The 58510-nt window shown below is 38.2% G+C and overlaps 4 protein-coding genes across 5 annotated transcripts; 2 read left to right on the top strand and 2 right to left on the bottom strand.

Annotated features, from left to right (window-relative positions):
* Positions 1–776: 776 nt before the first annotated feature.
* Positions 777–18845, bottom strand: ulk3 (unc-51 like kinase 3). The gene is made up of 17 exons (XM_005796191.2): positions 18758–18845; positions 18079–18220; positions 17775–17915; positions 16968–17088; positions 16657–16752; positions 16298–16441; positions 14544–14626; positions 13603–13758; positions 13371–13476; positions 13207–13247; positions 11642–11744; positions 9145–9209; positions 8473–8551; positions 6807–6847; positions 3308–3355; positions 3106–3169; positions 777–1741 (listed from the first exon to the last, which is right to left on the bottom strand). Exons 2-17 carry the CDS (start codon positions 18181–18183, stop codon positions 1725–1727), a joined length of 1410 nt encoding a protein of 469 aa, XP_005796248.1. The 5' UTR covers positions 18184–18220; positions 18758–18845; the 3' UTR covers positions 777–1724.
* A 955-nt stretch (positions 18846–19800) lies between these two features.
* Positions 19801–32397, top strand: LOC102224806 (threonine--tRNA ligase, cytoplasmic). 2 transcript variants are annotated; one of them, XM_023332516.1, is made up of 19 exons: positions 19801–20141; positions 21026–21112; positions 21525–21712; positions 21807–21930; positions 22875–22999; positions 23234–23351; positions 23512–23576; positions 23669–23747; positions 23930–24076; positions 26310–26408; positions 28065–28231; positions 28337–28499; positions 29009–29146; positions 29505–29582; positions 29669–29769; positions 29964–30068; positions 30364–30436; positions 30542–30656; positions 31829–32397. In XM_023332516.1, the coding sequence occupies exons 1-19, from the start codon at positions 19821–19823 to the stop codon at positions 31975–31977; spliced, it is 2442 nt and encodes an 813-aa protein (XP_023188284.1). In that variant the 5' UTR covers positions 19801–19820; the 3' UTR covers positions 31978–32397. The 2 variants fall into 2 exon arrangements, with proteins under 2 accessions (XP_023188284.1, XP_005796247.1); XM_005796190.2 differs by having other exon boundaries at positions 21023–21112.
* Positions 32398–33492: 1095 nt separating this feature from the next.
* On the top strand, positions 33493–39044 carry tm2d3 (TM2 domain containing 3). The gene is made up of 6 exons (XM_005796135.3): positions 33493–33624; positions 33933–34034; positions 35563–35723; positions 35812–35986; positions 37574–37649; positions 37765–39044. The coding sequence occupies exons 1-6, from the start codon at positions 33519–33521 to the stop codon at positions 37928–37930; spliced, it is 786 nt and encodes a 261-aa protein (XP_005796192.1). The 5' UTR covers positions 33493–33518; the 3' UTR covers positions 37931–39044.
* A 4938-nt stretch (positions 39045–43982) lies between these two features.
* larp6 (La ribonucleoprotein domain family member 6) lies at positions 43983–51993 on the bottom strand. Its single transcript, XM_005796134.3, has 3 exons — positions 49800–51993; positions 46504–46702; positions 43983–45925 (listed from the first exon to the last, which is right to left on the bottom strand). The coding sequence occupies exons 1-3, from the start codon at positions 50651–50653 to the stop codon at positions 44828–44830; spliced, it is 2151 nt and encodes a 716-aa protein (XP_005796191.3). The 5' UTR covers positions 50654–51993; the 3' UTR covers positions 43983–44827.
* Positions 51994–58510: the final 6517 nt, after the last annotated feature.

Raw genomic sequence — 58510 nt, 5'->3', positions numbered from 1 at the left:
TGTCAACATTTGTTTGCTTATTTAGGAACACATGAGGAGCAGCGAATACACAAGGGTGATTGACAGTGCCAAGATCTTCTTCTTGGCTCTTATTAGTTGTTTCTGACAGTGCAGTGTATTTCTGCAGATGACAGCATGCCCTTAGGCAGAGGAACTCCATTTTTTCGCAGATGATATGTCTCATATTGTAATGTCACAACATACTAATAGTTCTGACAAATATGTAGAAAGCATTTCTTATAAAAGTTACATACCGCAGCTTTAAAATTCAAAGTGTCATTACCTAATAAAACTTTAATAGGTAAGAGCATAGTAGGATTAGTTCATCGTGGCTCTGATTCTAGTCATGAGAAATATACTTAAATCCGCTTGTGATTTGTTTTACATTAAAGTTATTAATAAAAAAGCACAAATTTCTTCTTCAGTTTGATATACAAAAATATCAAACTGATTAGTCTATGAAGTTAAATAAAATTTATTGTGGAAGGTTTTAGTTTCAGGCTATGTCCATTCAAAACAGTCATATATTAGTAATTTCTCATAACATCTTTGTTTTTCCAGGATACTCTGCTTACACCATGGAGTCCATGCTTAGCTCTGGCATATGATCCCAGCCGTTTTGCTTTCAAAGATCGACCGATATGCAGACATTTAAAAATGTAACTGTTAATATGTGGTGTCGACAGTTGGGCAGAAAATAAAACACTAACTTTGAAGATCAGATTTTTTGCATAATATGCATCTTTATTATGATTTTGTCTCCCAATAAATACACAATAAAAACAGATTTGGTATTTTATTTAAAAAAAAAAAAAAAGTAAACCATACAGCAGTGTGGAAATTGCAGCTGCCTAAAAATCTTCCCTTTAGGAAAATTTTTTACAGCTGGATCCAATGTACAAAAGAACTCAGCATATCTGTTCAACTTGTTAATCTTTAACAGAAGCCTTGAAGGATCTGTGAGGAGTTCAGATACAGATCACCACCCAAACCTAAACACAACGCCAGTGCAAGTGAAGCAGGAGCCACACCTCTGATGAGGATTCAGTCAGGGATGAGAGCATGATGAGCCTGTGGTTGACCCACAATAAAGGCAATGGAGAAGTGCTTGCACAAATCTGACTAGTTAACAGTACGTTTCTAAACACCAGTGATTAAACATTACAGTTCATATTTGATTGTGTTTGCATTTTGTGCAACTCCTAAGCATGCTGAAAGGACCTGTAGATGTCGTGTGATAACTAATGCAGCGGTCTCAGTTTAACTCATTTAGCATAACAGTGTTGGTATTGTCAGACAAGCTGTCCAGAATTTCCATATCAATAGTGTGTCTGGAGGAGGGGATTGAGGCTCAGCTCGCTAACAACACACAGTAAAAGGCAGGAAACTTTCACATTCACCAGTGTGCAAATCCAAAATTCAAGAGCTACTTTCAGGACTTTAGCACCCTCCGGTCTCCCTTATTAAAAATGAAACAACAACATTTAAACCGAATCCCTTACCTGCCAATTCATTTGGTTTAGGGACCTTTAAAGCAGCAGCCAAAACATTGTCCACCTTTGGTTGGTAACTGTCACATGCCACCCAGATAGTGAGCTCAGTTGGTTAGGATACGGTGTGCTTTGGCCCCTGCAAAGGCCTGGTGTGGTGAGGTCGCCATGTCCATCCTGAACACTGATGGACGACCTACAGGGCATTCCTGGGTTTCACAGCTGCTGCTCCGCTCACTGCAAGCTGCACGCTGAAGAGGAACAGGAGACTCATGTTATTCATCAATGCCACACGCTCCAAATAAAAAGGCTTCCCATCATATTTTAGGTAATTCATAAGGGCAGGGTGGTAATCACATTTGTCATCATGTATTATGTGATGATATCTTTGAAAAGTTAATTGATTTCAGTAATCCAATACAAAAGGTCATTAATTATACAAATTTGTTATGCACAGTGATGCTTTCTGAGCATTTATCTCATTTGATTTTGAGGATTATGGTTTACATTTAATGAAACCCCATAATTCAGTTTATTAGTAAGAATACTTCATTTGACCAATAACACATTATTTTTGTAAAGTGACACGGTGGACAAACACCAATAAGGTTTTTAAACACTTATGTGAGAGAAACTTTGTGTTTTTGCCCATTCTGTTCCTTACCCCCAGTTAACAAGTCTTTGAGGGTCTTTTGTACTTTAGAAGAGGCTATATTCGTAATAAAAAAAGAACACTGCCTGCTGCTCTGCCGTCTCAGGGTTACAGTGTGATGATTCTCAGCATTTTGCTGCATTTTCTGGTGTAGTCCCAGGCCACCAGACAGGCATGGGCGTTGCTGCGACCCACTCTGGAGCAGCTGCTGTTGGATCCAGGCCAGCTGGTAAGCCCGACTGTAGTTTGGTTTCATTAAAACAACAGCGGCAGGGTAAGAAGCCACATTCTTCATAAAGCTAGAGCAGCCTGCTGACTTCTTAGTGCCCTGCCTCCTTTCCTTATTTTTTTAAAATTCATAATTCCTGAGGAATTTATTCCTGAGAACAGGATATTGTCTGGGCTTTAGGTATCCACTAGCAATCTTGGAGTTAAGCCCAGAAAATACTCTGAATTAGGACTTTGTCTATATATGTAACCACTGTGGAGATCCAGGTACCGTATATTAAAAACCAAGTAATGGTACGCTGTGGTCCGGCTGCATATGAAAATATGTAACAACGTCCAGCCGCTGAGTATTTAATATAAATAAAAAACTATTATTTCTCCAATGGTTTGTGTTTTAAGGGTCAGTCTTTTTTTTGCATCATATTTTATTTTCAAAAGTTGGGCTTTACAAGAGCACCGAGCTGCACACGAGCTGCACAGAGCTGTCCAAAAGCAAAATCAAAGAGCCTGAACGCCCTACAGGGTGGCAAGCGACACAGCAAGACGATGGCTCATATTTAACCAGTGGAAAAACCGTTAATGAAAGGATATTTTATTGCAGTTTGTGGCACCAAATGCTTGCCACATTCCTCTAACAGCCCCGCTATGTTTTTACTTATCAGCGTAGCTGCAAACACTAGAGTACAACGCTGTTGGTTTAATGAAATGGTTTACTCAGGGAGCAGGGAAACTCACAGCTTCTGACAGATTCTGCAAGACATTCCCGATCCAGAGACACATCCCTCTCACTCTCTTCCATCTGAAAATGAAGACAAACAACAATCTACTGAAGTTCATCATCAGCATTCTATGAACCAGTTTATTACCATTTAAAAAGAAGTCAAAATAAGTAATTATCCTTAGATAATTTCTTGATAGTAAAACCAGTATATTTTACCTTGATATGCTTCTTGAGGTATTCAGCTCGGGTCATGAGGCTTTTTATCTAACAGGAGACATAAAGGTTCCCATAAATAACATTATGCGCCTTGAAAGCAAGGGTGTGTTCACTACAGTTTCTAACTTTTATAGAGAGCACAATTTTTGCTGATGTAATTTTAGTGATGGCTCCAGAGGCAGATGTGGGGAATTCATCTAATGTAATCAAATATCAGTGCAACATGTGACTCAGAGAAAGTGCAGCTGGCCCAGGTTTTATTCACATTCCTGGGTCATTTACTGCATGGCCTCCCCTTCTTTCAAACTACTAATGAGTAAAGGCCACATGTGACAAAAAAAACACGTAACCCCCCACAACTTACTAAAATATCCAAGCTATATTTAAATATTTGCACATATATTGTCAGAACAAAACCCCCAACAAGTTTAACATACAATACTTTGCAAAACAATATTTTTTTTCAAACATTTATTAGGTTACATTATTGGTATGTGTGACAAAGCAATACAAAGTAGTGCATTATTGTGAAGTAGAAGGAAAATGATACAATGGACTATATCTGCTATATTTACTAATCAGACTACTAGGAGGGAGTGAACATATGTGCACACCACACATTTAAGATGCTTTGTTTTCCTTCCACTTTCAAAAAAATCCCAGTGTTTGAACAGTATCAATAATTTTGCATAAAGTGACTCTGACTACAATCTGACATTCTAACTCTTGCTAAGGTTTTCCGCATTTTTTGCAACTGGTAACAGTTGTTGGCAGGTTGCTATAAATCGTCTGGTGATCCAGAAGGTTCTTGAGTCTGTAACACCTGCATGCGTCATCAAACCTTCTTGGGTTGGGGCATGCTGTGGTGGCGCAGGGGGTTAGCATGCCCCACGTTTGGAGGCCTTAGTCCTCGACGCGGACGTCGTGGGTTCGTGTCTTCCCCTCTCTCCTCACCCTCCTTCCTGTCTGCCTACTGTACAAAAAATACGAGCCACTAGCGCCGCAAAAACTCTTTATGGAAAAAAAAAACAAAAAACTTCTTGGGTTGAGCTGCAGCAACATTTAAAGTTTGAACTAACAAACTGCAAACACCTAAGAACTCTGCAACGTTCCTTCTAGAGTCATTAGATGAAATAATCATTTTAACCGCCGGTTCTCAGGATCCGGTACCGATCCTGATATTATCTCACCACAGGACTTTAATCAGGATCCCTCTAATCAGCAAGAACAACAAATGTGGGAGATATATATGTGTAAGCGGAACCTGACACTGAAAGACACCAGGACAATAATAACTATGAGAAGCCAGACTAAGAAACTCTAAAAGAAGGATTTTCTAAAATAGTTGTGAACACAAACTGAGGCAGCGTGTGTCGGCTGTTTCGGGTTCTAACAAACACACATGCTTTTAATTTACCCCTCTCTTCCCGAACACCGCCTCCCGATGCTGCATTAGATTATTACAACCGCATCTGAATTTACTTAAGGCAAGCACCCATAAAACTTCAAACAGGGAGGTCCATGAGGCCCACTCAGGGCCCTGCCCTCCCTTTTTTTGGTTGGTTGGTGAAATATGATGTTTTGTTGGTTCAGCTGCTAGATAAACAATGGACCAAAAGAAAACACTTACAGAGCATCAACAGCAAACCTACACAGGTAATAAAAGACTCATTTGAGGGTTCTGAGGGATTGTTTCTGTTCTAATGTAATCTTTCTAGATTATGAAAATGTACAATCATGCAAGAATTTTCTGATATTTTCATTCGATTCTAAGAATTTTAAATTTTTCTTCATTATATATAAATTTATACAAAAAGAAATTTTCTCACCAAAGAGCTCTATAATAACGCAGCTAAACAGTTTTGGAAACTCAAATTTAGCACGCTCTAGATCTGCTATAAAAGCCTGAGATGTCATATTTTTGAGTAAAATTTGGCTTGCTGATTACATGTCTGATAAAGGTCATTCATGCCTAATTACTAATTTTGGCTGGGCAGTCAAATCGAGGATGGCAGCTGGTGGTTCTCTCCGCCATATGAGAATTATAGATGGTGCTGTGGTGTTGGCGACTTTAACTGCTGCAGAAATATCTCAGAGTTGTGTCATTATATTCATAGCTTGGTTTGTCTTGTTCATGTCAAGTCTTATAACAGAGTAAAAACGGACAGGTTCTCATGTTTTCAGTATCTGAACTTTTAGAGGACACAACCAGCTGTAGTTCATAAAGCTGCGTTGACAAGATAGATCTGATATGACAGCTGCGTCTCCTTAACTGTCTTCAATAAACTTCAGTAGGCACATATGTATGTATTAGCAGAAAGGGAAGGACCTAACATTGAACCATCCCTATACTTTTTCATGGGACATAATAGTTGAATGTGTTCAATTTAAGAAACTGTCAACAACAGTAGCTCATTTTCACTGACAGACTTTACTGGCTCCATGAAATTCTTTAGTGATGGTGTGTTTATTAGGGGTGGACCGATTTCAGTTTTCTGGCTGATCAGCAATTGCTAAAAAGCCTGATGCGATTTTGGATGATACCGATTTTTTTGTTTGAACAGTCGCTAAATAGAGCGACAAAGTCGATAAGTTGGCAACAGTGGGGTTACTATTGTTAAGCGCACACATGAAAAAGTGACCTGGTGGGTGAGTCTGTCAGTCAGCCCCCTCTCATAGCAGAGCAAATGTATGATATGTAGATAGGTACAAATCTGGAACAAGCTTCCAGGAAACTGCAAAGCAGCCAAAACACTGAGTTACTTTAAATCAAGGCTAAACCCCACTTGTTTAGAGCTGCATTTGATTAAAAACAACTGGAACATTGATTAATACATCTGATGATTACTCTTGATGATTTTGATGATGGCATTTGACAAAATGTAATGTCTGATGCTTGTTTCATAGTTGGTTATGTTTTTATCATGTGAAGCACTGTGAACTGCCTTGACTTGATATGTAATGGTTGCTATGGGGACTCAGTGATCCTAAGAAGCCACTCTTTGCTCTATTTTCCAACAAAAGTCGAACTGAATTGAATATTTCTGCCTTGCTGACAATTTAGTTTTTTTTTTTTGGTTTTCTATATCTTCTTAAATGTGAAGGCCTCCATGGTTTATGGTTGCTGTTGTCTGTCTGTTTTGTTTGGTTTGCGGTGACAAAACACAACCTGATTAGACCAATCATGGTTAGGAAAAACAATAAAGTTCCTGAGTTGCGAAACTTAATTACCTGAATAACTCACTTCAGGGATGTAAAATATTGTCCATAATTGTACAATTTAGTTTAGGCAAGAAACTATGATTGCTTTCACACATAGTTAACATAAATATTTAAAATCATAGAGAAGAGATTGATCCAAATGTGTGATTATAATTATGGAGGATGACTTATGTTGTTTTCCCCCTCCTTAATGTTGAGGAAAACAAATATGGTTCATGTGATGGTTATCAGCGAGCTTGTTGGTGCTAAAAGTAGAACCATTGCTTCACCCACTCACCTCATTGTGGAGCAGCTCCCTCCTGCGACCCTGGGGCTCAGCTGGATTGAGTAGAGAGTGGGATAAAAAACAAAAAGAGCAGAGAAATAATGAAACTAAAATAGGTGGGGAGTCTAGTATCTAATCACTTTTGTTCAAGAAGAGGCAAACTACTAGATTGGATTTCACTAGTGTTTTGACTGGAGGCTAAAGAAGTGAAAATTGTTCTAATCTAGGCCATTGTTTTCGCAGTCAGTTGTGCTGGAGGGTAGAGTGGCAGAAAGAGGAGAAAAAGGAGGAGGGCTCTGTGGCAGGGAGGTGCACTGGGGAGCTGAACAGCAAAGAGCTTCTGGGGGAACAAAGAACCAATGTTTTCTCCCAACAATCACTGTGGTGGAATCTGCTGCACAACACACCCTGACAGTGGAGAAACAGGAATTACTTCTCCACAGACAACTTGGAGACCTTTCTTAGCACATCTAATTTGATGTTGCTTACATAAAGTGTTTCTTCAGTTTCATCCCCACAACACATTTAAGCAATAAAGTTGTGGTAACTGGGATAATAGGTTTTTTTTGTCTCCAGGTTTCAGTAACACACAGTTGAAATATGGTGTCTGAAGTGGAAGCAGATGACAGAGCCTTCATACCACACACAGGGCACTGGCAGCCCTTCTCATCCCAGCTCAAAGCCACATCTGGATGACTCTGTCCCACCTCATCCATTAGGCTGATCTCCCAGATGAGCTCATGAACCAGGTCTAATGGATGCCAAGCCACAGAGTGAGTTGCTGGAGTGTCTTCAGTTACTCCCATGTCTGTCACTTAAAAGACTCCAAATCTTCATTACTCCTTCTTAGTGACCTAATCTCACATTTGAAGTTTCGCCTCTTTCTATCTACATACGATTTCTGTAGTATCACATCGTTTAGCAAATTTGTAACCTCCTCTCTAACAAAGCAGCCATTCCCCGCTCTAAAGCTGGACAATAAATCAATACTTTATATTGCAAAAGACTCGTAATCAAAATCAATAGAAAATACATCTGATGGAAAATTCAATATTCAATATAGAGAATATTCATTGAACTCCGATCTGAAATCGCACAGCATTCTAGGGAATATAGGCAGAGGACAGGCTTTAGTCAATCAACCTCTCACGCTAAGCTAAGATGAATGACATCAACTCACTCACTCATTCTTTGGTTACCTAGCAACAACATGGTGAGTAACATGAGCAGGAGCAGTTAAAATTTCGCCCCATGCTTCATAACTACTTAAAAATAAAATGACGTGGACTGAAAACTATGTATTAAACAGGAAGTGTTATGCCACTTGTTCGCCAATATTTCATAGTATAATATTCAATATCGTGATACGTTTTTCAACCCTTCCCCACTCACTAGGCTCATTCTCAGAATGCAGATGAATAATACGTTATGGGAATATAAAATAGTGTACATTTCTTCCTAAAATATTCCTGAACCTAGCTTTGATATCAGGTAAGTTCAGGAATTTACCTGAACTTACCTGATAAAAGTCTGTATTTTCTTTATCAGGTAAGTTTACCAACTTACCTGATAAATTAAGTTTAATTTATCAATATTAATGGAATATTAATACTGCATTTATGCAATATAGAATATTGCATTAAATTCAGAACATTATGCAATAAATGCATTTGGTTACCTGCTAATGCCAACAGTAGCTCTCCTAAGCATTGCTGGTACATATCCAAAGCTTCAAGATCATCTGATTCATTCTCCTCCTATGAAAGCAGATTTAGATGATCAGAACCTGATTTGATACTGCCCAAATCAAATCACAATAAACAAGTCCCATAAAAATCACATTACTTATTTATTCATTCTTGTGTTTTCTAAAGGTTCAGTTTGTAAGGACTACATGGTGAAACTGTTGGAAAAGTATTCACACACTATTACATTGGAAATGCATATGGGATAGAGCAAAATCATAAGGATCATATCCAAACCTTCTTAGTAAAGAAGCTCTCAAAAGTGTGGTGTGCATTTATATTTAGTCTCCTTCATAATTTTTTCTGTGGATTATTTTTATTTTATGTCTTCAGCAGTAAATTAAGCGTGCAGTATTTTATTAAAACAAAGTGAAACAGGACACATTTTCATAGGAGTTATTGCCTGAAAAGGAACCTCAGACAGCTGTCTTAATAGTGGGTGTATTGTTTCCTAACTTTCTGGGGAAAAAATGCTTCTAGTTTAAATTCATCTAGAAAATGACCATTTTCTAGAAAATGGTCTAGAAAATGCTTTTAGTCTATTCCCAGCGACACCAACAAGAACATTCTTCAAAAGCCCTTGATGTCGTCGCTCAGTGTCTAACCTTAGCAATAGCTGTAGAGGCCATCTCCAAGGCAGCAAGGAGACGTGGTTGGTCTTTAGACATTTCTATAAAAAAAAAAAAATACATTTCTAAGTTCAGTAATAGTGCCTGTGAAGAAAAAAAAAGTAGATTACAGCTCACAGTCATTTAACTCATAAAAAGGACTGCTGAAAACACCAAGGATTCATGATTTGGATAAATTATCAATAACATTAAAATAAGCAGAAAAACAGTGCATAAAGTTAAAGTCAGTAGTTTATATACAGTATTAAATGTCATCAAGATTAATTTGGTGGTTTCAATAATGTATTTGAACTGTCCTCAGGTCTAATAACTGTTTCAAGGGTGGAATAAACAAAAGAGGCACAATCTCAGTGAAAAAAAAAAACTGGGTTCCAAAATTTGAATGTAGTGCAGATTTTCTCCACACTTCTGCATACAAACAAACAAATATTGCAAATATTACATTTTGAGTAGTGCCATCATCAAGATCATCAATAAACGTTGAATATATTGGTCAATGTTCCATTTATTATGGTTTTAAAGCAACTCTAAACCACATTTTCTTTGCAGTCAATAATAAGATCCTGGCACAATTCTGGGGCCAGTCATCTTGCCACGTATTTTAGAGCAAAAGCAAAGGCACTGCGGTTGTGGCCTTCTAGACACTAAACGTTAGCATGCTTTGTCCATTGCAAAACCACATTTGTTGAGTGACTGGAATCATTGACTTGCTGGAACACTGTGCCTAAATTTCAATCATCTGACCCAAACTATCACAGCCACTTAAAGGATTTCGGTTAGGATGTTAAAGAAAAACCCAGGAACCTCCAGGGTTCAAGCTGTTGGAAATATTAGTTTAATTATGCTAGTTTTAATTATGTTTAACTTTAGCGCATGTTGAACTATTAGGCTGATCCTGACTGTTTTGAGTAGGCCTCAGTTTAGATTAGTTTTAGACTCATGGTTTAATAAATATATAACTTAATCAGTAGAACATTTTTCTTGGATATAATGATCCCGATTTGATTAAAATTAGTCTAATCAGTAGGTTTTTTTTATATTAGAACACATTCTTAAGAGTGTAGAAGTTATGTATTCATCTGAAAATGTTTTAGCTCATTATAACCAAAGAAGTTGAAAACTAATCAGAAAATATTGAATGTTTTGGCATTGAAACTGCTCATGTCTGTTTTATCAGAGTTTGAGGATATTATATAAAACGTGTGCTAATTTTTATAGTCAAAATCTGCTGTTTGATGCACTGGGTCAGAGGAGAAGTCAGGAGAGCTCTTTGCAGTACAGAAACCAGTTTGAGGCAGTTTGAAGGGATGAAAAACATGGATGATCAACTTTGGTCTCGCTTTCTTGAGTAAAATGTTTCTGTATGAAATGAATACATCTATTGTTTGTATGCTGGGAAAGTATGCAGGGAGGATAGCTTAGACAGCGGATAGATTCATCTCTTGGCCTTGGTAACACCTGCATGGTCTCTGGCGTGCAAACAGCAACACATCATTACAGGCTGTTTGAGACCACCTCTAAACTGTATGTTAGAACGCATCAGACAGTAGAAACACGCCTTGATATAAAAGTAATTGAGCTAAAACAGCTGGTCAGATCACTGGGGTGGCATTGTCTTAACTGCCACATGCAGTGGTCTTCGAAGGTGCGTCTTTGTATTTTTGTATTTTTCTAAGGTAATTAATTTCTTCTTTGTGGCTTTGGTTTTCTGATTATTATGATGAGCTGTTGATGTGATTTTATGCACTTGATTGTTTGAATAAAATTCTGGATGATTGTGAAGTTGAACAGTGACTGTTGTCTTTATGGTTTCACTTTTACACGCGGACCTGGGGAGACGAGATAACAACGAACAACAGGTAGAAAATATCTCGTTTTCTCAACAAAGCATATTATAGAAAAGAACTGTCAGTATCCACTATGTTGCTAGTTTAACATCAACACGGACTGAGACGTTTACTAGAGGTGTGCCGATCATAATCGGCCGATTTCCGTGAAAAAGTGTATGATCGGTGATCGCCGATCACTGTCTCTGGTTGCCGATCACCAAAACGATCACCTGTATCTCACTTCTCAGCTTGCGTGTGCAGCTGATCTCCTCTTTCCTTCACAGTGCGCAAGCACGCAGCAACAAATCCTGTCATGTGGAGCTCAGGTGAATTTATCACCAGATCATTTTTTAATTTTGCCAGATCACATAGTATCATTTATAACTAATGCGAAAAATAAACAGTCAATCCAGGCGATAGGTAAAGATCGGTGATCGGCAGAGATCGGCCTCATGGGTGATCGGTATCGGAATCGGCAGCAAAAAACCTGATCGGAGCACCCCTAACATTTACCATTTAAGTTTTGACCTACATTTAAGTTTCACTTGAATGAATATAAATTTGGAGCTGCCCACATGGATAAGCCTTCTGGAAAATAGTTTTAAGAACTATTTGGAAACAAAGACAAGGGGTATGCTATTTACCTCGGAGAACATCTCTGGATGTCTTGGCCTCCTCGAAGCTCCGCTTGTTGTCCGAAGCGAGAAGGGCTTTCAGTTCCTCAGCTCTCGACACATACTGCCTGACCTGTGGGTTGAACCCTTACAATGACTTCTTTGATCAACAAAACATTTTTCCATTTACACTGCATGACACTAAAAAGGGCCGATAGAGAAAGTACAGTATATATATATATATATATATATATATATATATATATATATATATATATATATATATATATATATATATATATATACAGTATATATACAGGGGTTGGACATTAGTATAGTTATTAGTATTAGTATAACTTATACTAATAAGTTATTGTGGTCTAAAACCAGGTGTTTCAGTTTCATTGTCCAACCCCTGTATATTGTTGTTATTTGTAGTGTTCAGCAACATATCATAATTGCCTTTACGATACCCTATTTAAAACCTCAACAGCTGTTGTGCGCCAAAGAGAAATTTGTTTGAATGCCATCATATGTCAACATCACTCTGATGTCATTTTATCAATTCAGAAAAAAAAAACATAAAAGGTTTACAATAATCCTTGCTTAATTGTAACTTTAAATAGTGAGTGATGTGTAAAATCCCATGCTTGAAAAAGAGTGGAGACAGGCCTAGTAACTGCATACTATTTTGTAAAGAGTAATATACTCTGGATATTTGTTCTCTATCTCAGGCTAAAAAATGTGCTTTAGAAAAAGTGATAGAATCCAAGTTATTATTAACTGTCAAATGTGATAAATCTCTTGGGCTACCCCAAGACTGCCTCTGATTGGTTGTCATGACGACTCCTCCCCTGGAATAACACACTGCCAAGAGAAAAGCTCAGTCTGGGTACTGTAAGTGTTTTGGTTGAACACATTTACTTTATTACATTTGTCTTGTTTTGCTGCAGAAAAATATGTTTTGCCTTTCTTCCATACGTTGGAGGTTTGCTGTTCATTCATTGGTAAATTAAAACCATGGTGCTTAATTCTTCCTCTCGCCATGTTTTTGTTGCTGAAACCTGAGACGTTTCAGCAACATGGAGTCACTTAATCGAAGTGACTCCAAAACTTGAGATTCATCTAACTTTGTATTTCTTTCCCCCACATTACCATTACGTATTTGAACTTAAAACTAGTCTATGTGTTTATTTCTCTAGGATGTTGAAAGATCAATAAAATATTGATAAATTTAGACTATAATCAGTTTAAGATGTTATTTTGAAAGTTAGTCACAACACTGCCTCCTTTTGGCACTGTTTTTAAAGTAATATTAGAATTACTATCTTCTGTTCTGCTTTTTTGTTTGTGCATTTGTTTTGCTTAATTAAATCATTAGTAAATATACTTTAGCTTGAGCACAACTGCTTTTAAATTATTGTCTACAAGCTCATAATGATTCTTCTCATAATCTTAGTTAAATTATCTTTGATCCTACATAAATCTTCTCCTTGTTTAATCCTTTAGATTAACTCTGAGGTTATGTGGCTGACATAAAAATGATTTGCATAACTTATTCATGCTACACATATGAAAAGTTCCTTTAGGCATACCTTCTGCCTGAGGGCATCTTTACGCTGTCGGTCTGTCTCATCTAAGGAAGAAGTGGAAATATTTCAGAATGAGTATTCCTTCTCAGTTTATTGTTTATGTGCAAAGAACATGCTGTGTAGGAGATAAGCTACGGACAGGATATGAAAGTATATCTTGCCCTTACAGTGAATGGCGGGGACGAAGTGCTCGAGGGCACTGCAGTAGAAAGACAGTGCTTCGGAGCGCTCCCCCTCCTGGTCCTTCTGCACGGCCTGCAGCACCAGCTCTTTCTTAAAATACCAATGAGAAAGAAAAATCTGTCATTGTGAACTATTAAAACTATGTAAAATAATAATCGGCCTGTAGTGTTTGTGGTGCTAGTTTGTCCACAAGCTGATGTCTTCTCCTTCTCTTACTGCTTTCACTATGCTGTCTGCACTTGGCATGTGCTCCATATCCAAAAAAGGGTGAGTGAAGAACTCCTCAAAGGTGATCCGGGTATCTGGATTTCGCTCGAGCAGCCTCAACAGAAGGTCTCTGCAGTCCTTGGAGACTCGGGCCCCAGGAGGGAGCTAATGCACAAAACACAACCTTATTATGTTGCACGCACTTCACAGGATGATCCAAGAAAAGAAAGGACAGTGCTTTGTTAGCATAGAACCTTGTGTCCCACATCTCTACGTTCTGACAAAAGATGACCTTTAGAGTCAATGTGGATCACTGGATAATGCACAACGCTCTAATGTGATTCCACAAGTCAAAGCCTATTGCTTACTTGGGAATTCACTTGGCATGAAAGCACTTCTTCATCAAAAGTAAACACAGTCTGAACTTCCCGATGCCCAGTTCAAACAGGGCTTATTTTGTATGTACCAGAAATCATAAACAGAAAAAACTTTTTGTTTAAAAAAATATCTTGCACATCACTAATCTGAAAACATATATGATAAACATTCAGACACATTGTCTTCTAACAGATACAACTAGTAGTTTTGAACATCATATATCTACAGTATATGCAATTCTCTTCATTAACAAACCTGTTGTAGATGTTATTCCAAACAGGCTTTCTAAATGTAATGGACGGAACCAATCCTCCACAAATATAAAAACTCTGCCATCTAGTGGTATAAAGGAAGATTGACAAGAAAGAAGCTTCAACATGACTACACTGATGCCTGTAGGGAATTTTAATTACTCTCATTCCTACTCAGTCTGATTATGTCTCTATATCGGATTAAGAAATTAAAGGCAATTTAAAAACAATTTTACTTGTACTATTCCAGACTATGTTAAAATCTGGCACTGTTTGGAGGAACAGAACTGACTGCAATTAGTTTAAATTGTAAATGTTTACCTCGACGCGTTGATTGCTTCGTATTTTCTCCTCCAGTTCAGCATATGACTTTGATGCAAATGGAGCTCGTCCAAACAGAGCCTCTGTGTGTATAGAAATAATGGAGAAACATTTACAGATAGGGATAGAATCTTCATCATATCAAACTAAATTAATGACATCAAGCTGATATTATCTGTCAGCAACTTTAAATGTAAAGTTAACAATACTGCTCCCCTCCTGCGTATTTTAAGCTACTTTCAGAATGATCTGTTTTAGGATCTCCTGTCACTTTAAATCAAAATTTTCCAGACACCAAAAAGCATTAACTTATTGCCAGGTTTGAGTAAATGGGCTGTTTATACAAGCAGTAGAGACCAAAGTAGAAGTACAAAAATGTGAAATATATGAATTTTGAATAATATGTCCCCTTTAAGGTCTTTGTCCTGCTGGGAGGTAACCTCTGCCTCGGTCTCAACTCTTCTGCACCTCTGGTAGGTTTTCTATCACAATTTTCCTGTGTCATATTAACTCATACACTACAGATTGAGTGTAGTACTCCCTCTTCCACCAGAAAATGTATTATATTGTTTAAAAGAAAGAACTTCCATAAAGAGAAAAATTGCTAAGTTTTATAAAAGATCTGTAAACTGCTGTAAAAACTGGCTTTAGTTGATCCTTCTAATATTTCCTAAGGTCATTTATCGTATTAATAGGTCTGTCACAATAACAAATTTTGATGGACAATAAATTGTCCCAGAAGTTATTACAATTGTTGTTTTGAGACCATTTTCAAGTGATATAATAGGAATGGAATAATACAACAAATATGCCCTCTGAAATATCAATACACTTTAGTGTCTGATGAACATTTAACACTGGAAATGGAAGGCATTTTAAACACACAAAATCTATAAACAAATGTATGAAACAACAAAGAAAATGGGTAGTGAAGTCTTGTAAGCAAAATTGGCCATCAAAATAGGGAAAGGTTGAGACCAAAGAACTTACTTGAGTATTACCCCTTTAAGGTCATCTACTGTATTGCATCTTTTACATATACCTGTTCTCAGAGTGCAAATTGGTCACACTTCATTTTCTCTCTCTATTCTAACCAATTTCCACAGTATGTTGTATGTTCAACATTTGAAAACAGGAATAGTCCCAAGCGGCGCTGACTGGCTGCTAATTGTTAATCATCCCATGGTGCTCATTCAACTCATTGCTTCTCCAACTGGAAAATCACTGAATGCAGTAATGCAGAGGAATTAACTAACTAAGTTCAATAGATTGATGTGAAAGTGCTAATTTTTTAGATATTGCATAAAAGAAATTAAATTGAGTAGTGAGTTGTGTTTGAGCTACCTGAAAAATTCCAATTTTCAAACACAATCTGGTGTCAAGAGCTCCAATCAACGGAAATAGCCTAGTTTGTGGCTGCAACATTATGATTTTATTACTGTAATATTAATCCTATAAAGGGCCATTCACCAGCCTGCCATTACATGATTAATGGTGCAATTCTGTTCTGACCTACTGAGCGCGCTCTTTCAAGCCGACAGGTCCACTCGTGTGATTAATCTTTTCTTGTGAAAAGGCAGCCCTGTCAGGTTGTTATTAATAGCCATTAGAGGGGGCTCACACTCCATAGCTCAAGACCTGAGCGGTATATATAAATTCATGTTAGCGAATGAAGATACTGTAAATGGCTAATCTGAAGATGTGCGTTTTTCATCTTGGAGGATTTCAAAAGAGATTTTTTAAAAAGCACTCACCGTAAAGAATCACGCCAACTGACCACAGATCCACTCTAGAGTCATACTGGCGTCGGCAAACCATCTCAGGAGCCATGTAGAGCGGAGAGCCTCTCAGCACACACTTCTCATCCCACGGTGACATGTACTGGGCAAACCCAAAATCTAGACCGCAAGTCAAAATTTTAAGCAATATGTTCTCTGTAAACGTTATTCCTTAAAATCCCAACAAAACACACCGAGGTTTGTCGTTTTAACCTGCATAAAGGTACAAATTATCAAAGAATCTACATGCTTTTGCAAGGGATAGCTTCTATTAATTGTTTGTGTAGTAAATTCATAAGGGTTTGTGTTCAGTTTTTGGGTGGGAATGAGATCACCTGCCAGTTTGAGGACCGAGCCACTCAGTAGAATATTCTGGGGCTTCAAATCCAAGTGTGAGATATTCCGTTCATGAAGAAACTGAAGAGCGCAGGCTGTTTGTGCACAAATATGCCACATAAAAAGACATGATCAGAAATGCTACTGGCTCTAAAAAGAAAAGTATACATTTTAAACAAATCATGCAAAATAATTAAAATATATTAATAGCAGAAAAAAGAAAAAGTTTCAAACCATATTTCTTTACATGGTTGGGCTTAAAGTGTGTAACATTTGAAAATATGAGTTGTTTAAACTTGGAATGTCTTACCCATCTGCTGCAGGAAGCGCCGAGCCACACTCTCAGGTAAAATCCTGCGACTGCGAATAAACCGGGAGAGATCTCCACCTGAACACCATTCCAGGATTAAATAAATGTTCTCCGCATCCCACTGAACAAAATAAGAGAAGAAAAATATTAAAGATTAGCTACGAGGTCTAAAATCTTCTGATTGCATCTTTCAGCACTCACATCACAACGTGAGTGAGCATAAATATTGTCTCAATTGGAAACACTCTTCTCCCCCTGCTTAATGAAAAATTTGATAGATAAATCAACAACCCAAAGGTGAAGAAAGGGCCACAACATGTCTTATGCATGGTGAGGATAGGTAGCTTCAGTAGGGCGTATACAACCAGACCATTCAGGTAATTGCAGGTGCAACTTGTGAGAACAAACTTTGTCAGGTAATAAAATGTTTTGTTTTTACAGAGTCTTTAAAATGTTATGTGTTCTCCGATGTCCAAAAATGATGTTAATAATTAATCACGCTATCCAAAAGTTCCTCCTGACTGTTTACCCATCTGCTATGTATAGAGTTTCAGACATGGATATGAACACAAATATCATAAGGTAAAAGTCTGAAAGTCCACATCTGAAAAGAAAAAGCTGTAAATTAGTGACATATGGCATTCAAAAAGAATGTTAGGCATTCAAACCTCAAAATTTTGCTCTACAGCAACACAAAGCTGCTTGATGAGTAAGATTGTACACACTATTGTGTCAAAGTACAACGCATACTTTCACATGCTAAAATTGGATGTGTGATTACAAAGCAATTGTTCTACAAGCACATACCTGGAAGTCTTTGAGTTGGACTATATGAGGATGACGCACAGTCTTCAAGATTTCAATCTCTGTGAGAAGGTTTTCTGTTGAGGCCTTGTTGAGAGTTTTCTTCCCTACAACTTTCACTGCCACCACTTCTCGACTGTTCCCCTGTTAGATCACAATGAAGAGCTTAGATTTCACTCTTTAAAACTCGTAAAGACCATCAAGACAAATCAAAACAGAAAACTTGTAAATCTGAAAAAAGTAATATTAATAAGAAACATTTAACTTATATAGACATATAGAAAGGCTTCCTCTTTCCTAAACCCACCTTTCTGTAGGCTTTGTAGACAGTAGCATATGTGCCACTGCCCAGGCGCTCTGTCAAGATGAAGTCTGCTAGTTTTGGAGGGGCAAAACTGGAGGTCGAGGCCATGCTCACAGAGCAACATCAGAGGTTCCCACAGTCACTTCTGTGATGCAAAGTCAACATGTTGCTGTTAAGTATTACACACACTGATCTTCAACCTTTAGTTGGCGGATGAGATCAACAGCTTATCCACATCTCTCTGCTTTATACTGGTTAAATTGTTATAATCACTGGGTTTATAGCTCATTTATATTATAGAAGGCTTATCAATACGCAGCACTGACTCATCTCTGTACACAGGTATGTAATATACTAAGTTATTTTAACTGCTAATAGCTGTTGCTTCATGTAGCTCGAAAATATGATACATGTATACGATTTAGAGACGCGTGTTAAAGTCTTTAAAACAAGAAAACAGCAGACGGGCTACTTATAAAACTAAATCTGTTTCAGTTGTTGCTGTTGCTGTGCTGGCTACCCAAACTGCAGCTAGCTAAGATACACCACTGACTGCACTGGAAATACACACCACCAGTGTTTTACGTCTCTTGCTACCTTTAAATGCAAATCAAACACTCATAACGTTTCGTGGTTAATAAAAAAAAAATAAGTAAGACGTATTGAAACAGTTTCCACAAACCTGTTGGCAAATCCACCGCACATGAATGAAATGTTTACATCGCTGCTGACAGGCAGCTGACGAGGAAGTCCGTCTCAAATTTTGTTACTGCCCCCCAGTGGAAGGTTCTGCTATTGCAGCTTGATGGGAGTAATTTTGTAAGATTTGTAGAGTAATGTGATCTAACCCTTATAGCCTCACTCAAGGTTTTCTATTCTGTTTTTATTTAACTTTATTCGTTAAAAAATAACAAAACTATCTATCTATCTATCTATCTATCTATCTATCTATCCATCCATCCATCTATCTATCTATCTATCTATCTATCTATCTATCTATCTATCTATCTATCTATCTATCTATCTATCTATCTATCTATCTATCTATCTATCTATCTATCTATCTATCTATCTATCTATCTATCTATCTATCTATCTATCTATCTATCTATCTATCTATCTATCTATCTATCTATCTATCTATCTATTCCTATGAATTAACATAAGAATATTTGCTAATAAACTATGTGATCACATTTTTTTTTCACAGATTGTTCAGTGTAATAAAACGGCAGTCATCAGAGATTCCTTAGCCTGTTCTCTACATGCTGTAACATTCAACTCTAGTATTTAAGGTTTAATGTCCCGTCCTATTAAATTGTGTATTTTAGCTGCAAACATTTCTGCAAAGCGCAACAAAATTCCTTGTTCACAGTACAGTCAAAATGGAAATAAAATACATCTCTGAATTCAATTATACATAAACCAAATCAATGAAACAATGTCCCCACACCTAAAGGGGTCCAATTTTTAGGTATCTAATATTTTGGCTTATTTTGCTTTGGAGCTCTCTCAGATGTTAGTTGCTTTTTATTTATTTATGTAAGGATCGTGAATGCTCTAAAACTACTACAGTCAGTATTTTTCTTTAAATTTGTAACATTTTGGCCAAAATATTAATTTTCTCACAGATTTACTGAGTAAATATTAACCTTTTTTTTGTTGTTGTTGCTTATTTTAATTTTTCAAGCGAGTCTTTTATTTTTCCCGGATCCTTGCCGGATGTCATCAGTGGTCATTTAAAGATGGCGCACTGCATGGCTGCACGTTTAAGCGCCCAGGAGGAGCAGATTCGGCTTCTCACCGCTGAAATCTCCGCTCTCCGGGACGGACTAAACGGCGGGGCTGACCGCGCCGGGGTTGCTTGTGTAAGTCCGGAGCTGGAAAACCTGCGGGCGGAGAATGAGAAGCTCAGATACCGGCTGCTGCACCTCCGGAGGGGTCTGCAGGCTGAGCTGGAGCTGGAGGAGGCGCCGGGAAGGAAACAACCAGAAGCACAGTGTGGCAAAACCCCGGAGAGGAAAACCGTAAAAGCACAACAAACAGACAGCCGAACGGATAACAGGGTAATAATAAATACTGAAGTGTTATAGCTGGATTAATTATTGGGAATATAAAATAAAAAATGGATCAGTTGCAGTGATTAGTCATTGTGAGTGTAGCGGGCCTGAATAGGTCACACCACCCCACGTCCACAGACAGCTGTCCCACTCAGTTACTGTTTGTGTAGAATGACCTGCACTGCAGCGCTTAATGCTGTTGGTTCAGGCTGGTCCATCATGAACACCTGCTTTGTGAGTGAAACTGTTCCAGGTGAATTAAACCATACGGTAATAGAGCCACACGTTTTTTTTAAAAAAAACAAGACGTATGGTTTCTAAGCAGGGACTTTGGCTTTTTTCCCAATTCATAAAGATGCATGTTGTGTTAATTGTTTTTTCCTAATTGCTCTGAGGTAATTGTCCGGTATGTCTCTGTGCTCCCCCGTGATCTAATAGCCGTCTAGCCGTTTATCTAAGGCGCACCCCACGTCTCGCCAATGACCATTGGAGACAGCAAATGCCAGAGGCATTCAAAAATGCGTTTCTTCAAAATTTGTAGATTTTATTTTGTTATTTATTTATTTTTTAATTTTTTTACAATACTGATTTCTAACACAAACTAATGGATGCAGTTGAAAAAGTAATTTCTCTCACTTTCAAACCTGAGGAAATATATCCACGCCTTCACTTCTTTCAGACTTGGCTATTGTTGCAGTGTTTACTTTAGATATTCTCCAATCTTGTTGTCTCGTTTAAGACTTACTTAAACAAGACAACAAGTAAGTCTTGTTTAAGTATTTAAACGGACCTTACTTATACAGCTCTTTGGTCAACTTCTATTTTGTTTTTGTTGTACATTATTTTTGCTTAATTGGTTTCAAAACCAATTTTGTTCTCCTCATTAGCAGGTGCCAATCCCAGACAAGAAACCCAGTGAGAAAAACAAGAAGGAGAAGAAGCAGGATAAAGGAGGAGTGGATGGAGGAACGAAGGAGGTAAATCTCACTGGATCATAGTTATTTTCTAACAGCAAGTTATTTTCTGTGAAATATACATGCTAATTTATTCATTTTGCTTACTTGCGAGTGAATATTATTTAGTATTAGACATATCTCTCCGGCATCAATGCCTGTTGAGTTTAGAAAAAGACAAATGTGAGAATGCCCTTAATAAATTATGTCCACAATCGAGGTGGGAGGCGATAACGGTACATGGTTTGACTAATGGACAGAACCATTTACTGTAAAATCTAGAATAAACTTCTTCCCTCCAGTGAAATCAAGTTGAACCATGAATATATTAGTTGTATCTTAAACTTGTATATACAGTATATAATTAATATCAGGCAGTTTTTTGATACTGATTGTAGTTTTTTCTTTCTCTCGTTTACATTTATTCCTTGTGAAGCTGAATCCATGGCCTCCATATGTTACCGAGCGCCTCAGCCTCTACGAGGAGCTTAAGAAGGAGAGTGATGCCCTGCTGGCGAGGAAGGCTGCAGAAAGTAAACCCGTTATTGTTGAGCTGACAGATGGGCAAAAGGTGCCAGGGAAGTCTTGGGTTACGACACCGTATCAGATAGCCTCTGACATCAGGTAATTTTTCCTTTTTTATTGACGGAAAAAAGGAAACTAGTGACATAATTAAGGATGCGGCTTTTCTGAGGGTGTTCTGTATTTTGCCTTTCAGCCAAGGCCTGGCCGACAATGCCGTGATTTCTCGTGTTAACGGAGAGCTCTGGGATCTGGACAGACCTCTTGAGCAGGACTGCTCTCTTGAGATCTTGCGCTTTGATAATGAAGATGCTCAATCTGTGAGTGCAAAAAAAAACTTGCGGTGAATCAGTTAAATTTACCTTCAGTCCTTTTTTAACTTTCTGCTTTACAATAATATGACAATACCCAAACCGTTGTTTCAAATTTCATAAGAACAGATAACAGGAGAGATTCAATTGAAATTAAACTGATTTTCAATTAAGCAATAATACATTTCTTGGTTGCTCTCATGTAAACCAATCAAGAAGATTGATGTAAGAGTACATCGTTTCTTTTTTTTTCTTTTCAGAAAATTGAGGCCAATCCAAATCTGATTTTGTAAATAGTTTCCTGCATTTCAGGACTGTTCAATTAGTAGTTTATGCAGCAACAAATGCTATTCAAAAAGTAGACAAATAAAAGTTTTCATTTGTCAATTGGTCATAGGTTTAGCCCTTAAATTATTTAAGATTACTTTCATATATTAAGCTACATCTAACAAATTTGAAATTTGGTTTTAATGTAGGGGGAAAAAGAGAGAAATATTACATGATGGGGTAGAAAGACCTTAAGCACAAGATGTTTACTAAAGAGATTTTAAAAAATTATTAAATCAATTCTATTGGAAAGGACAATTCAACAATAAAAAAGTATAATGTTTAATGAAAAGAAACACGTAATCATCAAAGCTGCTTTATATGAAAGGGATCTGATGTGCAAGAATTAAAACAGTTTATAGCATTTATTTGAATGACACACTGAGAGAAGCTCTTGTGAAGAGATGAAACCAAATAAGCAAATTAAGAGGTTTAATAATAATAAAGCTGTTTCTGTCTGAAACAAATTTGAGTGTTGCTGGAAAAGAGATGTTTACATACTGTTCCTTCTCAGACTGATGATGATTATCTGATTTTAGATATTTGCTTTAAATATTTTTCTAACTTTATATATCTTTTTATACCCTTTATAATTGGCTCTCCATGTGTCTTCATTTTGCCTTCAGGTGTACTGGCACTCCAGCGCTCACATCCTGGGGGAAGCGATGGAGCGTTTCTATGGAGGCTGTTTGTGTTACGGCCCCCCGATAGAGAATGGCTTCTACTACGACATGTTCCTAGATGGACAGAAGTAAGTACTCTTTAACTATCTGCATTTTGCCACGTTCACATTGAACTTGTAGAAAAATTAGATATTTAACGTATATTTTTAAACTTAGTTGCCAATTGAACAATGTTTCTAGCCCCATTATACGACCTGAGTCCAAATACAAGATCACTCTGCTGATAGATATAGACTGAAATGTCAGAACAGTACTGAACTTGAACTCTGGGTAAATGACCTGGATGTGTTTGGTGTTTCCAGGTCAGTGTCCAGCACAGAGTTTGGAGACTTGGAGGCTTTGTGCAAGAGTGTGGTGAAAGAGAAACAGCCTTTTGAGAGACTTGAAATCAGTAAAGAGACGCTGCTTAAAATGTTTAAAGTAAGTAGTCAGTTAGGGTGGATGTTTCCTTCCTGCCTAGTTCAGGGAAAAAAATGGCTGAGATTATCTAGGCTACATGTATTAATTTAGGCACAAAAGCTTTGAATACATTTTTTTTTAAAGCTTAGTGTTTTTCATCAAAAGCCTTTTCTCTTTCCAGTACAACAAATTCAAGTGTCGCATTCTGAATGAGAAAGTTACCACCCCGACTACAACAGTCTACAGGCAAGTCCTTTTTTCCAAATTAGAAAAACAATTAGTCATTTTAAATCCATGAATTTATACATCATTTATGACGACTGGTGAATATTTTCCAGATGTGGGCCCTTGATTGACTTATGCAGAGGCCCTCATGTCAGACACACAGGGAAGATCAAGGCAATGAAGATATACAAGGTGAGTGGAAATAGCAGAGTTAGTATAGAGTCATTGTTGGCTTTTTTAAACGATGCAGAACCTGTTCACATGTCGTCATATTTGGATTTTAGTGATATGCCAACACAAAATAGACCATTATTTTGAAGTGGAAGTACTTTTCAGATAAATATTTCTTTTCTTTACTTTATCTCTGTCATCAGAACTCCTCCACTTACTGGGAGGGCCGCTCAGACATGGAGACTCTACAGAGAATCTATGGGATTTCCTTCCCAGACTCAAAGATGCTGAAGGAATGGGAACGCTTTCAAGAGGAGGCCAAGAATAGAGACCACAGAAAGATTGGCAAAGTGAGTCAGTGCATGCAGACGCGTTTTAGCGTCTACCTCAGCAGATAGAGGCCTAAAATTAGAGATGATTCTCGCTCTGCAATTATACTACCAACATAATTGCTGAAGCATCTTCTTCACATAACAGTCTTTGTCTGTGGGTTTTTTTTGTAGATGTGTCAAAGAACTTTAAACCACATCTCACAGAAAAACATTTATTTAAGCTTTTTTCCTTTACCTCAGCTAGTTTACTGTTAGTCAGACAATACAGTTCCCTTCATATCCAAATCTGCTTCCTGTCATAAACCAGCTGGGGGCGCTGTGCTGCTTCATCCAGATATTTAGGACATCTGTGAATCGTCCAGTCACCCCATCTGGTTACTCTGCATGAAGGATGCAGACGGCAGCTCCTCAGTCAGCACGTTATTATAACAGTTCCATATTAAACGTGAGTTTCAACATAATGTAAAAAGCTTCCATGTTGGGTTAAAGATTTTGCTCAGTGACACGTTTCTCAGCTTTCATTTAGGGCAATGCATCACAGCAACTCAAAAAGCCTCCAGCTGGCCTTCTGTTTTATAAAATCATAGCGGGTTAGAGTAACTTAGGTTTATGACATTTAAGTTACTCTATCAGACGTATTATAACTGACATGTTCATCTAAATGAGGGTCTTTTTCTTTCATATCCATTGAAGGATCTCTAACAGAAGAAGCAGGGAGATTTGTGTTTACTTTGGATTAGTCAGAAGTATTTATATTTTGGCTAAAGATGATAAAACTAAGATTAATTTGTGTGTTTTTTCTTGAGTTAAAATAAATTAGTCTAAAATATGTACTGTAGAAGAAAATGTTTGTCAAGGGAACTGAACATTAAAAACATTATTAAACTGAGTATCATCTAAGCTTTATGAAGAATTGATGTGATTATTGAAAGTCTGTGGATAGGAACTTTACAGGTTTGTTTTTATTATGTCAATCTGAGAGGGAAGGGGGAAAAAGGCAGGAGGAATTGATAAATTCACCTTTTGATTTGTCAGATTTCAACACCAGAACCACCAAAGAAATCCCTACTTTTGGTCTGATGAGCTCTTTATGGTCATGGAACCGACCCGCATTTCTTCTCAGACAGTTCTGGGACCTCCTGCTGAAGGAAGAGTCGCCTTTCCAACTCCATCAGCAGTTTTGTCGACCTGAGTTCGACAGACTGCAGCTGTCGGTTCTGGCCCAAACAGTGGGAAATCATGGCGGTTCCTTTTGCTGGATTCAAAATTGGCTGTATTATAAAATAAAGTGACTAAGGGATGCTGGACATGAGTGCAGGAAGGTAAAAAAATGGAGAAACATATTGAAGAATAAGATTTGAGCAAAGCATTGTCTTTGACTTATGAGTTTCTTGTTGTTTTTTTCTGTCAGAACCCAGATTATCTCTCAACATAATGAATTTGATCACTGTCAGCTTTTAAAAAGCTTTCTTTGGACTGGAGAGACGAAACATGTAAATAAGGTCTGATTGTAGTCATAGTGGCCTGAATAGTTATCTCCAAAACGAGCGACCTTTTAATTTTTGACATTAAAATTTTCAAACACGTTATCATTCCAGTGAATAAAAGAGCTGTCATATTCACAATTTAACACAATAATCAATGCTTAAAGTTATGATAAATTATGAATTGGTTTTCAGAAAAAAGTATGAACCTTAGGCATGTATTGACAGGCATCCAGATGTTCAGAAATATATTTTTTTACTTAACAAAATTGTTGATAATATAAATAGATTAATATTTTATTGAGATTTTGGAACATCGCCTGCATGAAATAGTTATTTTAGCTGAACCTAAGAGTCCAGAAAGACTTGGTTAGGGACTTGTACTTGTGCTCAACATTCATGTACAAGTGGACTATTAGAAGCCTAAATTAGTATATTTTTTTTTCATATTAATCTTTAAGAACCTGTTATACCCTAAGGTGCCAAAGTACAATCTGACACTCTGTTGAAATATGTGGAAGTGGTGCAAGGTGTCACCATCTGGGAGCCTAATTTATCAAATCAGAGGGCCTTGTCATTGTTATCACTGTGCTCGATTTATTCCTGCTCACTTCAATAAGAATGGTTGACCCTGCTCTCCAGCTGTGAGGTCACCTTGAAGTGTGATGATTGGATTGCTCCCTGCTGCGTATGAAAGAGTTTCTCATTGGCTTAAGACCTGCAGATGAGAAGTTATTAAAAAGTAATTTCCTTTGTCTCGCTCACAGGATCAGGAGCTGTTCTTCTTCCACGATCTCAGCCCTGGCAGCTGCTTCTTCATGCCACGCGGCGCCTACATCTACAACACGCTCACAGAGTTCATCAGGGTACGACGGGTTCAATCAGCAACTTCGGTTGTTTCTTTCAAAACAATCATTGGTTTTCAAAGCTCTCGGAGTCCCCTGTGAGGTAGCTCTGTTCACATCCTCAGACTCTCGTTTAGTTTACATGAAAGTTTTGTTGAAAAATTCTCTCTGCTTCTGCTGTAGGCGGCAATTATCATTTTAAAACTGAAACACTGCAGGGGGGCTGTAACACAGAAACACACTCCGTCTGAGTTCAGGAGATTCAGGCTATTCTTAACATTTTCGGTGGGCTGGAGGTGATTGCCACTTCACTACAATACAGACCACTTTGCTAGCAGCAAACTGAATATTTGTGGTCAGTTTTATAAGTTTAAATTCGCCTCTGGAAATGGGGAAAGTCTTCACACCATCTTGATTGCTGCAGGTTGTCTCAACTGTGATGAAAGCTTTGCAAAGTGTTTTATTTATTTATTTTCATCTATTCAGTGAGTGGCAAGCTGGAATTAATGTTGTCTTGCAGAGTATTCATACCTTTTTTGTTTAACATTTTGTCATATTAGACCAAAAGGCTTTAATGTATTTAATTGAAAACGAACACAAAGTAGTGCTTAATTGTGAAGTGGGAGGAAAAGAATATATGATTTTCTTTTTTTTTTTAATAAGAAATGAAAGTCTAAAGTACAAAATGCTTTTTTTAGTTTGCGATCATATGAAGGCAGCTGGTTGAGCACGATTTTATTTAGGGGTATTTGAGTGAATTTGGTTGAAGAAAATCCAAACTTTTCACATTTTTATTTTTAAAAGAAGCCTTATTTTTATTTCACAAGTATTCACTATTTTGTTGGTTTATTAACGCATCCCTGAGGTTTGTGTTTTGTGGAGTGTGAAAAATGTGGATAGGTTTAAGGAGTGTGAATATTTTTTCAAGGCTCTTTAAATATGTTCCAGTGAGTTGAATTGTTGCAGAAACACGAAGGTATCCTCAGTCTGCAGCCGAACATCTAACTTTGTAATTGAAACTTTGGTCTCCAGAGCAACTTCAGTGGACTTTATAGACTCTGCAGGGATCTCTGACGTCTTTGCAAAGTTGAGTTGACATCTCCAAGGCTTTCACAGCAGGCTGCACACACCCACGGGCTCGGCCATGCCAGAGTGCCGCACATAGGCTCCACAGAATCGGTGCAAGATCATTATCACATCACCCGAGCCAGTTCTCACTCTGAAACTATGATTTCGCATTTTCCTTAAACACATGTTTTCAGAACATTTAGTCAGAACTCTTTAGGAAATGAAGCTCATACACATGACTGATGGCAGCCGTTTGTGGAATAATATGTCCTTTTACTGCTAAAAATAATTATTCAGAAAAAGCTGACTCGGTGTGTGTTCTCGCTACCTCCTTTATGTTTTTCACAGTTTCACATGTTCACAGAAATCTTTTCCACCAGCCTTCAACTGTTGGCAGCAAAGCGAATCTACAGGCTGTTACAGGTTTCTCTTCGGGGCAAAAAAATGGATAAACAAAACGGATGAGACACTGTTTTTGTTCAGTGACTCTGTTTTTGTTGCAGTGGCTGGGGGTTTCAAGCCAAAAGTCGTGGCTCATTTTCTCTCAGTGAAGTACCTGTGCAGTCCATCTGGAACGTTTAGCCTTATGTGGTTTTCTTGTTTATCCAGGACGAATACTGGAGAAGAGGCTTTCAGGAAGTCGCCTCCCCCAACATCTACAACAGCAAGCTGTGGGAGACATCTGGCCACTGGCAGCACTACAGTGAAAACATGTTTTCATTCCCTGTGGAAGATGACATCTTTGCATTGAAACCAATGAACTGCCCCGGCCACTGGTAAATTTAGAGCGTCTCCCAGCGGTTTGCACATGAAAACCTTTCACACCGAGCGGAGGTTTGTTGCACGGTTTGATTTGCTTCTTTCTGGTTTGTCTGCCACAGCTTGATGTTCAGCCACAGGCCTCGCTCATGGCGAGAGCTTCCTTTGAGGCTGGCAGATTTCGGGGTCCTGCACAGGAACGAGCTGTCAGGAACTCTGACTGGTCTGACCCGAGTGCGGCGCTTCCAGCAGGATGATGCTCACATTTTCTGCGTGATGGATCAGGTCAGATCTGCAATCCAACCTTCAAGTTTATTGTTTGCAACAGAATAAATTAGTGAAATGGTATCATAAAAAAGTTAGCAAAATATCTATCCTCTAAACTAATAATAATCTCTCTATTATGCCATGAAGGGGGATATTAACCCCCCTTTGTAACTATATTTTATCATTGAGAAATGCAGTTTGAAGCTTTAGTTCTGACATTTATTCTAAATAAACTGGATATTAGTTTTAATATTAGATTTCTGAACATCTCTTACAAACATGCCATCATATTTTAATGCCAAAATACTCGCATAATCAGTCATAAGTGTTTTAATATATTACAATCTATGTCATTATTTATTCAGAGCCAACTGGCAGGGACAGCCATATGAAATGCAAACTTGTTAATGGAAAATTGAATGGAAGGAAAAGGTTTGGTAGGGTTTTAGTTTTTTGATGTTAGTCAGATAAATTCGCTGTACCATGGGCGTCTCATTTTTTATTTTTATTTTTTATTTTTAATACAGATTGAGTCAGAGATGAAGGGTTGTCTGGACTTCCTGCGCTGTGTTTACGACGTGTTCGGATTCTCCTTCCAGCTTTATCTGTCAACCCGTCCAGAAAAGTATCTGGGTGACATAGCCGTGTGGAACCAGGCTGAGAAGGTAAACTGTGGTGTGCATCGGGATTACACATTGAAATAAATAAAAAAAGAGTGAACTGATCTAATTTTTGTCTTCTTCGCTGCGATGAATTTAGATAAATAACTTCTCCTTCTGATATTTGGTTCACTGTCACCTTTGTGATCATCTAATAGTATCACATCTGTGAGTCATGTCAAATTTCTTGAATTTCTGTAGGCGGTGTTTTCAGCAAGTCATTACTAATATGTTTTATTTGGATTACAAATGTATGGTTTTGTTATATAATTTGATATTAAGCAGGACAGACTGAATGTCCAGTCATGTTCCTGCTTGTTGCATTTACTAATAATCTTTGCAACGCATGCTTCATGTTTGACAGCAACTTGAAAACAGCCTGAATGAGTTTGGGGAGCCATGGAAACTCAACCCTGGAGACGGGGCTTTTTATGGACCCAAGGTCAGGCAGTATTTTCTCATAACCTCCCAGCAAACGCAAAATCGGCTCGATTCTGAGGGTCTGCTATTCTTTTTCTGCCGTTGCAGATTGACATTAAGATCAAAGACGCGATTGGACGCTACCACCAGTGTGCCACCATTCAGCTGGACTTCCAGCTGCCTATTCGCTTCAATCTGACCTTTGTGGGGTGAGTCAGCTAATCAGAATGCTGCCATGCTGCTGAGTCTGGGTGCTGTGTTGCACTAAAGCCAAGCAAACAAGACATGTATGCAAATTTGAGGTTTTCATCATGAAAGAATTTTAATAAACATTTAAAGAGAGGAAAAAGATTCAGATTTTCCTCTTTCCACCTCACTTTCTGTTGTTTTTCTGTGATAACAGAAAGGATGGGGATGACAAAGTGCGGCCAGTCATCATCCATCGTGCCATCTTGGGCTCAGTGGAAAGGATGATTGCCATTCTCACAGAGAACTATGCAGGAAAATGGTGAGCTGAATCCCTGTTGCTCAAGCCCTTAAATCACAATCCATAATGTAAAATGCATATGAGTGATGAATTAGATGTTTTCCTCTTATTGTGGGTGGTTTTATGTTCCAGTCTAATTGTACGCTTGCTTTTAATTACATGCCTTTGTGTTGGACAGCAGCACAATTCTCTCACTCTCATCATTCCCACTACAGTGATTTCAGCCTTTTAACTTTCGGTTTTTGAAGAGGTTGGCGTGCTTGTTAGCTTCACGCTACATGAGGATCATCACAAGCCGTCTGTGTCTCTTCAACAGGCCTCTGTGGCTCTCTCCACGACAGGTGATGTTGGTGCCCGTCAACCCCTCCTGTGAGGATTACGCCAACAAGGTGCGTGTTCTATTTCCCAAAATAGACACCGCTGTGTCACTGAAAGGTGTCATATGTTTGTACAGCATGCTGCTGATTACATTAAGTGGTATTTTTCTCTGTCAGGTCTGCAAGCAGTTCACAGAAGCCGGTTTCATGGCAGATGCTGATCTGGACTCTGGCTGCCTCCTGAACAAGAAAATCCGAAACGCTCAGTTGGCTCAATATAATTTCATCCTAGGTGAGAAAATGTGATGCCAAATGTAATTTATTAGTGAAGAGGATGCGAGCTGCTGTGAGGTGTAACAAATCTAGTCAGTTTTATATTTCAGTTTCATATTTATAGAGCAGCAGTTCTCTAACTTGATTAGTTGGGAAGGTTGTTCCTTCCATCTCGGAGAACTAACGATATTTTTATAGATTTAGATTTTAAGTGAGAGTACATTATGGCCAGCCAAATAATTTATGGTAACTTCAGGTGAATTTAAATTGGTTTATGTTACATTTTAATCTAAGCAGAAGATGAAATCTCATTTTTAACATCTGACAACCCCATCTTTCCAATGTGATCACTTTTTCAAAAAATACATAGAAAAATGAAAAATATACAATCTGTAGTTAAACTGATCAGACCTTTTATGGTTTGTTTTAGGGCAGAAGCGATTAATCGGATAAATCGTGATGAATCGAGAATTGAAATAACTGTCAACTAATTTGCTAATTGATTAATTGTTAACAGTTCGTGAATTGAACTGACTGTGGAATGAAATACTAGAAACCCAATGATGAGTTTTATGGGACTAAATCTGTGATCCTTTTAAGGCCATTTGAAGTAACCTGAAAACAGATTCAGAACAAATTAACCAGAGCAGTAATTAAGCCAAAATTGTATAAATAGTTGTACGTTTTGCATTTAATATTTAAAAAAATTATTTTTCTCCTACTAAGCGCTTTTTGCTACAAATTCATTGATTGGGTAATTCAAAAATTCAACATTTTAAGCAATAAAATATTTTATTATTTAAAGAATGAATTGAACTGTTTATTTGCATCTTCCAATGTAATTCTACTTTTGCGTAAAAAAAAGGCTCAAATAAAAAATCCGCAGAATGTTCCAATTTTTTTTATCCGACTAATCATCAAAATAATTGATAGATTAATCAACAACTAAAATAATTGTTAGTTGCTTGCAGCCCTAGTTTTTTTTTCACTGCACAGCTGCTTAGAAAAGAACCATGAGATGTTGAGTGATTCAAAAGAAATGCCGCTAATTACAGTCACAGTTCAAGCCGAATGGTCGCTCAAGCTGGCCAACCACCCACAGTTGTTGAAGCCACCGATACAAAGCCGGGACTGTGTTAGGGTAGCTGTGCTCGTGGTGTCATGTCAAGCTGTTGTCTCGTGTCTTGGCAGTTGTCGGGGAGAAAGAGAAGATGACTAACAGCGTAAATGTGCGCACGAGAGACAACAAGGTCCACGGAGAACTGCCGGTGTCTGAGGTGATGGCTCGCTTGACCCTGCTTAAGCAATCCCGCTGTCGAAATGCAGAAGAAGAATTTTGATGAAGATGGGCAAAGCAAAGCAAACTTTGTCCTTAAGTTAACTCATGCACAGCAGTTGAGTTAGAGGAGCTGTGAATAGGCAGATGATGGCATGTATGTAGATGGATTTTGTAAAGTTATAAATGTGAAGTGGACACAAATGGATTGTAGTCTTGTGTAAGTGCATTTTAATGAATGGGGCTGCAGAAAACAAGTAAATGTGCATGTGATTGTCAGTGAGCTCTGGAGGGGAAAATCTGGTTTTTGGGTCTGAATATCAAATAATTTCATGGCAGTCTAAATCAATTAAAAGGAAACTGAACTGATAACTGAGTGTGAGATCGCTATGATCATTAGAATGATGTGAAATTGACACCTATTCTCACAAAGATCTGCAGTCATGGGGAGAAAAAAGACCTGAAATAAAAGGGAAAAAATCTGCAAAATGTGTTGTCTTTTCACTTTTCATTCACATTTTATCGTTTCTCATTAAGCCTTCCAGGCATTTTCCATATTATTTGCCAGTAATTGTTGATATTATTCTGTGTGATGTGAAAGACCATAATTGCATTACATGTTAATGTGTACGGTTAGGAACATACAGTGTCAGATTGTAAAATATATTTCTCTTTTAGCTGTTACACATGATTGTGCTACTGTCTAAATAAAAGGAGCCCAATAGTGAGATTTACCATTTAATTGCATTTAACTCTTTCGGTTGTTTTAAAAAAATATCTAATAATATTTTGTTTTCTGTTTTAATAATGTGAAGTTTTGAACGTTTCCTTTTGCTTTACAATTGACCCGGATATCTGATTGGTTAACCTATTCACACAAATCACTTTTTTTCTGTTGCAGCTTCTCATCCCGTCCATTGAGTTTAATGTTTAAGTTAAGGCAGACAAAATTAACTGAAAATTAAAACCTGACCTAAAATACTTACATAATCCTAATCATGCTTAAACTTCGATAATGAAATTGTAGCGAAATATTTTCCTTTTTAATTGTTTTACATTTAATGTCTGTATTTCAAGCTTATTTAAATGAGTATCTATGTTAATGTCTATATACTGAGTTATTCGCGCATTCATACGCTATTATTGAAAAAGATGCCTTCAGAGTCAAGAGAACATAAAAGGAACGCCCCCTAAATCATGCTGCGTTCAAGTAACATCAAGGGAAATGTTCCCTCAATGTTTAGCTCCTACTCAGTAGATCCCGAATTTAATTTTTAAAGTCTTTTTTATTCTTTTATCTCATGTTTATTATCCTTTTTATTTCTATTAACCAAAAAATTACACTAAGCAGTGTAGTTATACGTTTACGTGCAATCCGTGCTTGTAAACACAAGTAAGAGGGAAAAAATAGAATCGCTTGTTTGCATCTAGATTAGTGCTTTGTTCACTGATTAAATCTATTACTTGGTATCATTTATATAAACAAAACACTAACGGTAGAGACAAAAGGCGATCATCTGTAATCGGATACAACAGCATTCCGTCCATCTTTCTTGGTTCCTACACTCCGTGAATGCAACTGGTGCTTCTTGTTCCGCAGCAACAATGGCTACTAGCTGTCACATATGGAGACCAGACCGAGGACGGAGCTGCAAACACTATGGAATATTTGTCATCTTGTTTATGGATTTGTTTTTACAGTGCGTAAATGGTATGTTTACAAATACAGCTATATTTATTCAAGAAGAAAGCTTTAGCGTTTAGTTTTGTACCTAAAGCTACAAGCTAACATAGCAAGCTAGCTCCTTCTCCTACAAGCTGCTTCTGAATGAAAACAATTCTGACTAATATTTTCTGATTGAACCTTTATTTTACTGTAATTAGAACTAAACAGTGGCTGTAACTACTGATTTAGAAGAAGTTACTATACTCTGTTGTCGTCTCGGTAAAGTAACAAACTGCTATGCTATGTTTGCCCTTTAAGCAATATTTTTTATACTAAATATGATCGCTTTTTAGGATACCTGAGTTCTCCTCATATTGACCAAGAACCTCCTTACACAAGAGACGCCCAGCATGGAACTATCATCACCAGCCCGGTGATCCCAGCTGTAGCCTCTGGTAAATTCAAATAATATTAAATCTTCATGAGGAATATATCTTTATTTTTTGTTTTAGCACACAATTACATTGGTACAAATATTTTAGACAGCTGTTAATATCTTGTATCTCTGAATTGATAGACAGTTCTTTGCAAGGTTCCTTTCCAGTCTTAAAGTCTGGAAATGTATAGAATTTTCCAAATATGGATACCTCTGTTTAAAAAGATAAATAAAGCACGGGAAAGTGTTAGACTATTCAGCCTTTGTTCTTATGAACGTATATAAAATTACCTAAAAAATAAAAATTAACATTTCATACAGCAAAATTTCTTAAACCAAAGATAAACGAACACTCATTCAAAAATACAAAAGGCAGTCTCTTAAATCAGGCTTTTTCAAATATGTCATGTTTAGACACCACACAGCATTGAGGTTCTTTTTTTTTTAAATCATTTTCACAAAAGTAAAGGTGTGAAACATCATAGAATCTATGGTAAATAGCCTTCGTTTGTATAGTTGTAGCATTTTATACTACAATCAGTCATACACCCTCTCGCACATTGATGTTGGTAAACTACATTGTAGCCATAGCTTCCCTCTGACCACTACAGGCAGGCAAGACAGGTGAAGTGATTTAGAGTAGGTTTAAACTGGCAACCTGCTAGTTATAGGATGAACCCCTCCCTCCAGAATCACAGCCATCTTACCATGTTTAGTGTAACATAATCTAGTCCAAATTTAAATGGGCTAATTTAAAGAAAAGTCACATATTAAGTACAGGTGAACTTCACACACACACACAAAGAAATGGAATCACTCTTTAGCACCCTGCTGATTCAAAGATCAGCATACAGATAATGAAAACCAATGAATTACAAGTAAATGTAAAAAAAAAAAATCATTCTGGAAACAGAAAAAATGTTGTAAAGCTGTCTTTATTGAGTACGTTATATTACATTTTTAAGAGTTGTGTGTTCAAAGGTCAAAACCTTCCCATAGCTGTCTTACAAATTACTATAAAATTTGATAATGATTGGAATTCTTATCTTATATTTTATGTAATTTATCAAATGCTGTTTGCCAAGTATCAAACCCAGCTGCAGCAACCATTTAAAAGATTGTTTTTTCAAGGCATTGGCAATGCCAGGTGGCAAAATCACAAGTTGCTTGATGAGCACAAGAATGACAGCCATGCAGTTATCAAAAGTAACATACCTACAGGTGAATATCAATAAATTAGATCAGAATTAAAAAGTTTGGTACAGTAATTAACTAAATTTTTTAGATTTTTGATTTTCCAAAAGCTTGCCTATATTTTCTTAAAATAATTTCCCTGCTGGGATGAATAAAGTAATTCTTCTTCTTCTTGTGCAGACTTTTTCATAGAGAATTGTTTACAGTTTAATATATTCATAACTACAGAACCACATTGCATATTTGTTTTTTAACAGTCAACCTACTTTACTTAACCCAGGCAATCATTTTTTTGGTCAACTCTATTAAAGGGTTTTATTTTCAATCCAAATTCAATGCCAGATGTTGTGCAGTTTCCCCAACAGATGAGGACAGCTACACCTCTAAATGTCCAAGTGGAGGTTTGTGTGATCGTCTGCCAGCCAGTTGCATTCAGTGCACTTTCCAACACAACTGCACTTACGGGAAACCGGCATCTTTCACATGTAAACCCAAGAAAGGCGTTCACTGCGTAGTGAGTAGCAGCTTCTGTACGAAGTCTGATTTACACTAAAGTTTGGTTAGAGTTACTCTGAAGGAATGTTTTTTTATTATATTTCCAGGGAAAGTCAGGAGAGCAGCTGAGTAACTTCACTCTCTCCATCACCTGTCAGTTCTGCTGGCAGCTGGACCCATCTGAGTACCGCTGCTCAAACTCCACCAACTGTATGACGGTGTCCTGTCCCCGCAAGCGCTACAACGCCACCTGTGACGTCTTAGACCATGTGCATTGTTTAGGTATGACAACAGATGTTTATAGCATGACTATGCTCGCAGTTTTCTGTGAATTGTGTATTCGTCATCCACTTTGAACTTTGAAGGACGATTTCTTTTCCTGTAAAAAAGGTATGGGCAGTTTAAGCTTTTTTTTTTTTTAAGTTTCTTTATTTCCTTTTAATGGAGCTCTGAGTCATGCAGAACTTTGCATTGTCTACTTCCTTTACATAAACACAGTAATGAACGGCGTGGGATGACTTTTTTTTTTCTGTCTCCATCCAAATGCTGGCTTAAATTGATACAAATGAATTAGTTTTGCATGCAGGTAGATGGCAGTGTGTAAAAGATTTACACAAAACCACTTGGTGTATTTTGCTTTTAATTCCTTATGCTCATCTAAAGACAAAGCATATGTGGGCTATCTTAAATGACTGAATACAGCAGCTGATGCTGTATTCAGTTTGTAAAGGATGTTCATTTTTCTCTCCCTCTGACTGAAAAGGAGTTACTGTTGACAAACAAAGATTTGAAACAGCTCTCAGAAAAACTGGTATGCAAATTTAGATGTGAAATTCATTGTTCATGGCAGCTTTGTGATTGCTCTGTCGTGACATAATATGCTTCAAAAAGACAGACTGATTTCCCTGTGATGCTTTTTATTGGATGCCAAATGCTTTTTTTTGTTTTTTTTTCTGGGTAGGAAAAGGAGCAATAATCTGTGCCTGGAGATTCTGTGATGAGATATTCACAATTACTTCTTATTTTTCACTTCAATTTAGCACAAATTTTGTTTTATTTTACCTTCAACTGAGTGGTTTGTAATTTAGAGGCCCTTTACCAAGCTGCCTGATTAAAACTGAATGCTTCCAACAAAGAGAGAAATTGAGCTTCTTCTGCTGTCTACAAGTGCTATCTAGAAATAACCACTCAGAGAAAGGAGACAGGTCTTAGTGTTATCAATCAACTTTCTGTGTGGCGCTGCTCATGCTCCCCTTTTTCTCCTCCCCTTTCTCTTTGCTACTCTGCACCTTGTTAGCATAACCACCCATGATGGTGGATAAGCGGTTTTCCTGTAACGACCATTAGCACATTTAGCAGCAAGTGCATTATGTTGATTGACAGCGCTAAGACACTCCTCTGCGTCTGATTGGTTGTTTTTGGTCGGGATGACTTGGGAGTGGTGCATTTCTTAAGACGGCAATATTACTTCAGGCAGGAAGTGAAGGAGATTGATCTCACAGATTATTTGTCTCATGACAAACTGTCACAGCATGACTGTTTTTAACAAATATGTAAAAAACATATTTTTTATAAGTTACACACTGCATTTTTAATACCTTTGCACTACTTTGAGTTGACCTGCCAAATAAAATCACAATAAAACATTGGGGTTTGTGGTTGTATTGTGACAAAGGATGGAAGTTGAAGGAGTCTGAATACGTTGGGTGTTTTTTGTCTGTATAGAAAGTGACTTTCAGCTGTTAGTCTGGCAAAGCTAGCAGAGTACAAAACATCTTTTATATTTTTAATTATTTAAATGAGAAAAATCTCTCTTGAAAGTTAATGTTTAATATTAAAGTGACTATTGAATGTTATTTTATTCTTTAGGAAAAAGGCGGTTTCAGAAGCGTTTGTTCTGTAACTGGACCGGTGGATACAAATGGTCAACAGCACTCGCACTCAGGTAACCCCGTTTAGCCAGTTTTCAGCATTTTTTTCTCTTCAGTCAGTTTGAATCAGGATGTGTGCTCTCAAATTATCATCCTGTGAATCTGTGCCTCTGCTCTTTCTTGCTGCAGCATCACTCTCGGCGGTTTTGGGGCAGACAGGTTTTATCTGGGCCAGTGGAGAGAGGGTCTGGGCAAACTATTCAGCTTTGGAGGCCTGGGTATTTGGACGCTGATAGATGTTCTTCTGATTGGGGTCGGCTATGTGGGACCTGCCGACGGCTCCCTCTACATCTGAAGCAGCGCTCCCCTAGGGAAAGTTGCTGTCTGCAACCCCTTCCGCCTCACACTACTTTGCTCGCAAAAGATCGAAGATCTGAGATGCCGTGTTCTTAGCACGTTTGCCTGTCCAGCACATCGACACGTCCTCATCCCATCTGCTAAGGAGCAGGAAGTGTTTTCCCCGTCAAGCCAGCGATGATTCTGCCTACAGAACCAACATGCTCAGTTCCAATCGCTCTGCGTCCGAGTCCTGTTGAGATTGGGCAGATGGGTCTGCGCAGGAGGACGAAGAGCCGCCGTTTATGTGCATCCAGTTGGTTTGACTTAACCGGCAGTTTCACTCCAGCATGCTCATCTTTGGCTTCCTGTGGAGCGCTTCTTTCACAGACATCCTGTCACCTTACGCCACTCATTGCTCCTACTTTATTGCAAGGTAGATGCATCAATGTGGGTCAAATGGTTGCCATGGCTGCAGTTCTTTATATGGTTACGTCACTCACAGAAGACTGGTTGAAGGTAATATTTATGTTCTTAAAGCATGAATATGCTTTGACGGAGTACTGTAATGTGATATTTTTTCCTGAAAACAGCCAGTCTCCTAAAAAAAAGAAAAGTAAATTATTTTCCATTAATTTCTTTTTTCCCCTCTGAAATAAGGCAACTGTAAGGATATTGACCTGAGGGTTACATAGTTATTAATTATTATAGATTTTAACTACCATACAGTCTTTTGAAATTTAGTTTCAGATAGAAAAAATCATCAAAAAAAGAAAAGATATGCAGCATCCTTCACTTGCTTCAGCTGTATAATCACGTTTTTTGAGCGCAACAATATTACAGCAACATACAGTATGTTGGTTCATGGTAAATAACCGAAACACTTCAAAGATGTGTTGTAGTTGCAACACATCTTGCATTTTGTGGTTTTCCTGTAGAGATATTTGAGATTTTCTCTCCATCCTACTGGCAATCTTTGTCAAACACTATTAACTGTAAAAAAATTTGTTTTTGTTTCTGTTTGCGACTAACAGCATTATGTTCTTGTATGTTTCATTGAATGTTTTTCTCTGCTGTGACTGTAAATGATGTTTTCTTTGTAAGTTATGTAAATAAAATCCTATTATACTCTTTGTTGGCAGTGTTTTGTCATATTTTTACAAATTTGTGTTGTGAATCTGTTCAGGTGAATAATAAGTCAGTAGATTTTGAGGAAAAACAAAAGGGTAAGCTTGCTGAAGAGTACACACTGAAGGTAATTTAATTCCAATCAACATGTGAAAGTCACAGATTCATTACATGGTGGTATATTTCTGTTTATTTTAATTGACATGATCTACAACTACTGAAAACCAAAACTTGTTTTTCAGAAAAACAATATGGTGTAATATTTTAAGAAAAAAGTAAACTATGGAAAGACTGATGAGTTGACTGTTTTCCAGCACATAGTTTACTTTTATGTTGTTGATGTCCCAAAAGTAGGAAAGTCTCAAGACATTGGTAAAGAAGCTGATTGCTATAGAGAACTTTGTATTATGTCCAAGCACATTGATGGATAATTCAGTTGAAGAAAAAATACGCTGTAAAAATGGTGCAAAAGTTTTTCAAGAGGTCCAAAAAGAGATTCTTAAGATCAAAAAGTCAGCACAGAATGCTAACAATATCAAACCAACACTTGGTCAGGCTGCGTAAATTGTTTTATTATGCAGCCTGACATGCAGCTAGTCTGGTGACTCATACCCCATAGATTCGCTCTGCAGTTTAGGTCAGGCAAGTTTTCTGGACAATAAATTGCAGTGAAATCAAGGTCATTGAATCAGGTGTTGGTGCTTTGTTTGGGCTGTGTGGGCAGGTGTTAAGTCCACACAGCCACCAGAAAAGGAAATCATCTCCACAGTGATTGCCAGCAGAGGTATGACTGAAGTGAGATCAAAATTTTGTTAGTCTGTTTTATCTTCCTCCAGACTCTGGGAGTTTGATTTCTAAATAAAATGCAAAACTTGTCTGACTCCAACCACAGTCCACATTAAGAATCCCCACCGAGCTCTGAAAAGGCGTTCCCTTTGGTTAATCCTGATTCTTTTTCAGTTCCACTTTTTTCCTTTCACTCAAACTTCCACTAATATGTTTGGATACAGGAAGCCTATTGAGTAAGAATATTTTGTAGTTTATCCTCTCTGTGGAGGGAGTTGACTGTCTGCTGGACAGCTGTCAAGTCAGCTCTCTTCTCTGCTATGGTGTGTAGGATATAACATCACATTTATGTATTAAAATTGCCCTTGTCCTTGGTCCTATAGTTTAAAAATTTTCTGTAGGTAATGAATCTGTACAATAGACCAGTTTCACTTTTGAATAGCTGAAATAAATTAACATTTCAATTGTTTAGACCTGAGCAGAAGTGTAAATGGTCTCCAAGTTTAAGCAGCACTCCAGTCTGTACTAGGAAATCAGAGTTTATTCATGAGGTCAGGTAATTTTTCATAAATTGTTGCCCTGTTTCTTTCACTTTTCAAGCAGCTGGTGGTGCTGGAGCAGTTTGATTCACTCATGTGTAACAGAAGGAGGAGATCAGGAGTGCAACATGATGACAGAGCAGCATTTCCTTCCTGTTCTAACAGCCTAATCAATGCACTAAATTACTACAGACCTCAGAGAATATGTACATCAGTGTAGCTGGTTTTGCAGAGAATCAGTTCTGTTGGGTTTTTACTTTTGCTCTGGATTTACGTCAATGATTTTTTAAAAATTCTTTCTTTTCTGGTAACCTTTTGTATTTGTATCGACTTTTTCAGTTGGCTGCTCTGCTTTGAGGCTGGAGAGTGTCTCCTCCCTAATTCTAGTTCCTCAACTCTGACACCGCCCCCCACACAGCCTCTACTGCTCCCATCCCCAGACTGATGCAAGTACATTGCAAATTATCTGGGGTAAGGCGATTACTGCTCTGCAAATAGGCATGAATCTTTTATTTTTTGGTTCTATTTGCTGTTTAAATCTCACCAAAAATGTGTCTGCTCTGATTATTACTGAAATTACATTAAAAGAATATGCACACAAAACCATGTTAATATGCTATAATAGTTGTGAAAAACAGTCATAATGTGATGACATAAACCTGAACACTGAAAAGAAAAAGCTAGGCTATTATTTTTCTTTTGATGTGATCTAAGCACCTCATCTTACCAATTACGTCTGAAAATAAAATCCAGTCCAGACTAAATAAGTCAAATAGCACAAATACTATTTTTCTGTTTAAACTTAATAATCAGATCTTGTTGCCCAATTAGAAATAATAGCCAAAAGCAGGATTTCAGTATCGTCTCTCTTTGATGACATTTACAGTTGCACCTTTTATGAAAATCATTAAATGTAATTATATCAAATTTTATCCTCGGAACCATTATTTGAATCTTCTGCACTCTTCCCACAGTTATTTTCTCTATTAGTCTTGGGTAGCTGTAAAAAAAAAAAAGGAAGGAAAAAAAGGCCAACACTCTCACGACTTCCCAATTTTGAATTGCTAATAATGCCAAGAGAACAAAAGTTTATTCATCTTTCTCTTACGCAATACCACTTAGTCTCACCATGCCTGTGAGTTTTGGAGCAGGGACCCTGACCTTCATCATCCAACTCAAGCTCACAGATTGCAACTTTTCTCCCTCCTGCTGGAGCTAATAAACCTAACACACAGGAATGGATAAATACTAAGCTGCCACCATGTGAATTTAAAAGTCAGAACTGTGCACTTCCTTTCTCCCACTTTTGGGGTGGTTGCTAAGGAGAATTTGATACCACCTAAGGATATGGAACAAATTACAGTGCGCAGAGAAGCAATACTAAAAGTACACACCACCCTTTTATCTTTGTATTTGGTTTGCAACACGAGGCTAAACAAAGAAATAATTAAATTCACACTAATCAGAGAGGACTAATTGGTACAAAACTGAAAACAAAGACCTGCAATTTTATTTAAACTGACTACCAATATGAAACAATTGCCTACTCAGTTTTTGCCATGCTTTTGTTACATCCAAATCCCTTTGAGCAGCTGAATTATCCATCAATAAAGGCATGATAAATGAATCCTATTCACACACCTATATGTAAATATGACCTGTTACATTGTCCATGATAAAGAGGAACATTCTGCGTTAAAATAAATAAACCTTAGGAGCTGTTCAGAGCACTCTGAGCACCCAGAGATTACACTAAATGCCTCTCTCCAGTCGGACCTGAAAGAGAAAAGTTCAACATAAATGCAGCTAGATACAGACAAATACAAAAGAAAAAACCTGCTGTGGTCCTCAAAAAAAAAAACCAACAGCAACCCAATTTAGACTCATCTTCACAACAACAATAGCTCAATCCAATACAAATCTCAATTCAACTGAAAAGCTGGGCTAGGGCCTGATAACTGCAGCTCACTAAATAGGAAAGCCAGATCACACATGTAGACTGAAAGGTAAATATAACAAAATTAAATAGATAAAAATGAGACCAACATAGATAAATTCAAAACATGTTCTAATGTAGCAATTACTTCTAGGGAAAATTAAAAAAAACAAAATCATTTGGGGGGAATAAAATGAAAAACATTAATGCTTTGTAGGAGCATATTTTCATTTTATTACAGCACTCACATGGCACAACTAACTTAGCAAAATTAACTCGCACTGCTAAAAGACTCCACACTTTAAGGACATGTTCTGTTCAAAGAGCCCTCTTCAGGCTATGGATTTTTATTCTGATTGAAGTCTAGACTCTGGCAGGGGCATTCTATAACTTGTATCTTCTTTGGTAATACTTTTTTATGTGAATGTATGTTTCAGTCGTTTTCAACCTTTGCCTCAGGATCCACCCGTCTTTAATGTTGGCAATGTTTCCCTGCTCCAGCATACCAGAATCAAATTAATGCACTACCTCCTCAGCATGTGGCATAAGACTGGTAATCACCTATTTGAGTCAAGACAGAGACACAAACTATTAAAATATTCAGGAGTCCTGGGTACCAAAATAGAGAACTACTGCTTAGCTCATTGTCATGTGCTGATTTTAGCATTTTAAACTGTTCATAATACCTTCTACACAGACTCTTCTTCAGGTTGGAAAAAGAAAAAAAAACTCAATGGTGCTTCAATATGGGCATCTTCTGTGAGTTATTATGCATTTTCATATCAAAAAGTGCTTTTAAAAACACCTGTTTTAGACTGACATATGCCTATTGGGAGACTTCAAATTTGGTTTTGCAAAATTGAGTCAGCCTTTCATATTTTTATATACAGCTCTTAACATTGCTCTTGGCAGCCCCCCATCTATTTTCCACATTTTCAATTTTGGAAGGATGTCCCTGTTGCACCATATTCTCTTTTATTGCCTCCTACTGCATATTTAATATCCATATTATTTTATATCCTGGATATTATCCCAAATGTACCATGGTTAGCTTCTTTTTACCAATACATTTTTACATAGAGTTGCTTGAATGCTTTCTGGAGACAAAGGCTGTATTAAGACCATTTACCCAAAGGAAAACCTATTAAAACAGTTTCACTTAGTCAAGAGCTAAACAGAGGCACTTCAAAATAACAGGCATGTAGCAACTCTTTGTTTAGAGAGTTTCACTAGTGGTTCATTCTGGACACTGCCACAACCACATTTATAAGTGTGCACCATTATTAATATTGGTGTATTTTTCCCCCCTTGAAAGATTTGCTTATCAATGTTTTAGTTCAAATAAGTCTCAAATGAGGAAAAAGTTCTAAAATAATTAGTTTAAAAAGTAAAACCCACCAAAACTTGAAATTTTAATGGTGGTGTGTAGACTTTGTACCCTGCATGTGCCAGAGCGGTACTTCAGGTTACTTAACTAGCACTCATGTTGTACATTATTTTTCACAATTCATTTCAACTCCCACATGGCAGTTTTCACAAGCATTACCAAAACACCAAAAAAATACATCACATTTTGTTGCTTTGCCATTCTGCTTTAGCATCACATTTATCTCACCAATGAGAATATATCTGAAAAGATTAAGCAGTTGCATAATGATAGTTAAAAAAAAAAGCAAGGCAAATGGCAGTTTCAGTGATTTATTTGTACAATAGGAATTTTAGAGTACAAATACCCCAGCTCTGATGTGAAGGCAAAAGAAAAGAATCCAAAAACATAAGAGCATCTATCCTTCCTGACCTGAATCTCCCTCAAAAACCCACTGTGGGTTTAGACTGGAAAAATAAAAATAAATAAAGCAGCTGCCTGCCAACCACATGCAGGGCAAGAGGAGAACCCTACAAAGTGCCAAAGCATGCTAACCATAATGAAAGAAAAATAATTAAAACTGAACTAAACCAAATGTGACATTTACCATTTATGGCAGTGAAGCTGGTATGGCCTCAATTTAAACAGCATGTGAAAACAAATGTATGCTTGACAAATAAAGAAAAGGCATATGGTGATATCCCAGTCCATGTGCCTATATGCCACTTAAACATCTAAATGTCATCCAAAGACAATGTTGCAAACATTTACACTGGACAAGACAGTTTACAGTGTGGGGAGGGGGGAGCAAAAGAAAAAAAGGTGAAATTCTTTTCTCCAGCTTACCTCAAGTTTAGAGAAACTAAAGTTTAGAGAAGTTTAGAGAAAAATGGAGGCAACATGGTCCCTTTCAGTGGCATCTGTAGCTTTCTCTCAAAGCCATAATTAGTTTACATTCACTTTAATTTCCATTGGTAAACCCCTAATGTTACCATGGTAACAAAAAATGTTGTATAAAAATATAACAAAGACTGAAAACCGATGCACTCAACAAAAATATATCTACACAGTCTCAAATGTAGGAGGGGGCTGAGCAACAAGGCCAGGAACCTCTCATTTTGTTTCTGGGGGATGTGAAATGCGTCACAACATGCCACGTTATCAAGTCTGTGTGGCAGCAGTCTTTCCCCTCTCGGCAACTGTGACTCCATGAAAACCACGGGTTCCATCCGGACCCCTCGGTAACCTCATTACTCCTGGCGGCAGCCCATCGGCATTCTGGATTTTTCTACCCAGCATCGGGCTGCCGACTGGACTGCTCTCCTGAGATGCCACCTGCTTGCGCCGCTGAACCCATGGGCTCCCTGAAGGGGTCAGGCTACTGTCTGAGGAGTAGTCTGCCCACCGGCGCCCAGCCTCGGGGCTCAGCCTGCCATCGCCAAGCAAGGGAGACTTGTGGGAGTGAGGGGCTTTCCGCTGGGGACAAGGGCTGGCTCGGGGGCTAGACCATGGGCTGTTGCGCGGGGATATACCAGGACTTAGATGATTGTTCTGGAAGCTGATGCCAGCAGTGGTGGGACTTAGTTTATTGCAGGATTGGGACTTCCTAGCTAGCCTGGGTGATGTGGGGGTGCTTTCTGTTTCTGATGAGCTGCATGCAGAGTCATCCCCGTGGTACTGAAGCTCTCGGACTCTGCTGTTGAGAGAACGACTTTTGCGCATCCCCCCCTCCTCGCGAGGTCGCTCTTTGAGTACTTTCTTCTTCGGTGGCTTGGTTCCTATCAGGACCACTTTTAACCCCAGCGAACCTGTTCCTCCATCTTCACCCCCAACAGCCTCATTGGCTTTAACAGCAGCCTCCACCTCCTCAAACTCCACAATAGCACACTCCTCATTGCCCAGCTGTGCGTACCGCCCGCTCAGCCTCTTGAGATCCGCAGGCAGGTCCTTCCCTGGCTTTAGGACTCTGACTGAGGCGATGGCACCGTATGTCCCAAATGCTTTGAGCAGCAGTTTCATCAGCTGTTCCTGCTGGGTTGCTCCTCCCTCATTGCTTCCATTATCCTTAGTGAGAGCAGCCAGTTCAGGCCACTTCTGCAGATCGCTCAGCAGTAGCATGCGGCTGGGCAACGACTCGCTGGCAAAGACTGGCACCGCAGATTTGCGGCGTACCTTACGACCCTCATCATTCAGCTCAAGGATCTTTGAGTGTTTTAGTGCATAGGCGGTTGTTCTCCAGTCACGAGTCAAGTGTTTCACCTGGAATGACAAAGTTTATTTCAGCAAGACCAGAGTCTCAGAGAGCCCACTGAGTTTTAAAACTGATCCAATCACTTGCTCATTTTTATAGCTTAGACACTGTTGACCTTTAATTCCTGATCAGTCAAAATTAGCCATGTTTAGCCTGGTTAAATATTCTGGTATAAACAGATTGAAACAATTACAAGCCAACAAATATGCATGAGCCTAAAGTAGCACCTGCTGTTGTGAATCAATGTGAGAACATCATTACCAAAAACAGCAACAGCTAGTCATGCTGACACTAGAAATATCCAGTCCCACAGTAAGCCTCCATGTCACAGGGAAATACAATCAAATGCTTTTGTTAAATGTTGCAAATATAAATTGTGGTTGGATGCTTTATACTACCCTTTAGAAGCTTGAGAACAAAAAGAACATTAGGATAAAATGTGTACAAATAGCCTGCAGTGAGGTATTTAGCATGTTGAAAATACACAGTAATTCAGGTTATTATAGCCTTATTAATCTACCTTAGTTTGCCTATTCAAATGATTTTCTGCTGTGTTTTTGCATAGCAGACTAGAAGTCATGGTTACCTTTTTGAACGAGGTGAGCAACTTGACGCTAACAAACCCAAGTTTATTGCGTCTGACGTGCTTGAGCAGGAAGGCGTCGTGCTCCAGGTTCTCATCAGACAGGTAAAACTCAATCTGAGTGACCAGCTTTTGGATGAGCTCCGTATCTGGAGGCTGCCAGCTCTCCTCCTCCAACTCCCCTCCACTGGTGCCGGCACCACTGTGTGTGGGAAGAGAACATGGATCACAGTCAAGAGAGACTTGCTGAGTGCTGTGAAATCTAAGTGTTTCATGTTTTAGACTAAGCACCAACATTAAAACTGTTGCACATTTTTCTTTAAGCCTATAAGCCACAGGCTTAAATGGCTGGCAGAGATGCAGCCTCATCCTGATATTTCTCTACAAATCACCAATGACTCCCTGCTTCCCCCTCCTACTTTCAGATTTTTCTTTACAGCCATCAACAAGCTGGGTCTCAGCGGCAGATCTCGTGTCCAACCAAGCCTTGAAACTGCCAAGGGCTCTCCATCTGAAGGGTGCAGAGTCACAGACTCTCCCTCCCACAAAGAATATGGTGGCTCACCACATCAGCCTCAATTTAAAAAAAGCCACATAAACATCCTTCATTTTGTTACCCATTAAAACAGCTGTTTAATTTCTAACTTTAAAGAAGTTTGGTGCCAACCCTCAACTAAAATCATCCAAGTCTACCTTTTTAGTGTGTTTAACAGATTTAGTCTCAATATTTGTCAAGTCCTCATTCATACAGTCTCATGATATTCTCACAAGGAGATTTGAATACTGGTAAATGGTTGTTTTTTTTTTGGCTTTTCATATGTTCACTTTGAATCATACCTATTAAAATGTTATCAGTATGTACTGTTAAATCAATTCAGACCTCAATATTTACTCAAAAATCAAGAAAATTACTGGACAACCTTGAGCATCCTCTTTATCAGACCATCGTACAGAGAGTCTTGTGTCAGAGGCTTCATCAAGACCACTGTATTATTGACTGCTACAAGACGTCCTTCCTATCCACAGCCTACGTCAATTTTGAATAAAATTACATGAATTGCAACACTTAATTTCCCTTTGGCATCAATTGAGTATTTTTAAATTTAATTTTAATTGTGCTTCCAGGGTTCCATCCTTCATATGGTTTGTTATCCATTTTCTTCCTCCGTCATATTTAAAAAAAAAAATGTTGGACACAATGCATTTGTGTGCAGTCAACACCTGGCTCTACAGAATCTTTTTCCTCTCTCCCACTTTCTCAACAACTTGAATCATAAGCACAAAGCCCTGCCAACTTCCTTAAGACCAACAAGTCAAAAGTTCTAGTAGAAACTTGATCTGTTTTTTGGAAAGTTCTGACAATTCTTTATTCTAGTAAGTGTGTTAGGTGCCAGTTTTGATAGGACTTTGAATAATAAAAAAAAAAAAATAAGATCAATAAGATCACTCAGTGTTTGTGCTTTGATTTATGCAGCAGTCTTCAGATATGCTAACTAACCCCTTCTTGTCAATATTCTTTTCCATCTATGGTCACATTTGATTAACTATTGTAATTCAATTCTCTGAATGCCCTTGCACCTACATATCTCAGGTCTTATGGAAACCACTCCACAAATGTTGATTCTGAATTTATCTTGCTGCCCTCAATTCTCCTGTCTACAACCAGAACCCTTTCATAACATCTGATGTGTTCCTTAAGGCTTCACTTTTATCCAAGACCTATATGCTCACCCTAGTGCAAATCATATTGTTTTGCAACATTTCTTATCTCGCATATGGCGATGACTTCCTGTCACATCACAGGGCCTAAGAGTTAAGAGTGTGTCTGCAATATAAAAAAGTCAGTGGATGGGCAATAATTTCCTCAATCTTAATGCAAACACACAAGTTATTGTTTTGGTCACAAAAACAAAAGATTAGAAAAACAAATCAGGAAGGTCAAAGTTAAATTGATAATGCCTCCCAGAAACCTATGTGTAGTTAAGGTGCATGTGACTGAACATATTGTTCCTTTTAGGATATGAACCATGCAAACCTAACAGACCTAAGAGAACATGACAAGGCGAGGTGTTCAGTTTCTACGCTCATCAGCTTTGAAACAAGCTTCCTGAAAACCAGGGTTGTGCAGAAACTCTCTGCTCCTTTAAATGAAAAACATTTACTCCAGTTTTTCCACAAAGCTGGAGGCCACACTCCTTTTACCATGCCTAATTTGTTTGAGAACAAAACGTTCCAATTACTTTTTTATGAAATATTACTCCTTCAATGTTATCTTAATTTTCACTGTGTTCCTTCTTCCTGCAAGATGTCTATAATTGGTCCTACGCGGTTCATCTAGACTTGTCAATATCATCATCAAGCAGCTGAGTCTCTGATGGTACCAAACCCACCAACACCTGGCTCAGGCTGTGAAGCAGAGCAGTCGGGTAGTTTTGCAGACTGGAGTGAGGGGCTGAATGAAATTTGTGTATGACTCATCACCTCCTCCCTCACACACACACACACCCTCAGTCAGCTTGCCAGCAGGCTGACCACGCAGCTAGTAGGGGCCCCACATCCACAAGACTTCGGACGCATACGCCCTCGAACGTTTAGAAATCACGCACAAGATTTAGATGCGAATTACACTCTTGATCCTGATAAAACTGAAATAAAGACTCTGAAGGAATGTTGTAGTAATCAGCGTATCTATACGATACAGGGTCTGAGTTCTAGACTAAGGAGCAACTTGCGAGTAAAAAACAAACCCCTGGACTGAAGCGCGACCCATTTTCACCTTTGGCCTATCTACCACTGACTGACTCACTGTTTGCGCACACAGGATGGGGACCTTATAGAGCAGAGGATAAAAATAGCAAGCCATGACGCAGGGGAATTGGATTAAAGGAAGGTTGCTGTCCTCAGCCAGACTCAGGTGTTTGTTTAACAGCCTTGAAAACACTTCCTACCCGGCGAAAGCAATATCCATCAAGTGAGGCTGAGTTTACGCACTCACCCCGCCGGAGTCTACCTATTGTCTCAGCGTTAGGCTGTTTGGCGTGTTTTGCCATCACACCTGTCGGAATGTCGGTTTCTTTTGTTCTGCATCTTTTTATACTCTTTACAAGATATAGAGGAGTGCTAGATCATGTGCTGTCACTCCACCGGCTGGTCAGCTCTCAATGAATATGTGAAAAGCTTAAATTTCACCTAAAACTCGAATGGGTAGAGTTTTGGGGGAACTTTACAAGTTTAGATTAATTTTTATACAATCACACGAGTAAACCGAGCAGCCAATAAAGTCGGAAAAAAAGTCCCACCTTGATTTGTCGTGTCTCCCCAGCTCGTCCTCGCTGCAGCTGCCTCGGAGGCACTCAACATTACCGGGGTGCTCTTCCTCCGGCTCCTCGTCCTCCGCTGCCTGAATCGCCACGGTGATCGTCACCGTCCCCATCTCTTGCGAGTGCTGGTCCACGGTGATTACCTCATCGACGCTCGGGTCCTCGGGCGCATCCGAGGCTAGCTCCGCCTGGTTCACGCCGGGGACCCCCACGGCTCCGCTCATGTTGCTCCACTGGGTCCAGGCGGCTCCGCCGTGTCCCTCCCAGTCCCGGATGGTAGTAACAGAAGCAGCGGCAGCGCTTGCTCCCTGGAAGCTTCTAATCTGTCTCGGCTCAAAAGCGCTGGCAGGACAAGGAATGCGCAAAGCTGTTCGACGCTTCTTCGGACTCCAGCGATGGCGGAGAAAGACCCAGGGGGCTCCAAAGATGCGCTCCACGGCTCGCCAGAGAGCCCCGACCCAGATCCGAGCCTTTGGAGGGCCCTGAAGAGCAGCGGGGCTTGTAGCGGCCAGCGAGACGCAGCCTGGACCAAGTGAGACCGAGGGGCTGGAGCCTCCTTCTGCTGCCGCCCTTACTTCCTCATATGTAAGAGGCTTTCTGCTTTTGAAACGAGCTCTCGGATTGGGCCGCTGCAGCGCGTCTTCGCAGTCATTCCCAACCCACAAGCAAGAGCTGACACAAAGCCAAGAAGGAGGCAGGAGAAAGAGGAGGCATCGCATGAAGGCGTTCACTAAAGCGTGCATATTTCTGCTTGTCGTGTTTCGCTTACACACGCTGATTTTTTTTAGACATTCGGAGTGTTGTCTGTATCTGTGAAAACACGCGTGCCCCATTCGCCCATCTCTAAGTAGGGGAGAGGGTACACGTGTTTGTGTCTAATTGGGAAAAGGCTGTGCCAAGGCCGACCCCTTGGCTAACACCGTTAATTGAATAATTGGCTTTTTGCCTCTGTCAGCGCGTGGAGAGAAGGTTGCGCAAGTCCATAAGAGCGTCAAGGAGCCAAGTTAAAGGAAGAATGTAAGAATTAATGACAAGAGGTGCCATTAAGACGGGATTGGTCCACCCCTACAGATTTGCATATCCCCTCTCTGACCGGAGGGTCTAACATGCCGAATACATTTTCAGGCAATTGACAGCAATTGTATTCAAGAAAGCACAGACACATCTTTGACAAGTTGCAACTCAGTCCTGCAGCCGTCCTGGATGACATATTTAGGTCAAAATTGGTCTACTTACAGTATTTAAAGTCACAGACACTAAATTAGTTCAGGGCTTTTAAAAAGCACATTGCCACTTCTATTTAGTGTTTTGGTTCATAAGTTACAAAAACACCACTTGCAGAAGGTATGTGGAGGTGTTTTACTTCCTATCAAAATAAGAAGGTAAGACAGACTCAAGCTTAGGTTGGTACATTTGTATCACTGTGAAATGTTAGTTGTGTCCTATTCCTGCAATTGGCAGGTAGTTGTTAAGTCATCCACTTGATAATAGGACACTCCTAAGAAACTGATACATCATCACTTCTCCCTGATTGCTATGTAAACCAACATGACTTAATACACCTCTAAGTGTTGTGTGAACCTAGAAGTCAGCATGTTGTATGCTTGGTAAGGAAGAAAACATGATCATACAAAATTGACTCTTTTAAATTTACTTTAAATCATTTTGATCATATTTTGACTATTTTGTGACGACACAAGAACCTATTTTTTTTTTTTATAAATGGCAGTGTGGCAAATAAAAACTTTTATTGTAACATTCTGTAGTTCTTAGTTTAGGAACTTATTAGGCCTCACATTCCAGAAGCAGTTAAGAAAACCCATTGTTATTCAATGTTACGTTTTTGCACTTTTATTAATTTAATTAGAGTTTTTAATCAAATTTGTCTGTGAAGTGAAAACTGGTGAAGAAAACATGTCTAAAAAGAGCAAGTCACAGTTAGTGTGACTTGCATACAAAGCAAGAATGGACAATAAAGGGGAGGTCAACACTGCTGCAGTGGCTCAGCTAGATGGGGGTCAAAATGAAACTTTCCTAAGGGCAGTCATCTTTCTGAAATATATCAATCAAAAATAGCAAATTGTAACTATCTTTAAAAACATGTAAAAAAATGCATCACTGTATCACTTTAATAATAATTAGTCTTGCTTGTTCTAAGCATTTTGTCTAAGCAAGATAAAAAGTAGCTACTTATTTACTACTTTTTGTTGGGCTTTTTTTGCTTGTGCTATACATTAAAATACATTAAAAACAGTGTTTTTTGTTGTTGTGGTAATTTGCAGTCATTTTCAAGAAATAATTAATCCATTCAAGTTTTAGTTCTTTATCAATAAATTCTTGCATGTCAATGCCTGATTTAATTTTTTTATCAACAGAAAGCAATGTTATTGCATGTAAAAAAAAAAACAAAAATAAAATTTTTTAATGAAATAAAAGATAGTAACAAAGCATTTTTTCTTCTTGAGGAAAAAGTTATGACACCCTACTGTACTAGGTAGTGTAAGCCCCTTTTGGTTGAAATAACTTTAGTGAAACTCCTCTGATAGCCATCCATCACTTTCTAACATAATTCTCAGGGAAGTTTGCCTCTCTCCTTAGTTTCAGCTGTAAGATGTTAGACTAACTAATTTGTTTCAATGTGATCTGTTTGAGGGGTTTCTTGCATCTTGCATGTACAGCCAGTTTGAAGCCACCCCACTGCAACTCAATGAGATCAAGATCAGGGCTTTAACTCATCCCAGGACTTTCCATTTCTTAATCCTCGGCCAATCCTGAGTGAATTTGCTGTACTGTCACAATTTCCACAAGCATCCTCTAATACAGATTTAATGGTGGATTTTTTTTAAGGTCAGTTGGCAAGATCCTTCTGCAGCAAAGCATCCTTAAACCATGGCTTGTTCATGCCAAGCATGTCCTCTGTTCTGGTGTCCAAATAATAAAATTTTAGACCTAGCTTTTCAAAAACCATAACTCCATGTGTCCTAGTTTATGTCTACATTTTGTTTAGGATACCTTGCATTAAACTTGTACATTCTCTTTCTCGTTCTATAGGGATGAATTTTTACAACACCCTGATCTATGATTACATTTTTGAAGTCTTCTTTTAGCACGTTGTAGCCTTCTTTCATGTAAATCTGCTTGGATTGCCAAAGCAGGACATATAAGCAGTTTTTAAAATGTCCTGTACTTGCACACATTGTTTCTGAAAAATTAAATGTCTGATTTTAAATTATTTGGAGACCTCTTTTAATTTCCCACTAGAATCATAAGCTTCTGTCTTCCATTTGAACACATTTGAACATGATTGAACATGTGTTCAAATATGTTAAGAAAAGCACACCATTGCTTCCTGTTTTGTTCACATTTCTGTAATTTAAAATGAGGATTTCTATGCTGTTTATAAACTTTAATGTTTTTCCTTAAGAATACTTTAAAATTTCTACAAAATTACACTGATATGCAAAGATAAAATCATTTATATAGACTGGTTAAATTTCTATGAATATTATGCTGTATTGACATTTAATAATGCATGGTTATACAATATATTGGGAAACAGGACCATTACAGCATGGTGAGCCAATAAAAAATATAGTAATATTAATATTATTAACTGAGATATATTTGCATTACATCCACTGTCCCTTTTTTCTGAATGTGATCAGTTTATCATCTTGTCTGTGGAAAGTTTCCAGCTACATTGGTGTCTCCTGTGTATAATTACACATTTCTTTCTACATTGATCTGGAACAGAGAACATAGACATGAACCCCTCCTGAGACCCTGTAAGATGAACAGGTATTGAACATTGATCAATGTATGGATTTATGGCTGCAGAGGTGTAGGCGTTTGCACTAATAGATAGCACATTTTGAATCGGTCTGGTGGTTTTCCATGTTCCCCCGTGACTCCAACTTCCATCTGTACATTGCTGTAAAAAGTATTTGCTCTATGGTAAATTTAGCTTTTTTGTTGCTGTTAAATGTTTCAAATAAATCGCACTATCACACAAAAATAATACACATTATAACTTCATTTAATTAACTGAAAAAAGCATCCAAAGAAACCTGGCTCATAAAAGTAATTGCCCTGTAAACCTATTAACTGTTTTGGCAACGTTTGAGCGGAAACAACTGCTGTCAAGTGTTTGTGTTAAAGGGAAATTCGATCACAGTGTCAGAATCTCACTCCTATCAGTCTTTTTTTGGATTTGCATAGAAATTTGGAAGGCTTATTTTTTACACTGACTCCCTTCATAAGGTCAATCCACACGTCTCAATCAAATTTAAATCTGGACAAAAAGGGAAAACAGAAGAAGTCTTCAGGAAGGCAAATACCTTTTACAGCACTGTGTTTTAGAATTGCCTATAAGAATGAGATATGGATGTCTTTGCTACCCTATAAAGGGACCCTTATCTCTGTTAAGTGGAAGACAGTGAATAGTACAGATTCGATTATTTACCTTTGCACTTTTCCTACATTTATTTTACTTTCTTCTTTCATTTATTTATTTTTATTCTTTATTCTATTGTGCTACTTGAGAGAGCAAAATTCCTGTTGTGTGTCACACTCATGACCAATAAATCTGATGCTGAACTTTATTTCAACAGCTTGACATTGTTTCTCTCCATTATGGCTACACAACCCCCACACCGGTGTTGTTGGCTGTTGCCAGCTCTGCATGAAGTAGCTTTGCTCCTCCCCACTGCCAAACTGGGCTCGCAGCTGGTGGGCAGCCTGAGTCATTTTCTGCACCACATGCCATACACTGCTCCAGCCTGTGTACAATGCAACATGGTGGGAAAGAAAGAGAGAAGGATTTGGGTGAAATAAAGTAACTTCCAGTAAATTTTCTACAGGCTTTTAGGTGATTGCTGCCTACTTATCTCCTCAAACCAAATGACAGCCTGCCAGCTTGTTTGAAGACTTTCACGTCATTTCTTGGCATGCCTTGTTTTGTTTTAATCAGTTAAATCAATGCAACTGAATAAGCTACTCTAAGATACACAACACTTCATAAAATAATCAGTCTCTGAGTCAAAAATCATTCAGTCATAATTTATCCCTCATGATAACTAGAAAAAAGGCTGAAAGTGGACAACCCCGCCCATCCCAGACCTGACAGTTTATTTGAGTTATATGCATGCATTTCTTACAGTAGACAATAAATAAGATTTATTGTCTGCTGGCAATTATCCTAAATTGCCAGCAGGTACAAAACATTCTTCTAGTAGATATAAATTTGTCACATGGTTAGTTCAGTAGATTCCCCATTGTTGCATAGGAAATGACAAGAACAACAAAAGTACAACATGAAAAAATGACCAGCACTCCACAAAAACAGACAAACACAACATAACGTGTGGTGCAACCAGATTTTGAAAGGCTGATCAGGCCTATCTTCTGACCCAACTGGGCAAGTTTTCTTGAGCCCCTTCTCCATTATCAAATCTCTCTCTAACCAGTTAACCAGTCTGGTTCGGTTCTAGTCAAATTGGGTGTGTCTCCATTGGCAGTATATTCCGTACTAGGGAGTGAATAACCATAACGTGGGCAGGACATGAGCACGCAGAGCTGTGGTTGTTTCTGATGTAATTTCTCTGAAATACGTATCTCAGCATATTTGTTTACTTTGAGTGGTCCTGTCCAGTTGACACTGCCACAATTGATAAAAAGCTTTGGACCTCAAGGTTCAACCATGGAATTATCTTTATGCATGCCACCATCTTACAAAATACTATATCACAGATTCCATGGGGTAATCAAATGTAGTCTGCTGCCAATCAAATCTCTTGCATGCAATACCCTGCGAGGTCCAGCTTGTATAGAACCTTTGAGTTTGTTCCAAAAAAATTAGGACACAGGTGTCAAACTCCAGTCCTCGAGGGCCACAGTCCTGCAGTTTTTAGATGTGCCACAGCTACAAAACACTGAAATGAAATGCCTTAATTACCTCCTCCTTGTGTAGATCAGTTCTCCCAGCCTTGCTAATGACCTAATTATTCTATTCAGGTGTGGTGCAGCAGAGGCACATCTAAAAGTTGCAGGACAGCGGCCCTCGAGGACTGGAGTTTGACACCCCTGAATTAGGAGGACCCGCACATGGCTGCAGCTGATTGAGGAAGAACCAGTTAAAGGTTCTTTAACAGGTTCTTTAATTTTCTTTAAGGTTCTTTAGTTTTGGTGGGTTCTGAGATTCTTTCTTTGTCACCAGCCTCAGGACCTCACTGGGAGTCCACATTTACCTGTAGCACACCCCTTCCTATACCAATGTCATGCAAGACAGCCAATTAATAAAGACACCTCATTTAGATGTATGTTTATATTTATATAATGTTGATAAGCTATCACTTCAAACATGAGAACTGATCACAAGACAGTTTTAAGGTCGTTTTCCTAAATGATAAGATTCCCTTTCAACACTTAACATATAGTGACAGGCATTGATTCATTGCTTTTTAGGCCATTCACCTTGAAATATTTTTCTAAAGTTATCACTTTCCAAAAATAACCGCCTAAGTAATTTTTTTTGCCAAAGGTGATTTTGGCAAAAAACCCCAAAACAAAACAACAACAACAAAAAAACATCTCTTACCAAAGGACGATTATTTCCCATAGGCAAAAATAATAATAATAAAAAAACAATAAAATGGCATAAAATGACTTGAACCATTATTTTAGAAGGATGAGAATATTTTTGAAACTGTTTATTCTGGCTAGCTCATTTTGAAGGGGATTGGAGAAAACCAGTTCCAATGGGTAAAAAGTCAAATCTAAGATATTTTGAGCTGTACACTGTAAATAGTTGTGAAACTTTGAAAGGGAACAAAGGCAGTGCTGTTACATTGATACTGAACCTTCTACACACCACTTCCTCTTGTTGGAGTCCCATTTCTTTTTAGGGTGATCACCTTAGCTTTTACATCCTTAGCAATCAACAATCTGACCTGTGAAGCTTTTCCAGATATTTTTCTTCATTAGGTACCAGTTACCATTTAGCATTTAAAATCCCATTTACACTTTGACTCAGGAGCTAATTTATGATTAAACCTTAGATCTTGATTCTACAATATCTTACATGAGTAATCACCTCTTAGTTTCTGAATTTATGTAAATGAGGCTTGGAGCGAACATCTCTAGAAGTGGTAGTCTGAGGTTCCCCATTCATAATGACATCAAGTTTTGTAAATACTTGCTATATTATGGAACCTTTATGACTAACTTTTGTTCTGATTCTAACATAAGTTTAAGTCTGCTTTGGAGTGAAAAAACACTACATTGTTTACTAAAGACCTACAAAAGTGATGTAATAAAAAAAAACTAACATAAATCTGTTAAATTGAGTAAATGGTTGCAATGTAGTTTATAAAAATGGGATAAAACGTTATCTTATAATACAATTGTTTAAAATTACAGAATTTTTTTTTCAAGTCTTTCATACATCCTTTATTGTAATGCACATGCATAATGACATTCTAGTGTTTTAATCAACCCTTTTTCAACTCGCACATACACCACACATATCACAGCGTTTTTCATTTGAAAATGGTGTTGTTGTTTTGTTTTTTTTAAATCCTCGACATAAACACATTGAGAGTGCCTGGTATACTGCAGTGTAATGCTGTGTTGATGCTTGCGTTGAGTTGAAAGTACTGCAGTGCAATCCCACAGACACTAACAGAGGTCCACATGCTACGATGACTCAGTAAAACCAGAGAAGCCTGTTGGATAAGCAGCAAATCAAGCTTAGTGTGAGACATTAATTCGGGATGGACATCAGAGTGAGTCCCATTTTATTAACCTTACCCGTCAGCCTGCCTGTTTACTCCCTGCTCTTCCTTCACACCTGCAACCAGTTACAATGAGCCATCTGTTTCTCATCCAGCGATCAGGACTCCCAGTATTTAAGCTTCCCTCTTTCATTTATTCTACTGTTGCCTACTCTGTGCTTGTTTCTTATACAAATCTACTTTACTTTTAGCATTTTGAATAGTATTGTATCAAATTAATTTCTAAAGCCATGCCTTAAGCATAACTGCTTGTCTAAATCAAACAAGTCTTGGCATCTGACCTTAAAATTCCTCACATTGAAATGTTTCACATTAAGAACTTTGGCTTTTTTCCATAAAACTGAGGCAATGTGAACTCAGTGGATTTATGCAGCATGAGTACTAGCACTACACAATAACTTTCAGCAGTGTCCAAAAAAGTTTGTGATTTTGCTTTACCTATGCTTAACTTATGAAAATATCTATAAATAACAACCTTGTTTTTTCTTACATACAAATGCCTTCAATCAGTCACGGCAGCATCCATGCTGTGCCACTGCCAACAAATCAGAGCTGGGGGTGTTAAAACAGCCCATTTATATTTACATTTTAATTATTGATCAAAACAAGTCCCGGTGTGCATATTTTTTATGATAAACAGTACGGCATTTTGTCTAAAAATGTTATGGATGCACAAGGACCCTTTCAATAAGCTGATTGCTGGAAAAAATTATTTTTATTGAACACTTGTTTTAAAAGCTTCTTAAATTTATGCAGTAAATGGATAAAATTGACATTTTAGTTTAACGTGTGCTGTCAGTCATACAGTTGATTATTTCCTCCCATCACATGTGTCAGCCTGGGCTTCATGAATAGATTGTGACAGGCAGTGTGTGGGATGCCCCTTTGATGAATCTGCAC

The sequence above is a fragment of the Xiphophorus maculatus genome, chromosome 4, assembly GCF_002775205.1.
Source record: "Xiphophorus maculatus strain JP 163 A chromosome 4, X_maculatus-5.0-male, whole genome shotgun sequence".
In the NCBI taxonomy this organism is placed as follows: domain Eukaryota; kingdom Metazoa; phylum Chordata; class Actinopteri; order Cyprinodontiformes; family Poeciliidae; genus Xiphophorus; species Xiphophorus maculatus.
This window is presented reverse-complemented; position numbering and strand designations above follow the sequence as displayed.

Excerpts from the sequence above, each read along its gene's own strand:
- ulk3 (XM_005796191.2), bottom strand. The coding sequence starts at position 18,183 with ATGGCCTCGACCTCCAGTTTTGCCCCTCCAAAACTAGCAGACTTCATC. Across the intron at positions 14,627-16,297 it reads AGTTGGCGTGATTCTTTACG|AGGCTCTGTTTGGACGAGCT; the intron begins GTGAGTGCTTTT and ends CTATACACACAG. Across the intron at positions 3,170-3,307 it reads ACCTCAAGAAGCATATCAAG|ATGGAAGAGAGTGAGAGGGA; the intron begins GTAAAATATACT and ends CTTCATTTTCAG.
- LOC102224806 (XM_005796190.2), top strand. The coding sequence starts at position 19,821 with ATGGCGCACTGCATGGCTGCACGTTTAAGCGCCCAGGAGGAGCAGATT. Across the intron at positions 21,713-21,806 it reads CAGATAGCCTCTGACATCAG|CCAAGGCCTGGCCGACAATG; the intron begins GTAATTTTTCCT and ends TTTGCCTTTCAG. Across the intron at positions 23,000-23,233 it reads ATGTTCCTAGATGGACAGAA|GTCAGTGTCCAGCACAGAGT; the intron begins GTAAGTACTCTT and ends TGGTGTTTCCAG.
- tm2d3 (XM_005796135.3), top strand. The coding sequence starts at position 33,519 with ATGGCTACTAGCTGTCACATATGGAGACCAGACCGAGGACGGAGCTGC. Across the intron at positions 35,724-35,811 it reads AGAAAGGCGTTCACTGCGTA|GGAAAGTCAGGAGAGCAGCT; the intron begins GTGAGTAGCAGC and ends TTATATTTCCAG. Across the intron at positions 35,987-37,573 it reads AGACCATGTGCATTGTTTAG|GAAAAAGGCGGTTTCAGAAG; the intron begins GTATGACAACAG and ends TTTATTCTTTAG.
- larp6 (XM_005796134.3), bottom strand. The coding sequence starts at position 50,653 with ATGGGGCACGCGTGTTTTCACAGATACAGACAACACTCCGAATGTCTA. Across the intron at positions 46,703-49,799 it reads GGGAGACACGACAAATCAAG|TGGTGCCGGCACCAGTGGAG; the intron begins GTGGGACTTTTT and ends TCCCACACACAG. Across the intron at positions 45,926-46,503 it reads TGCTCACCTCGTTCAAAAAG|GTGAAACACTTGACTCGTGA; the intron begins GTAACCATGACT and ends TTGTCATTCCAG.